This window comes from Prionailurus viverrinus, chromosome B3, assembly GCF_022837055.1.
Source record: "Prionailurus viverrinus isolate Anna chromosome B3, UM_Priviv_1.0, whole genome shotgun sequence".
Lineage (NCBI taxonomy): Eukaryota > Metazoa > Chordata > Mammalia > Carnivora > Felidae > Prionailurus > Prionailurus viverrinus.
In genome coordinates this window covers 90,416,252-90,488,340 of record NC_062566.1, presented here as the reverse complement: position 1 = coordinate 90,488,340, position 72,089 = coordinate 90,416,252, and the positions used below count along the sequence as shown (strand labels likewise).

The window sequence follows — 72,089 nt, the reverse complement described above, 5'->3', positions numbered from 1 at the left end:
CTTCAATTCTTCATTTTATTAAGTTTCATTCTGTCTTCAGAAATATCAGATACCAGATTAAAAGCACTTAAATCACCATGATATTTGCCTCTATTTTCTATATTGCTTCGCCTGTGAATTTAAAGAATGTTCATGTGTTAATGTGTATTAAAGTAACACTAGGTGCTGCAATGTGTTATCCCCCAAATCTCAGAGAATTAACACAATAAGAAATTCAACTCATTCTCTTCTAAAATCTAATTAGTGTGTGTGTGTGTGTATGTGTGTGTGTGTGTGTGTGTGTGTGTGTGTGTGTGTGTGCGCGGGTTGGTCTGGGGGGGGGTAGTTTGGGTGGTGGTTAAAGAATGTCCTGCTTCACAGTCATCAAAGACCCAGGCTCCCTCTCTTGTGAGTCAGTGTTCCATACACCCTTATAGTACTCTCCACTTAACAAATGGTATATATTAATCTCATCCTCTTTCCATGTTCATGATTTCGTTTATAGAGACACCAAACTCCAAGAGAAGATAGGAAAAAGAGAATGCCTCTGAGCCAGAAGGATGGGGATCCAGGTTTGGTAAACAAGTAGGTGGTTCTCTCTCATAACCTGCCCTTGTGGTCACCAATAATGAGTTCATTTCTCCTGTACATATGACAGAAAACTTTCTTCTTCTCCAAGTAAAACAACTCAAAGCCCCATCCAGTCACTCTATTAATCAAAACTCCAGGATCTCTGGATGATACTCCATTCTTTCTATCAGGCCATGAGGTCTGGATGTACTTCTTTAAGGTTGTAGGGGCTAATGACAGGCTGCCAAGATGGGCCACATTGGCATAAAGATCATTTTAAGTTAAGAAGCAACCAAAACCCAGCAGATTCAGGAAAAGCACTTTACCTACCCTACAACTGCCTAATTTAGAATTAGAATTTAGATATACGAGTTGCTCCAGGAAAAATTACCACTATATATAACTATATTCTATTATAAACTAAGTATGGTAGACAGGAAGGAACCTAGCAAAGCCTCTTTGATCAAAGCCCTCTATGTCCCATTGTTTCTGAGAAACATTTGCTTACCAAACCTTTACTCTTTTTCATCTTCCTGTGAATTGCATTCTTTCCCTTTGAAATCCTTATCCCCTTCTGCTTAGTTCAGAATGACATAAATACCTCATTTTGTGTGACTATCTTTGGGATTTCCATATCTATGTGGAATCTCCATATTTACAAAATTAAATTTGATTTCCTCCTGTTAATCTGTCTCATGTGAACTTGATTTTTGGTCTGGGAAAGTCTAATGACTTATTAACTAAAAGATAATTTATCTCTCTGCTCAACATCTGATATGGGATGGTGAAATAGGAATAGGAATATTGTAATAAAATCTTGTACTTGGAAAGGAGATGAAGAGGAAAACCAAAGCAATTACTGGTCCCTATCAGTTCTGATATTTTGCTGGGCAGGCATTGGTAGGTCCTCTTCACAGGGACTAGAGGATGTCCCTTGATTATACTCCAGATTTGATCTCTGAGATTCCTTTTTTTGCCCATTATCTTCCATAGACATATAAGAAGCCTGTGTTGGAGAATATGCCTTCCTAATGTATCCCAGGATTCACAGCTGATTTCCTATTTAAACAAGTTTGGGGGATTGAACGTAATTTTGAATTTCAAACAATCTAAGATGTTTATCTCACTTTGTAAGTGTGTATGTACCCATGTATGCTATGGTCCGAATATTTGTGCCCCCCAAATTCATATGTGGAAATCCCCAATGTGGGCATGTGTAATGCCCAATGTGATGATATTAGGAAGTGGATCATTTGGGAGGTGTTTAGATTATGAATATAAAAGTCCACATGAATAAGGATAGTGCTCTTATAAAAAGAAACCCCACAGAATCCCTCAGCCCCTTCTACCATGTTACAGTACAACAAGAGTCTGTGACTCAGAAGATGGCCATCATCCAAATAAATGTTGGCACCCTGATCTCAGACTTCCAGCTGCCAGAACTATGACAAATAAACTTCTTTGTTTATAAGCCACTCAGTTGTGGTATTTTGTTATAGAGGTAGAATGGCCTCTGTGTGTGTGTGTGTGTGTGTGTGTGTGTGTGTGTGTGTGTACTTGTACACACTTTGCATTAAGTTTCCATGTGCCAGTAACTGCCCCCAGTTTTTTTTCTTGACATAATTGTCCTTGTTTTATTTCTTTAATTCCTTACTTGGATCTTTTCTCTCTCAACTTAAAAGGAGTTAATTTGAGGTCATCTGGAATAGTACTTGAGGGGAATGTAATACCTCTAAGCTGATCTTTGCTTTATTGAAGTCTCTGTTCAGTTGGGAAGTCTTACTGTGACATTATGGTTCAAACCTTTTTTCATCTTATATTCTTACTATTTAAGTTCCAGTAGCAGCTGGATTTTTAAACCTGCAAGGCCCATCTACTCTCAATTCTTACTAATGTCTTTGTTCTCTGAAAACAAGGCAATTTTTACCTATGCTTATTCCTTTCGTGAAATATATTGCTAAAAGTAGAAAGTAAAAGCCACACACCACACCCTTTGACTATTTCCAACCATTCTCCCTAGTGCTGAAGGGTCAGTAAGCTAGGTGTGGCTAACTAAATGATTTGCACTGGCTAATGTAGGTCTCCTTCTTTACAATTTACATCAGTGTCTTTATGGCTTGAATTTATAAAGCTGTATTAGTCAAGGTAGGACTATATAAGACAACTCCAAAATCTCAGTGACTCTTAGTTCTTAATCATATAAAGTTTAATCAGTGGAAAGGAGTATGAGCACTGCTCCATTCAGAGAATGGCAGCTTTCCTATAGTGAGGCTGCTCCCCTTCATATTTTTGGAATTCTCACAATCAACAAAATATGGTGGGAGGAGGGAGAAGGGAGAATCATGAAGAGAATTATCATGGGCCAACCTGAATACTTACATTACCTACTCTCACATCCCAATGGTCAAAACCACCAGATACATCTCACTACAAGGTAAGCTATGGAATTTGGTCTAGATGTGTGCTCAGAAGAAAATGGAAGCTAGACTGATGAACAACTAGCTATTCTCTGCCCCCATGGTGTAGCATACATTTTTCCTTTTTTTTTTTTTTTTTTTAACGTTTAAGCTCTTTAAAGTCTGACAAGACAGAGCACTGTGATAAGTTGTGACCATCTGGCTCTCAGTCTAATAACAATTTTTTTTCTAAGTCTGTGGAATCAAAACACAGCCATTATCAGAGTGAAGAAAAAATGTTGTGATAAAATTTCAATTCTAAATTCTAATTAGCAAAGGGAGTAGAAAAAATCATACTATCCTTACTGTGTTTTAAATTTTACTGTGAAGTAATTTATTACTTTTATGAAAGTAATTGAGTGTTTACCTATCTATTATAGCAAAGAAGAAGAAAAGTACCAACTGTACTGTTGGCTTGATCTGTGCTAATTTGATCCAGACACTTCTTTAGGAAATATCTGGTAGCTTTGGCTAATTTTGGCAAGAAAGAATACCTTAGCTTCATTGACACTAACATTTCCCAATGTCAAATAGAAAGTATACCGTTTAATAAATCAATTCATTCTGCAGTATCACAATGTGCTTATTCAGTTCCAATTCACCCTGGAAGCTTTTTAGTATCATTTCTATTGAAAGTCAAACAACCTACAGAGTCTTAGAGATTTTTCTTTTTTTTTTTTGACAGATACATACTTTGGTAAAATCTAACCTTAAAATTTCTTAAGCACCAATGCATAAGTTTTACAATGTGGGGCCCAAACAACTGTTTTCTTATACTTGTTCATGTATTTGAAATAATGATTTATGTTTTTTGAATTTTTGTTCATGTATTTTTTTAACTTTTCAAAATTTATTTTAGAGACACAGAGAGATACAGAGTGTGAGCAGGGGAAGGCAGAGAGAGAAGAAGACATAGAATCTGAAGCAGGCTCCTGGCTGTGAGCTGTTAGCACAGAGCTCAACATGGGGCTCGAACTCACGGACCATGAGATCATGACATGAGCCGAAGTTGGACGCTTAACTGACTGAGACACCCAGGTGCCCCCAAAATTTAAATTTTTAAATAATTAATAATAAAAATTGTTTTCTGCTTTCAATTCTTAAGGAATGAGTGTGACCAGACTTTTTTTTCTTTCCTCACTGTAAACAACAATAAAAAGTAGAAAAACCTATGAAAAAAACAATCTTCAGATGTTGGACAACAGTCATTGCACAACTATGATCCATGAGAGAAGGGAGAACACATAAGAGGAACCTTATAAATGCCAACTTTCTACTGAGATAAAAATCCTGTTCTGCTAGGAAGGGAGAATATTCTTAAGAACCTGGAAGTCTTGACGAGGTGAAGAGACATAGCAGAGCTTGAGGCGGGCTAAGGAAGCTGGAATTTGCACATAAAAGTATCGGAAATAAGGAAACTATGTTGAAAAAAAGTTTCAGAAATTCACATCATATCTCTTTTGAGTCTTACACTAAATATTAATCTGTATACAAATAGGATAAAACTCCAATGAGGCCAAGAAAATATCAATTTCCAGGGAATTATAAACTAAACAATTGTCTTAGTTACAAAGGTGTAAGAGCTGCTCAGATTTCCACCAGTCCGAGGAGAGATATGCTGAATACTTGGAACAAGCAGTAAACACCCAAGATCATGCTGTAGGAGGAGGCATAAATTAGCCCTAAAGTAAAAGCTATTCTCACAGATCCAAAAAAACTCACCTATAAGTAACTACCTGGAAAACAAATTTCAAAATTCTTTAAAAGAAACAGATAATGTGACACATAGCCAGCCAATAAAAAAAGACATAGACATGACAGAGATGATAGCTGGGAAACTTGGTCAGGTAGTCACAGCTAAGTTTAGGGATTATTTCTTCTGACTCGTTCACTGAAAATGTTTTATTTATCTTTCGCATTTCGTTTTTATTTGGTGACTGCCTCTTATAAAATTTATTATTGTATGTGTTATAATAAGCCAAATCAAATCAGTTTTTTTCTCAGAGAAGAATTAAGTGGTAAAGAATGGTTTTATAAGATCTTTTATCTTATCAATAGGGCTAGGCTCTGGGGCAGGGATAGGTTTCATCTTGTATCATCACCAACTTAAGACTGATGAGAAAACATATATTAACATTAATTTTCTCTGAGAAAAAGGTCTAAAGTTTTTAAAGTCATGTGAAAAAATTCTCATACTAAAACAACAGAGAATTCTTCCTACAATCATTTTTTTAGAAATATTGACTTTTAAGTTCTGAACGTTTTAAAATCAATTTCAGTTGATTAATAAGCATACGTGTTAATGAAGATAATTTTCCACTATTGAAAATGAGTTCTGTGGGTAGCTAAACATGTTTAATTTTGGTAACTACTGAGTCTTGCTACTTAATTTATCATTTGAGTAAATGGGTATAAATTAGCTAATAATCCATACAAATCCTACCATCTACAATAAAGTACTAGATATCAGGGAATTTATTGAATGCATTAGTTTCTTAATATTAGCATTTCTAGCAGCGTTAAGAAAGATCTTTTAGAAAGTGAGCTATAATTTGCATATGCAGTCTCATATCAGTGTAATTACTTATTAATGCCATTTTGGCATTTGGCTCATGTCCATGCATTAATATTACTAAGTTGTTTCATTTTTATAAATATACATTTAGGAATGATTGCTACCAAATAATTATTGCTCCTGATAAATTCATAAACAACCTACTGATATATTTGTTAGGATTAATAATGACTACATTCAGTTTTATTTATCAACTCATGATAAATTAAAAATATGATACTGAAAGCAACAGGATCATTTGAAAAATTATGATAATAATTCTATGTAAAGTTTTCACTTATCAAAATACTACAGAATATGGGAACATTGATAAACTTGCACACAGTGGATGCAATTCATACATGCATACACTCCTTTAGATACTAGAAAGGATACAAGAAAAAATTCCAACTCTAAAATTGGATTCACTTTCATTCAAGTATCACTTATCACTGTCCAGATGAAGTCAGGCACTTTTAAGCAGCATGTGATAATAATGGTCTGAATTGGTATATAATTTTATTCAAGGGTCCATTTTCAAGACCTTTATTAGCACATTTTCTTAACAACATTTTCAAGTATTATAGGTCAAAATCAATTTGAAAATGTAATACTCTACCAAAAATTTCTAGGTGGGAAAAATTTTAAAACTTAATAATGGTCTACTTTCCAAGGAACATAATAACAATCAGGAGAGAGGAAAAAAAATAAATTTGTTGCAGTAGGATTTAATTTTTATTATTTGTTGCTGATAAACACAATTTCCATTTTAATTTTCATTTCTAGTCCTAGAGGAGTGTAAAAATAAACATCACTAAAAAAAGTCTTGGGAAAGACTAGACTTTTTTTTTGAGAGGTGAGTTGTTTCCCAATTTTTGGTGTTATTATTTATTGACCTAACCACGATAATAGACGGTAATTTTTTTTAAGTTTATTAATTTTTTTTGAGAGAGACAGAGAGAGAACAAGAGGGGAAGGGGTAGAGAGAAAGGGAGAAAGAGAATCCCAAGCAGGATCCGCACTGTCAGCATGGAGCCTGATGTGGGGCTTGAACTCACGAACCGTGAGACCATGACTTGAACCGAAACCAAGAGTCAGACACTTAACTGACAGAGCCACCCGTGTACCCCAATAGTAATTTTTTAATAACCTTATTTAGGAAAGTATAAACTTTAATCCTGTAACAACTCCCTCACCCCTATTAAGACATCTTATTGATTCACAGTATCACAGAGATCCAATATCCAATGAAGGTAGAATATATGAATTGAAATAGGGAGAATAAAGTCAAGAAGATAATTTAGACAAAGACTTAAAAAGGCCAAATCTAAGGTAGGGGTGGTAAAATTGTAGAGGAAGAGAGATATTTGTGAGGCATAGAAATTTCAACTTGAAGGAAAATCCAAAATATGAAGAGCATGACTGATTAATCATAGAACTGATTCATTTTGGAACCAGATGATATCATAGAGTTCACTTATCCAAACTCTCACAGAGTCACAGGTGAGAAAGGTGAGGAATGACTTAGAGAATCCTGCACAATATAATTTAGCTACTTAGAATCAGAACTGAAGTACCAATGAAGTCAAGTGTCTGGTAAGAGTTCTAGACCTAGCCTACTTAGAACTCTCAATGTCAAACTTAATTTTCTATATACTGAAAATTTACTCACTTAAACACATATTTTTTAGTTTCACTCATCACTTTTTTAGACAGTATACAGCATTACAGAAAAAATGCAGCTCTAATAGGAATTTTTGGTTCATAGTCAGCAATTAGCCAGTAGAGTGATCCTTATATGACCTAGTAACAGTCCATATTTTTTATGTGAAAAATGAATTTAATGAACTTATAAGGCCATGAATTACACGGAAGTCTAAGATTCAATGCATAGATTTTATAAAATAAGTAAAAGCCTCTGTTATATAAATGCCCATTGCACACCTTCTTCACAAGAATATAATGTTCTAGACACAGAGTGTATTTCTAGTAACCAATGCCTTCTTAGGTGTCACCACCAATAAATGATACCTCTGAGATAACAGACGTTGATTATACTATCATAAAAATAATCCACGATAGGAAAATCATTATTTGCATCATAATCCTAACATATGAGCAAATATTGTAGAAGTACTTCTTTTTTTTAAAGGAAATAGATTGTTTTGCAAAAATAAGCAAATTGGCTTCTAAAGACTAAACAAAAGCAGAAGAATCTTTCATCGGATAAATGGTAAAATGGCATGGGCAATGGGGAAATAAACCACATTTTTATAGTTTTTGTTTCCTCAAAGTAATGGAAAGAGATAATCTCAACGTCATTATTTTGAAAGCATCGGCCTGGCAGGCACTTTCCCAATATTTAGATTTCATGACTTGACTACTCCTTGAAGGATTAATAGGCAACTGTTACATGATTTTTTTTCAAAACAAAGACTACAGCCGCTTAGACTAAAAAAGGAGGGAAACATAAAAAGGAACCTTTTCCTTTCTCCTGTAGTGTATGGTTCAGTCACAAGGGATACACCCCCATAGATGAGGCATTTTCTGAGCAAGAATATTTCTATAAAATAGGTGAAAACCGCCTATGGATATAGTGGAATTACTTATTCAAAAGTGCTAATGATAAAATCTAAACTATGGTGTCCTTTATAACCAGAAGAAAAATGCCATTTTCCACATGCAATTTTATCCCTAACATTTTAACAATATTGAGGAAAACAAAACAAATCAAAAAGGTGAAAAAAATAAAGCGACACATCATCATGTTGACAACTACTGCAGGTTCTTTAAATTTTTTTTAGTAGAGAAGCTAAATGTTTCTACATTATCTCTAAAATAATAAGAGGAATAAAAAGTACCTTCCATTTTAAGAGCTGGAGGCCATAAGGCCTAGTGAAAGGCAGTGACATAGGATCAGAGCTCACTGTTTAGAGCTCAGGCTCTGGTATCAGATGGTTCTAGATTCGAAAACAGTTCTGCCCATTTATTATTGTGCAACTTTGGAGAAATAATTTATCTATAAATGTCCTCATCTACAAAATGAGAACACTGCTACAGAGAAGATTAAATGAGATAAGGTAGAGAGACTTGGACAGCACATGCACTTAATAAGTGTTTGATATGATAATGATGATGATGATGATGACAAAGGACAGTAATATTGATATAGGTTACCCATCCAGTAAGGAAAATCATCTTGAGGTTAAGAAGGCAGCTGCAGGGGCGCCTGGGTGGCACAGTCGGTTAAAGCGTCCGACTTCAGCCAGGTCACGATCTCGCGGTCCGGGAGTTCGAGCCCCGCGTCAGGCTCTGGGCTGATGGCTCAGAGCCTAGAGCCTGTTTCCGATTCTGTGTCTCCCTCTCTCTCTGCCCCTCCCCCGTTCATGCTCTCTCGCTGTCCCCAAAATAAATAAACGTTGAAAAAAAAATTAAAAAAAAAAAAAGAAGGCAGCTGCAAAAAGGCTAAAATTTATGCTCTATAATAAGGAGTACCATTTTTCTTCTGTCTACTCAGATACACATTTCACAGGAGAAACCTAACGTCAGGGTGAAAGAATAAAATGACACATGCTGTCATTTTTACATGCATGACCTATCTAGCATTATTAGAATTTGTGTGCGATGGAGGGGATGTGATGGGGAAACAGAATCCCCTTCAATCAGTGCACCATCATTTAAATGTAACCTTCATACCTCCAAATACTTTTTACACATAATTTCAGAGGCACTGGATTTGTGGAGAAACTATAGGCTGTAGCTACAACTGGGTTACACGCAGACTGGCTGCAATGTTTAAAACTATAGTCACAAAAGGAACCGGTGCTAAAGAGGAGAGGGCAGGCCAATTGTATGCCAAAGTTAAAGTTTCTGTGACACAGAGGGGAACCGATAACCTGGGAATGTGGGTGGCTGGTAATTTGAGGTGGGAAGAAATATGAACAAGAAGAAGAAGGATACCTAAGGGACATAAAATTTCTAAGATTTGTCTCCTCAATAAGTGAATCTTATTTTCCTTAACTTGACCTGTATTCAAGGTTCCCTGTAATCCTGGTCTTTTATATCCTTGCAATGTTTGTTTGGTCTACTTTACTTATATTCCAGACAAATGAACTAATTTTATTCCCTAAAAATGCATCTTTTCTCATGCCCTCTCTGCCACCAGAAACTGTCTTCTCTCAATGCTGTGTGCTCAAATCCTATCCAAGACTGAAGACTTAGATCAACTATTACCTTTTCTATGATCTTTTCTTTTTAAAGTTTATTTATTTATTTTTGAGAGAGAGAGTGCTTGTGTGCAAGTGGGGGAGGGGCAGAGAGAGAGAGAGAGAGAGGGAAAGAAAGAATCCCTCTGCGCTAACAACGCAGAGTCCCACTTGGGACTTGATCTCATGAACCATGAGATCATGACCTGAGCCAAAATCCAGAGTCTGATGCTTAACTGACTGAGATACTGATGAGCCCTGATCTTTTCTTTTCTATGATCACTTCCCACTCTCTTCTTTTTCCTTGTCCCCACGGTGACCAAAAAGTTAGCCAGCAGGACCAATTTATGCCTTTGTTAAATCCACAGCATTCCACTTAACTTTTCTTAAGATATTAACATCTTTTACCTGTTCTGTCCTTGAAGACCATTTTTTACGTAAATTGATAAGTTAGTAAGTTGATAGATAAGAAAAATAAGAAATGATTTGGGAGGATCAAAAAAGCTCCATAGAAGAGTTGTATCTTGACCTAGGCCTTGAAAAATGAAAATGATCTGGACTAATAGAAATGAGAGAGAAGGTTGGTCCAGGTGAAGAGAACAGAATGAACAAAGCAAATAGGAAAGGCCAAGTGGTTGCCAGAGAATAGTCAAAATAACCTACAGTATTGGCTGGAGAGCCAGGAGATACATTAAAATAAGAATTTAGGGTTAGATCTTGCTCTTTAATAACAGAACTATATATTTTGTTCAACCTTGCTTGCCCAGTGCTTTGCAGACTGTTGTCTCACATCTCTTATTTGCTGTCTCAGCATCCATTTTCCTTTAGATCTTCCTTTTTTTTTTTTTTTTTTTTTTTTTTTTTGGTCCAGCCATGATCCACTGAGAATGAGTGATTATCTAAAACACAAATCTGATCATACCATTCTCCTGTATAAAACTGTTTATTCTTTGTTGAAAATTTCATTGTATCAATTTAAACCCAAATTCCTAAATGGTACACACATTAAAATATTAGGTCATGCATTATTTTCCAGCTTACTGATTAGCATTTCCCAAACTACTGGTTTTAGATACTTTGCTTTTGAGCAGTCTCCTTCTGTGTCACAGAAATCACATTGATTATTCAAAAGTCAATTCTTGCCTTTTTTTCTTTGTGAAGAAACTCCTGATACTTTTACCCAATTAATCCAAGAGCCATTAGATGCTCCCACTTCTGTCCTTAAAACCCTGCATATGCATCTGCTGTTCAACACATTTTAGTACTTATTTACTAACGTTTTCTTCTTTTACGTTCTTCTTCACAAACATAACAGTGGTTTGTATTTATTTTTGATGTTCCAGCACTTAGCACAGAGCAAAGCCTCAATACAGTAATAAATGTTTGTAAGAATTTCTTTTAATTTCATAAAATTACCCTTAAAAATTTGTCATATAATTGACACATTAAATACTGAGGTTGAGGGAGATTTTCCTGGCAGGTGAAAATAGAAGCCGCTAGCCCAGTTATAGTAGTGGAGAGTCTGGGAGAATCACACTGACTAGCTATTCTGTTGCTACTTCGGTGGGAATGTAAATTGGTGCAGCCACTATGGAAAACAGTACAGAGGTTCCTCACAAAATCAAAAATAGAACTACATATGATCCAGCAATCCTACTTCTTTGTATATATACATAGGAAATGAAATAAGGATTTTGAAGACTTATCTGCACTCTCATATTCACTGTAACATTACCCTAAATAACCAACATATGGAAACAATCCAAGTATCAATCAACAGATGAATGAATAATATACAATGGAATATTAGCCTTAAAAAAAGAAGGAAATCCTTTCACTTACAACCACATGGATTGACCTCAAGGGCACCATTCTAAGTGAAATAAATCAGATAAAGACAAATACTGTATGATATTACTTATATGTGAAATCTAAAAAAAAAAAAGTTTAATTCATAAACAGAGAGTGATGGTTATTCAAAGTGGTTGTTGAGGGCTACAGGAGGCGGGTGAGGAAAATGTTGGCCAGAGGGCACAGACTCTCATTTATAAGATGAGAAGTGTTTGGAGATCTAATGTGGTTGTATGGTTATTATAGTTAACAATATTGTGTTATATACTTGAAAATTTCTAGGAGAATAAACCTGAAATGCTCTTACCAAAGAATGGAAATGATAATTATATGAGGTGATGGAAGTATTAGTTAACAGTATGGTATAATCATTTTGCAATTTATTTTTTTATTATTTTTTTTCAACGTTTATTTATTTTTGGGACAGAGAGAGACAGAGCATGAACGGGGGAGGGGCAGAGAGAGAGGGAGACACAGAATGGGAAACAGGCTCCAGGCTCTGAGCCATCAGCCCAGAGCCTGACGCGGGGCTCGAACTCACGGACCGCGAGTTCGTGACCTGGCTGAAGTCGGACGCTTAACCGACTGCGCCACCCAGGCGCCCCAATCATTTTTGCAATTTATAAGTGTATCGAATCAATGCATTGTATACCTGTAATTTATACAATACTATACCTAAATAAAAAAGAATTTAAAACATTTGAAAGAGAAAATTTGTTTTCACTTATATATAGATGAGTGTAAAAAATTAACATCTATAATGGCATTACAAAATGGAAACCTTTTTGAAGTTCATCAGTCCAACAGAGTACATGTTTAGGTCCAACTACATTTATTAAACTTAATAATTTAAATGACATTTACTGTTAGTGCATTTGGGCATATACCCACAGGGATGATATGCAAAACTCCTTTTAATTACCTGAAAGAAACTTATTCAAAAAATGAATATTGAATGATTTTCACTTTTTCTGATAGCTTGCTTTTACATAGTGTCCCCCCACTTCAAATCAAGAAATAGTCTAGACAGAACACAATTTTTGTCACACAGATCACAGTTTTTGACACTTTTGGTCACTAAATATGTGGAGATTTTCCCCATGCAAAACAGTTTGCCAGTTGAGTATCCTACAATTCAACTTAATTCTGACACTCTCTACCCAGATATAGCATCAGATCCCACAGGTAAACACTCTGTCTAGAAGACTGCCCACTGCCAACCTTCAAACATTAGTCACTTGCTTAGGTTCTTACCTGTGCTTCTGACTAACCTGCTATAAACCGAGGTTCCCATGAACCCTCTCCTTTGTTTTGATTAATTTACTAGAATGGCTCACAGAACTCAGAGAAATATTTATTTACTAGTGTCAGAGAGAAAGAATCCCTGTTCCCTCAAAGGTCCTTCAAGCTTATCTAAGAATCAAATTGACATGGAAAAAAAAAGAATTAGATTGACATGAAACAGATTAATAGGAGAAAATAAAATATACTAGGCATATGTACATGGAATCTACAAAAGACATGGAAATTTCAAAAACAGGCAAAATGAGGTATATATGTTATTCTGAACTAAGCAGAAGTGGGTAGGGGTCTGCAATTTCAGAGGAAGGAAATAAATCTTACAGGGCAATAAGAAGAGCAGATGTTTGGTAATTAGACATTTGCCCTACCATACAGAGGGGTCATTCAGATAAAATTTATCTGTTAATACCTTTTATTCTGAGAAAGAGACCCAATTTAGATTCTTCTGTGCAGTTAAGGGAAGGACAAAAGTTTCTCTTGAGTGCACACGGTCTCAAGTTCCTTCAACTCAGAATACTCTATGTGTCAAAGTGGCGCATTCTGCGGGGGGGGGGGGGAAGGGGGGAGGCGTCTGTCCTGAACCCCTTCACTAGATCACCAGTTTGTTATAAAAGGATCTAATTCAGAAACAGCCAGATGGAAGAGGTTATAAGGTTGGGGAAACATCTCTTTCTTCCCTTATAGGTTCTTTGGCTGGTCTAATAATTAAATTGATATAAGCTAGATTAACAGGAAAAAAGAAATGTCATACATACAGGAGCCCTATGAAAATATGACACCCAAAGGGCAGTCAGATAATTGATTGAGGCTTATCTAACATCCTGAGCTAAGGAAAGCAGTAGTGGTCTGAGAATACCAAAGGAAGGAAGGCCCTTCATAGAAAGGCAGAGGAGATGTTTGTCAAACAAAGGTTGCTTTGAACAAAGGTTCAGCAGATAAGTTATTTAGGTAAAAAGGTGTCTCTGGTAATAGCTCTCTTTTGGGTACAGGTCCAATTTCCAATATAAATGTAGTCAGTTGAAAGCAAGGTAAAGAGCTTTCCCGGATGATTTTTTATTTTTTTATTTTTTATTTTTTCTGGTTCTGATTGCCTTTAGCTCAAATAATCTTTATGCCAAAGAGACATATTTTGGGGAAGCAAAATCTGTTACCTATTAAGATGCATAGGGGAAAGTATATGGGAATGGGCATGGAGCTTTTTTGCCCTCTCCAGGTACACCATTCTTCTAGCACCTTCCAGGTTGTGTTCACCAACCTGGAAGCTCTCTGAACACTATCCTTGTGGGTTTTTAGTGGAGGTGTTAATACACAGGCACGACTGATTAAATCATTAGCCATTGGCAACTGGACTTAATCTTTAGCCCCTTTCCCTTCCCCAAAGGTTGGGGGGTGGGCAGGGACTGAAAGTTCCAAGACTTTAAGCATAGCTGATTCACTCTGGCAACCAGTCCCTTTACCACCCTCTCCCCTTCCTTAGGCTACCTAAGGGCTTTCCAAAATTTACCTCATTAATGTATCAAAAGACACCTTTATTGTTCTTATCACAGGTTTTTAGGAATTGTGAGCCAGGAACACTGAACAAAAACAAGATAGGTATGAGAAATACATTTTGGTCATCTGAATGACCAGATACGTATTTCTTACAAATCTCAGTATTATAGTCCGGTGTCTGGTCTTCAAACACAGATCTTTCACAGTAAAATAATCACGGAAGTGAATAGATACTGGTACATTACTAGAATCTCAGTTGTTAATAATTATCCAGTCCATCATCATATCTTACAAAAATATCTCCCAGGGCAAGGCCACTCAGATTTGCGAGTTTGATCTGCTCAGTTTCCAAAAACAGGAGTGGTCTCAGCAATATAGAGCTTCGTGCCTTCAGGCATTTGGTATCACACTCGAGCTAAAAGACAATTTCATCTATTGCTCTGAGTCTCTTTGGAAGTATAAATGGAATATTCGATTTCTCTCTTGACATAACGTGGAACTGTAAAAAATTTCTAGACATAAGAGATTCCACTAGAGAAAAGCTCCATTTTCCTTCCTAAAGCAAATGGCTAATGAATTCTTGAAGTGGGCCAAAAGGCCCTTGGATGGGTCAGAAGCAACAATTGTTTATAAGAAACCAGGCAACGGGCATTTTGATCATACAACTGTTGGTTGTGGACTTTCTGAAGACAAAATAGTTAACGAAGCATACCAGGAATAGTTTCTTTAGTTAATGCCAATAGAATAGTCGATCAACATGTAATCAGAGCAGGTCAGCCTCTTAGTACCAAATGACAATATTTTTTTTTCTTTTCTATTCAAGTCACATAATTGCCCCTTTCCTTTTTCTCATAAAAATCCCTTGCTTTCACCCCACAAGTGGGACACTCTTCTGGTTAAGTTTCCGCTGACAGTTGTGCTCCCTGAACTGCAAACAAATGCCTAGGTAAATGGCTTTGTTCTTTTTTCAGTTTTGCTTTGTCCTTTCTTGGTTGACAATAACGTAGGGGCCAAGGGCAGGCTGCCCCAAGTTGGGCCTCTATGGCACAAAGATTATTTCGAATTTGAAGGGATTCAGGTCAGGGCCCCTCAAAATATGCCACTTTGGTATGTGGACTATTTTGAGCTGAAGGCAATTGCAACTCTGCAGGCTGAAAAGAAATTTTTGCTCCTCCTTTAACTACATAGATGAAATTGGAGGTCTCTCACTGAATAGGGTTATTCCCAGAGATAAATTTTATCTGAGTGACCTCACCTGTATGGCAGGGCAAATATCTAATTACCAAACATCTGCTCTTCTTCTTAGTGCCCTGTGAATTGCATTCCTTCTCTTTAAAGTCCCAGACCTCTGCCCCATTTCTCCTTAATTCAGACTGACATATATACCTCATTTTGGCTGTCTGTGGAATTTCCATGTCTGGGTGGATTCCCTGTATGTACAAAATTAAATTTGATTTTCTCTTATTAATCTGTCTCATGTCAATTTGATTCTTAGTCCAGCTAGAAGGACCTCGAAGGGGAAAGGAAACTCTTGCTACCCAAAAATAACATAACCCAGTTATTCATTCCCTTCCCTTGGCTACTATTTTTCCTTCTCTCCATTTATACCCAAACTTTTCCACCTTTGGGAGGGACATTCAGTTCAGCTGCTATGCTGGTCTAGGTTACAGGCAGCAATTAAAAGCAAGTGCCTTGCCCTCTGTTCAGTCCTGTTCATACAGAATAAGATTACCTAGATACAATTAGTGGGCTATTTTTACCACCAGGCAATATAGCTGAATTCACTGTTAATTCCAATTTGACATGGGGTGAAGGCACATCCTGTCCCATAAAGCCCTTAGGAATTGTGACATTAATGTTAAAAGTATAGTTAGTGTTTCTTGCTTAGGAAACATCTCTGCTTCTAAACCCTTATAGCTGCAACTCTGGTCCGATAACCACTGCATCAATTAGGAAAAAAAGAAGTTGAGATGATGTAGGAAAGAAAGTATGAAAGTATACCAGCACATTCCCCACCCCTTCTTCCTCAGGAAAAACAAACAAACAAAACAACAAAAAAACAGAAATCTATCCAATGGGGAAACTCTTTACTCCTCTCATGTTTGTGTTGGGTGTGAGCATACACTCATGAAGGTGTGTTAGGCCTTTAAGCTTTTATCTTCCCCTGTTTCAGACAACCAGTGTTTTAATTGCCCATTTCAATTTTCTGTCAACCTATCTAACTAGTCTGAGGAAGACATTTCTCTGCCAAGTGTTGGATATTTATCCACTGTAAAGTGAGTTCCTCAACCTGAAGAAATGACAGTGGGCCATCCCAATCATTATGGTATCTTCTATTCCACTTCTTAGTATTTTGAGTATTTGCATTATCACCAGGTAAGCAAAGCCAGTCTAGAGTCAGCATCTATTTTAGTCAAGGTCTATTTGTAGTACCCTTTCCCCACCCCAGGGTTACCAGCATCAGTCTGACTTGCCAGCCATGGTCAGACCCTTCCCACCACCTATCTGCAGTTTGTCTCTTTTGCTCAAAGATGGAACTGTTCTTACTGGTATTTTGTGCCTTGAGAATGCAAGAAGACTGTCTAGACTTAGCCCATCTCTGCATTGCTGCAGCACACCCATGCTAACTCATGTCATGAAGCAAGGTGGCCAACTCAAAGGAACACAGGGGAATAATTACTTGTTAATTCCAGTCACCTTCCAAACCTGGAAGGGAGTTCTTCTGATGGGCATTGACATGTTCTATTTTAATATTCTATTTTAATATCCACAGTGATTTCCATAGGACAATGCCCCATATGGGCATCCCTTTAACAGGTCAGGTTTCATTGCCCTCTTGCCTTCACTGACTGACCATACGGCCAGGTCATCACTACACATGAACAAGTAAAAACCCAAACATATGGGCTTTTACCACTGTTCATCTTTCTACTGCCGCTAGGAACACAGCGTGAGATTCAGCACACCAGCCTGATTTGTTTTTACCTTCTTTGATCAGAGTGGTGGCCTTCCAAACAGTATGTCATCTGTTCGGTTTAGAACCGCCATCCGTAAACCAAGCAGCTCTTTGTTGCTCAGTTGCAGCTGTTCATAGGGCACTGTCTATGTGGCAGTCAGTTCTGGCAGCTCCTCGTGTAGCTCCAAAGTCAGTCTGAGGGGAAAGAGTCTCCCTGCTTCTGAATATCTATCTGCTCCTTACATTCTCCAGGCAGCATGATCCTATATAAACCATTACCATTATGGAACTCCTCCGGGTACTGTCAATCCCATTAGAGCCAGTTTCTGACATCCCTCAATACATCATTATTTCAGGTTTCGAGATCATTTTATGCCCTTCAGTCATTGGGGTAGCTTCAATTGAAATCCAATAGAAAAGTAGTAAATATCCTTCAAATGAAAATTGTCTAGTCCAAAGTACCAGTATTTGTTGTAGGAGGAATTCGCATGCTCTTGCCACAAATCCCAATCTATGCTCTACACAGGGTTATGGTACAGTGATTTTGCCCCCACAAACACTCCAGCTTCTACTGTATACTCTGTGGGTTCAAGCAATCTTACTGGTTCCTATATTCAATTAATATTGCTGGAAGGGCAAATTTATATGCCTTCTATTTTATAATACTAGGTAGGGGAAACTTTCCCCAGGCAGGGAGAGTGTCCATCCCCAAAATACAATCAGGTAAAAGAGACACAATTTCTTTACATAATATCTGCTTAAACATTCCAACTATCATAATCTTACCAAACATTACATTTGTACATTCTCTCAATCTAATTATAGCACCAGTGAGGGCTTCACCAATGGGCTTACTTCAGTTCACGGAAGTCCCATATCAACAAGTTCTGGAAACTTTTCTCATCCAATTCTTGACCATTTTACCCAATCTTGTGCAAAAAGCTTTGTGTGCCCAGTAAGATGTGGAGCCAAGGGACTTTGGCCCTGTTGTTAAGCGTTATCTTGATTGGCCTTCCTAACCAGTGCCCCAGACGATTGCTGGTCAGTTTACTCATTGTAGTTCTTGCCTTCCTGCTTTTTAAATTTCTCTAAACTGAGGTAAATAGAGCTGACTTGTTTGGGGCCTTTTAGTGGGAGGGGACCAGCAGGGGGTCCGTCTGGCCCACACAGCCTTTGGTAATAGTGTTTTAAAACTTTTACTTTAACCCCATCGATATCTGTTTTATTTATCACCTTTCTTAATATCCATTCAAAAAGGGCCGCCTGGGTGGCTCAGTCGGTTGAGCGTCCGACTTCAGCTCGGGTCACGATCTCGCACTCCGTGAGTTCGAGCCCCGCATCGGGCTCTGGACTGATGGCTCAGAGCCTGGAGCCTGTTTCAGATTCTGTGTCTCCCTCTCTCTCTGACCCTCCCTCGTCATGCTGTGTCTCTCTCTGTCTCAAAAATAAATAAACGTTAAAAAAAAATTTAATAACCATTTAAAGATTTCCATTCTACTAGGATGAGTCTTGTGACTTTTCCCCTTCTGTTTCCTCTTTATATTACCCTATCAATATTTGCTTTATTCATCTTATTTCTTAATAACTTTAAAAATTCTTCCACCTTTTTTTTGGAACAGTACCTTGACTTTCTCCTGGGCCTCTCATGATTCTCTTGTTAACTAACCTAGTATTTTTATTTTATTATTTTTAACCTAGTATTTTTATTAGCACCTGCAAAACTCTTGAGGGGAAGCTGAGACACTAAATATGACCCGTTTTCAGTTTTGCAGCAATAAGGTTACATGGGGATGCACATGTGAAAGAAGCTCCTTTAAACCACAGTATTTACTTTGACCTGGGTAATGGATATTTTCAATGGATGAATATCCTGGTCATCATAAACAAATCCTGCTTGGCTTGCATAGGAAGCATATCAGCTGCTTCATCTGGGATATTCCATTTGACATGTATAGAGGGAGTTGGGCAGTCCCCCTTTCTCAGGAGAAACATAATCTACATGCATTTTATCCAGCCTACCAGGCTGGGTGTTCCCTTGGGAACTATCCCCCAAATTATTAGCCCCCAAATTAGTGCAGGTAAATTAAGTATCTGATGATCAAGTGATAGAAAAGCTTGATGGCAGGTATAAAACCTGGCTTTTGAATTGAGTATAACCAGGGTAGCAACTGATAACCTTACTACGGTCTATTCACTGAGTCAATACAGAATATTTGAAAACACATCATTGCTATTTTCCCAGACATTTGGGAGGATTTTCTAAGTGTGAACTAGAAGGATATTCTACAATGTGCTATTTGCTCTCACTAAAATGGGGTTGAATTGGTCAAACAATATTCCCATTGAGATTTAGGAATAGCTACTATCAGAAAATGGTGCATTACTGTTTTTTATAGCTCACTTTTATTCAATAAATTATTTACTATCTACTAAAATCAATTATAGGAATAAAACAATAAATAAAACTTACTCTGTTCCATGGGAGTTTACATTTGAGTGAACATAATGTTGATACAATACAGTAAACAAAAAATGCAGCTGATTTTCTGGTTTAATCAACTAAAACATAAAATGGATTTCCATCAAAACTATTAAAATAAGGCCTTTTCTATTATGCTTCCATTTTACATAAAACAATGGACCATTGAAGGAGATAAACAAATGACATATCTTTAGAAATATCAGGAGAGGGCACCTGGGTGGCTCAGTCAGGTAAGTGTCTGACTTCAGTTCAGGTCATGATCTCATGGTTCGTGAACTCGAGCCCCACATGGGGCTCTGTGCTGACAGCTCAGAGCCTGGAGCCTGCTTTGAGTTCTGTGTTTCCCTCTCTCTCTGTCCCTCCCCCCCACATACTCTGTCTCTATCTCTCAAAAATAAATAAACATAAAAAAATCAAAAAAATTTTATATTAGAAATATCAGGAGAAAATAAAAATTAAGTAGACATTTAATGTGTGCTTTTCCAAGACTTGTGGTATTATATTTGACTACATATAGGATTGTAATAATCATTATCATCAGGGTAATAGAAAAAGGAAAGAAAAAAAGAAAATGAAAACCTTTGCCTGAGTTTCACAATTGAATCCTACAATATTATAATCCCTGATTCTGAGTAGAGAGTCCACAATACTTTCTTTTTTCTCCTAGTAACACAGGACAATTATAAATCTCAGAGGAAATGCATGAGGAAAAAAATGCATCATTATTATTTTTGTTCTTATGGTTATCCCCTGATTCCTGCACTTCTAGGATTCCTTTCAAATTAGAGCAGATACTCTACCTGTGCCCATTCCTTCACTGCTTTGTCCTCACCCCATGAGCTCAGAGAAGGAACTCTGCTTCAGCCGTAGAGAATGAGCTTTGATTAATCGCAACTAATCATGGTTGTCTCACTCCTGTAGTGAAATTGTTGGTTTGGACATGTTATGTCACATAATTCTGACCAACGAGCTATGAAGGTAGGTCTGTTAGAAGGCTTGTTTTAGGTTATCCTTGCACTTAAAAAGTATTCAATATGAGACAATCTCTAAGTCTGGACATTATGATAAGGTGATGGTTGCAATTATTGAAACTATCTGTAAAGGGGCTAATTGAAGAGGAAACGTCAATTCATTGTGGTCCGCAGGATGTAAAAACAGGAATCACCTGATTTCTTGACAAAATTTTTGTGCCATTGAATGTGTGACTGCCCTTTTTTCAGATCTCTTGTTTTGAAAAATAATAAATTCCTTGTGTCTAAGCAGCTTTTTTTTTCTGAAATTTATTGACAAATTGGTTTCCATACAACACCCAGTGCTCATCCCAAAAGGCGCCCTCCTCAATACCCATCACCCACCCTCTCCTCCCTCCCACCCCCCCATCAACCCTCAGTTTGTTCTCAGTTTTTAACAGTCTCTTATGCTTTGGCTCTCTCCCATTCTAACCTCTTTTTTTTTTTTTCCTTCCCCTCCCCCATGGGTTCCTGTTAAGTTTCTCAGGATCCACCTAAGAGTGAAACCATATGGTATCTGTCTTTCTCTGTATGGCTTATTTCACTTAGCATCACACTCTCCAGTTCCATCCACGTTGCTACAAAAGGCCAGATTTCATTTTTTCTCATTGCCACGTAATATTCCATTGTGTATATAAACCACAATTTCTTTATCCATTCATCAGTTGATGGACATTTAGGCTCTTTCCATAATTTGGCTATTGTTGAGAGTGCTGCTATGAACATTGGGGTACAAGTGGCCCTATGCATCAGTGCTCCTGTATCCCTTGGATAAATTCCTAGCAGTGCTATTGCTGGGTCATAGGGTAGGTCTATTTTTAATTTTCTGAGGAACCTCCACACTGCTTTCCAGAGCGGCTGCACCAATTTGCATTCCCACCAACAGTACAAGAGGGTTCCCGTTTCTCCACATCCTCTCCAGCACCTATAGTCTCCTGATTTGTTCATTTTGGCCACTCTGACTGGCGTGAGGTGATACCTGAGTGTGGTTTTGATTTGTATTTCCCTGATAAGGAGCGACGCTGAACATCTTTTCATGTGCCTGTTGGCCATCCGGATGTCTTCTTTAGAGAAGTGTCTATTCATGTTTTCTGCCCATTTCTTCACTGGGTTATTTGTTTTTCGGGTGTGGAGTTTGGTGAGCTCTTTATAGATTTTGGATACTAGCCCTTTGTCCGATGTGTCATTTGCGAATATCTTTTCCCATTCCGTTGGTTGCCTTTTAGTTTTGTTGGTTGTTTCCTTTGCTGTGCAGAAGCTTTTTATCTTCATAAGGTCCCAGTAATTCACTTTTGCTTTTAATTCCCTTGCCTTTGGGGATGTGTCGAGTAAGAGATTGCTACGGCTGAGGTCAGAGAGGTCTTTTCCTGCTTTCTCCTCTAAGGTTTTGATGGTTTCCTGTCTCACATTTAGGTCCTTTATCCATTTTGAGTTTATTTTTGTGACTGGTGTGAGAAAGTGGTCTAGTTTCAACCTTCTGCATGCTGCTGTCCAGTTCTCCCAGCACCATTTGTTAAAGAGGCTGTCTTTTTTCCATTGGATGTTCTTTCCTGCTTTGTCAAAGATGAGTTGGCCATACGTTTGTGGGTCTAGTTCTGGGGTTTCTATTCTATTCCATTGGTCTATGTGTCTGTTTTGGTGCCAATACCATGCTGTCTTGATGATGACAGCTTTGTAGTAGAGGCTAAAGTCTGGGATTGTGATGCCTCCTGCTTTGGTCTTCTTCTTCAAAATTCCTTTGGCTATTCGGGGCCTTTTGTGGTTCCATATGAATTTTAGGATGGCTTGTTCTAGTTTCGAGAAGAATGCTGGTGCAATTTTGATTGGGATTGCATTGAATGTGTAGATAGCTTTGGGTAGTATTGACATTTTGACAATATTTATTTTTCCAATCCATGAGCAGGGAATGTCTTTCCATTTCTTTAAATCTTCTTCAATTTCCTTCATAAGCTTTCTATAGTTTTCAGCATACAGATCCTTTACATCTTTGGTTAGATTTATTCCTAGGTATTTTATGCTTCTTGGTGCAATTGTGAATGGGATCAGTTTCTTTATTTGTCTTTCTGTCTAAGCAGCTTTTAATCAGAGTCTCTTATTTGCAGCTGAATGAATCCTATGTCATTTTTCAAACATTGATAAACTTTTCCAAATATCTAAGTCTCTCCTTTTCCCTAGTTTTGAAATTAGTTCTGTATGAACCTTTTTTCTACATTACCCTTTTTTTTTTCCTGGTCATGCACATTATATTTGGGAAATCTTAACTCGATACAGAAAACTAAATTATTTTTATACAGTACAGAAATTCTACCATGGATATCATCATTACTATTCACTTATAACATCTGATTCATTGCAGAATTATTGATTTTAGATGAGATCTATATTTAAATAATCCACATCTTATCTATAAAGCTTTTTGCAGTAACTTAAGTTTAGACATGGCAGGTTAAAATCTGATAGTCTACTCTTATCCTCAATGATACTTGCTGTAAAAACACACACACACTATTTTTTTAATTAATATATGTGACAGAAATCCTTTAGGTTTATCATGAACTTATTTTTTTCTTATAATTTCAGAGAAGGAGCACATGTGACCATATTACAGATAGATTTGCATACTAATAACCATAATTTAATTATTTAATTATTTTTGTTTAAATTACTTTTGTTTAAATTAATGAAGCATGAAGTGATACAAAACTATTGCTATGATTCCCTATGTACGATTGGTGCTTTCAAAAATTAATTATGTTCTATGGGCGTCTGGTTAAGCTTCCGACTTCGGCTTAGGTCATGATCTCATGGTTTGTGGTTTTGAGCCAGCATCAGGATCTGTGCTGAAGTCTCAGAGGGTGGATCCTGCTTTGGATTATTCTGTCTCTACCCTTCTCATGCTTGCACTCTGTTTCTCTCTCTCTCAAAAATAAACATTAAAAATATATAAAAATAAAGAATTTTAAAATTAATTATGCTCTAAGTATGTACAGAATATGTCAAAATCCCTGTAGAATCAAAAGGCAGGAAATCACCCTCTTGCTCACCTATTTATCCTCAACACAAGTTACAAAGATGACATCACCTTTACTTTATTGAAGAATTTACACAAGAAGGGGGGGAAATCCTCTTAATTTGGGATTTTTTGCTATGAAATTTCTGACAATGAATATTTACAAATTTACTACAATTTGCATTGCTTTGTATTTTATTCCTACATTAAAAATTCATCACACAAGATACTCTTCAACAAATGAAAAATATTTCTAAGAAAAAATTCTAACATCATTAGGCCATTGGTATCTTTTTTGTTGTTGTTGTTATTACATTTACTGTAAGGAAGCAATTATACTGGTCATTATAAAACAAACCAAAAAAAAATCATTGTCTCACAATTAGTTGCATTAAAGATCCTATGGGAAAATGCAGTTTTAATTCAGACTGTAATACTCACATACAGAATATTTTCCCTAGTCATCTCTTAGAAATACATTCAATTGAAAATTATGTCTGTGTGCATAAGCCTTACTTGCTCAGTGACCTCCTGGCTCCATGTTAAACAACTCTCTTTGCAATGCTTATACTATTTTACTCTCTCCAATATCACAAACAGTGACAAGACGTTTTGCCTTGAGAAAAAAAGGAAAAGCAGTCAAGGCAGATAAAATAATACATGCAAATATACCAAATAATCAAAGAGCATGGAGTGTTTTGTTTTGTTTGGCCATGCATGCACTATTTTAATGTGAATTATATTTTATATCAAATGTGTGCAATAAAACTCCATATTTCTATTCTTGAATACTCAATCATGTATCAAACTGTAACTTTTTTGATTTGATATATTACATTCCCATCCAATATGAATATCTAAAATTATAGCAGTCATAACAATTGTCCTCTTCTTAAAGCACAGAATGACATACTAAGTCTTAGGAAATAGCTACACTCAAAACTGCCATACCTACATATTGAAAATTCTTAGAAAGCACTTTCAAGAGCAAAGTTGATGCCCTTAGAAATGTGAGGCATATGTGTTAACTCTAGAAGTCATAGCTGCACGCAGATGATAAAAGCAAACATGAGAAAAAGCATTCAAAGTGTAACAACATGCATAAATTTTCTAGCCATTTTGAAATGGTAATGAGCCACGACTCACTAGCAACTTGGAAATTCCCTTTTCTTGTGTTATTTCTTTCTTTCTTTCTTTCTTTCTTTCTTTCTTTCTTTCTTCCTTTCTTTCTTTCTTCCTTCCCTCTGGCCCTTCCTCCCTCCATTCCTTTCTTTCTTCCCTCCTTCTTTCTTTCATTTTTTTAAATTCATTCTCTAATTCATTCTCTTTCCCTTTCATTCTTTCTCTTACTGTTTCTCATATTTCATCTTATTTCAAGATGCACTGAAGATAGATCTCAAACATTCAATGAACATTTGAAAATACTTCAAACAAAGTAATTCAACATTGATTTACACACACAATGAATATTTACTTGGAGACTGTCTTGTCCCAGAGAATTTGTCAGTCACTGGTGCTAACATAGCGATCAAATACAGGTGGCGTCCCTTATGAAAATTTCAAGCTAGAGGGGACAGATGTTTGTTAACCTTCTAATTAATGTCTAGTATCACATTGATATAATGGTTCTTAAGGCAAGGGACTTGGTGAAAGTATATAAAAAAGAAATCTGACCAGACTCATGGGTTATTGGCTTTATTGAGGAAGAAATACTTCAACTACAAACAGTAGGCTTTAAGTAAAGAGACATGATGGAAAGTATCCAATCAGTGGTATAGTACATCCCAAGCCCTGTGCTTCTGAAGGAGATGAGTGGGCATTTGAGAAAGCAGTTGCAAGAGAGAAACAAGATAACGCTTGAGGAATCTTGCAGGCAGATTGGAGAAGAAGGTATACTATTCTATGAGATAATTCTAAAGTGGCTAGCACCAAATATACATTTTGGGGTTCTTGCTGATTTTCTCATCATCCTCCTTCATTCAAAAATGCTAAAGCAATTGAGAAACATGCACATAAGTATGATAGGGATAAAATATTAACTCCAATAACCAATTGGAGAACACAACTGGAAACTCCTTCTAACTCCTTGCTATAATGTGGAATTGTGCCATTCAAAAAGAAATGCAGAAGTCTTAACCCAACACCTCAAATATGAATTTATTTGGAAATAGGATCATTGCAGATGTAGTTAAAATGATGTCTTATTGGAGTAGAATTGGTCCTTAATCCAATGTAATTGATGTCTTTATTAAAAAGAGAGACAGAGAGAAGAAAATGCCATATGAAGATATAGAGACACACAGAGAGACCATGATGGGATGACAGAGGTAGAGATTTAGAGTGATACAGCTGTAAACCCAAAACTCCAAGGATCAATGGCCACCCCCAGAAGTTAGGAAGAAGGAAGGAAGAATTCTCCCCTGCAGATTAAGAAGGAACATGGACCTTCCAGCACCTTGATTTCAGACTTCCAGCCTCCAGAATGGCGAGGCAGTAAATTTCTGCTGTTTGAAGACACCTGCTTTGTGGTAATTTGTTACAATGGCCCTAGGAATCTAATTCACTACTCCTGTCTGTCAGGTCTCCACCTCTCACTTCCCCTTGAGGGGAACTTGCATTTATTTGTTTGTGGGAGAACTAAAGAAAGTGTACAGATGGTGTGCAATATGTGTACTCAGTTTTATTTCCAGTCTTCTCAAACAGATAAATACATCATCCTTGGTCAAGAGCAAGGGAAAGAGAATGAAGGGAGGGTAGAAACCACCCTCTTGTCTTCCAAGAGGATGGAAGTTTCCCTTTGATGGCCTTGGCTAGTAATGAAAAAAGGATGAGAATGGTTTCCCTTTGGCATTACAGTCTTCAAGGATTTTGTGGTTTTACCTAAGGTAATTAGAAGAGATTGAAGATTTTTTATGTGTGTTTTGTTTTGTTTTGGGAGAATTACAGTGTAGAAGCACACAATTCAATTTTCATTTTGAAAATGGTTATTTGCCTGCAGTGAGCATAATGGATTAGAGCACCCAGAGGGAATGTGGATAACTCAGTTTTAAAAGAGAGATACTGGGAAACTGTCCTAAGATCATTTTATTGGAAATGAAACCGTTTAAGAGAGATTTAAATGCAAAAATCTTCACAATTTGATGACAGATTGAATATGACAGTGAGTCGGAGGTATTTGGTATGATAAATTAGGGAGGAAATTTCAGCCCCTCCCCCCAAAAGTGGTAAAAACAACAAGAAGAGCAAAACAACAAAAATAGGAAACAGAGGGTGAGATTAATTACACACAGATTGCATGGTCCATGACTCACTCTTCTTTCTTTCTTTCTTTCTTTCTTTCTTTCTTTCTTTCTTTCTTTTCTTTTCTTTTCTTTTCTTTTCTTTCTCTCTTTCAATTGTTTAATATTTATTTATTTTTGAGACAGAGAGAGAGAGCATGAGTGCATGAGCAGGGGAGGGGCAGAGAGAGGGAGACACAGAATCAGAAGCAGGCTACAGGCTCTGAGCTGTCATCACAGAACCTGACGCGGGGCTCAAACTCACAAGTCATGAGATCATGACCTGAGCCGAAGTCAGATGCCTAACCAACTGAGCCACCCAGGTGCCCCCATGACTTTTTCTACATGTGGGCCATATTACCTCTGAGGTTTCTAGGAAATTACACAGAGAAGGAACCACGTAATTTCTTATAGGTTGAAAGTGAATCATTTGTTTGAGAAGCCTAAGAATTCCCACTATTGAGACCCAAATGACAGTTTCTCCATAGTTCTCCATAAAAAGAACATTCTGTAACTCAGCAAATAACATCCTAGCCAAAATCTCAGCAATAACTATATCAGCAAGAAGCCTATGCTCAGTTCAATCCAGTGGTATAATTTTAAACAATCTTAATGTATGAATTTTTTGCAATGTTTTGTCAATCCTGCATTAGCATTTATTCTCTCAGTGAAGTGTTAAGTTGCAGTGGGGTTGGAGGTGATGGCCTTGACAAGAGAATTGAATCTAACTCTCCTGTGTGATTAAGTGACTCACCAGACAGTTGAGCTGGATGTAATGCTGGCCATTTGCTTGTGAAAGTTGAGAAGTTTAATAAGACCATGCATTGAGATGCATAACAAGAACAGTTTCTAGGTAGAAGAATGTCATACCACTGTTCAGAAGATTTTTAAGATAACATCTTTGTCTGGGGAAGAGATTCTTAAAAAATAATAATGAAAAAAGAAAGAATGAAAGAAAAGGTCATTCTTCAGAACACAGATTAAACAAAATGGAGGCCCTAATGTTCTCTGAATGGTAAAAAATTGTACTTCCAAAATAAATAAGTAAATAAATAAATAAGGCAACTTTTGTATAAAAGAAAAAAAAACAAATAATTACCAGGGAAGGCAGGTGACAATGAGGCTTAGATAAATGGGACAAATATTTTTGGTAGTTTGAATGCTTAACTAGATATGTAAATATTTCCAAAGAATAAAATAATCTGATTTTCTAATATAGGGGCCCAGGGTAGTCTACCCCAAAATGTTACACTTTGGAAAATTATTTTATTTTTATTTATTTATTTATGTATTTATTTATTTATTTATTTATTTATTTATTTATTTATTTATTTAATGTTTATTTATTTAGAGAGAAAGAAAGAGCATGAGTGGGGGAGGGGCAGAGAGGGAGGAAGAGATAGAATTCCAAGCAGGCTCTGCACTGACAGTGTGGAGTCTGACTTGGGACCCGATTTCACAAAATGTAAAATCATGATCTGAGCTGAAATTAAGAGTCAGATGCTTAACCAACTGAGCCACTCAGGCACACTCCCTTATTACTTTTCATGAATTTATTACCCCAGCCAGAATTGTGTTTAAAATTCCTTATTAACTGACACTCCTAAAGTTAAGCTTCCTTTGTACTACTAATTCCTTAAGATTTATTGTCTGTCTAAAAATTATTTAAAAATCCCTGCCTCAGTCATTTCTTTAGGTCTTAATTTCAATATTGGGCCTCCATAGACATGTAATAAAATTTGTTTATATTTCCTGTTAGTCTGTCTTATGTAATTTTAATTCTTAGTCCAGCTGGAAAACCTTGAAGGGTAAAGGAAGAATTTTTCCTTCCCTTATAAAGGTAAGGAAAATGAGACACTGTTTTACATATCAGATAACTTGATTTCATACAGTAACATCCCCAGTGCTTGAATAAATTTGGTTTGTTTATTTTTAATGTTTATTATAAATTAATAATATTCTAATGGTCATTATAAGTAGACAAATATATTTTCAAAACCATCTATTTAAGACAGTTGGATACGTTGGATAGATTTCTTTTAGTTTTAACTAAATACCCAAGTAAAAGTAGGTTAAATAATAGGTCTTTGCTTTCTTATATAATGAAGTCCGGAGGAAAGGTCATTGCAGGGTGAGTTAATTCAGTGCTCAATGGCATCCCAGTGTTTTCCAACTTTCTTTTCTGCCATACTCAGGATGCCAATGGTGTCTCACTGTTAATGCACTATGACTTCCCTGGCAATTCCAGGCATCACATGCAGATGTAACACCACCCAGTGGAGTGTTGGGCATTTTTCCCCTCATCTGTTTATCTTGCAAGAAAACCCTTCCCAAGAAGATTTCAATCTCATCTCGTTGGTAAGGATCGTGACACCCATCCATGCATAAACCAATCAATGGCTAGACTAATAAGAACTTTATGACTGACTTAGATAATTCATTATTCACTCCAAGGCCCCAGGGTAGGTGAGGGCTGTATATGTCTCCTGAAACACTGATTGCATATCAGAAGAGTACTCACATAAAATTAATGTGTTTCCAATGAGGAAGAATAGAAGTAGAGGATATACCTACTGGGTGGGCAACCAGAAGTGGCTGCCAGAGTGTGTGAAGGCATTCATTATAAGAAGTAAGGTAGAATGCAAATTGAAGATTTCATAAATGTTTTATTTTTTTCTGTTGCAGGGGAAAAAATTCGACCATACTTGCTGGTTTGAGGAAATAGAGAAAGAGAATGAATCCAAAGGAGAGAAAATGGATTAACTATTATTCTAGGAGAGTAGCCAGGACTTTGAAAAAAAACTAAAAAGCTCTTTGGTGATTGCTATTGTGTTGCTGTTGTTTTGCAGTACACAGGGGCCTCTTGCTGATGGGAGGTCAAACTCAACCAAGAAGGGGCAGAATGTATTCTTTGTGTTTCTAGGAGTTGTTAGAAAATTGCCAAAACTCTAAAATGAATCCAGATAGATTAGGAAAAAGGATTATGATAGGAAATCTCATTAAAAGTTGATTACTGAGCCTTTTAAATTAAGCTTCTCTAGGATGTAAAAACCTTAAAGACAAGTTATCCTAGTCTAACCTATTTTATATTAAATTATTTATTTTCATAGAAATCCATTAAAAATTAGAGTTATTGCATGACACAGTTTCTCTGGATATGTCTTGACTTATATGGGCTGGCCTGGTATAATTACTAATAGCTCATATTTTCTTTCTCTTCATTTTGTCCTAATTGGATGATAAATTTTATGCTTACCTTATCAAACCAAGGAAAATGTTCAGATGCCTATTAACTAAAAACATGACAAATGTCCACAATGCTGTCAGTGAAAATGTTACTATAAGTCAAATCAAGTTTCATATCCTGACAAGGGATTAAACAAGAGTCAAGAGTCATGCAGGCTGCCCCACTGGGCAGGAAGGAAATTCAGTGCAAACCATCATGTCTTTTTTTCTATAATGGATGTCACTTTCTAATGGGTTACTTTGGTATACTGACCATTACTGCCTCTTATCAATAACATAACATCCTTCTTTTTGTTTCTGAGATGTGGAATGTTCTCAGAAATCATTAATATTCCAGTCTCATGAGATTTTCATCAAACTTTTAATCTATAGTAATCTGATTTATGTATTAAACTAAATTTCTCTGTTGAGCTGCAACCTAAAAAAACCAAAGGCTATGTGATCTAAATATATCCAACTTACTCTTGCATATCTCAACATGTATGTCTTTTATTATCCATTCACTGTTTAGAAAAATTCCATTCCTTACAATTGTAAAAGTGGTTCAAGATTTTCTTGCCGCCACCACTAGAATACAGAAATGGTCGTATTTTTCTCCTTCTTCAGAAAGATTATTCTGGTGGAAATGTGGAACTTAGACTACTAGGTATTTCCAATCTGAGAGAACCTGTCTTCTCTGAAGAAGAAAAGTTATCTGCCAATGGGTAAATAAAGTAGAAGTTGGTTAGAAGGAACAAAGAAAAGATGCATCTAGAAAAACTAGTAACAAGAGTGGAGGAGGGAATTAACCAAGAATAAATTTAAAAACTTTCAGAGGACAACTGGTAATATCATAAATTTGTGGTGGCAATAAGCTACTTCTTTGGGGGCATATGATTGTGTATGTATGTGTGTGTGTGTGTATACACACACACACACACACACACACACACACACACACACACACACCCTGGAATAAAAGCGATCCAGACAGATCCTGAGATAGATTTAGAGTGAGTTGTTTTCAGAGTGGATGTGATGAAATCAGGAAGAAAGAAATTTGAGAGAGGTCATTTAAGTGGTTGATAATAGTATTGGGCTCTAGAGAAGGTAGTTTGCTCAAAGGTGGCTAATCATGAAAATGTGTAGAGATCAAAGGACTCGGGTCCTGCAGAACAAGGTGAAAGGGATGAGAAAATTGGACTTGGAGGAGATTATTGTTGGTTGTTGGACATGGAAAAAATTTAGAAAAGCAATACTTCTAAGAAAATCTCAGTTCATCTCAAGAATGGTGTGGGCATGTACTGCTGAAGTTAAAGGAATAAGTTTACTGTTATTTGATGTGTTAACAGAACTAAGATTATTCTTAACCTTGGGTTCTGCTTTGGATAGACTTTGGGATGTGTACTTTCTGGGGAGAGTCCATAGCTATCATCAGCTTTTCAAAGGTTTTTGTAAGCACCAAAATGTTGAGACTGAATCAGATTTTTAAATGAGGCTATATTTAATGAAAAATGTTATTTCCAAAATATTTGTGGTTTTTCTACACATGGGCTATAATTATCTTATTTCTTGCCTGTGACATATTACCTGCTCTAGCTTTATTAGTTACTCCTAACAGGTTTCTGGAAGTAATTTTGAGCACAGTCTAAGGCATAATTTGCTTTGCTCTTTTTTTCTTCAACACTCAATTTTATTTTCCAGGAACATGGCATTAGACTTGTTAGAGAAAAACAATCACCTTTTTTGAAACATTAAATTTTAGTGAGATATGCAATAAGTTTATTTATGTGAATATACTTAATCAGAAACTATCCAAAAGTATCTTATTGAACATGGATCTGAAACAAAGAATTTATGTTCTCCTCTACTTAAATTAATTGCCTAAAGAGTTAATTCTGAAATAAATTAGATGTTTATAAGATGATATAGGAAGAAATATATTAATTAGAAATTTCCTAGAGATATATACTCTTCATCTGATTCTAGAGCTTTTAAAGACTTTCCTTCAAGTTTCAAAACTTGGTTTTATGTTATTGTAATTCACTAAAATAATAGATGAAAATGGAAACCTAGATGAATATGCAATATTACTTGAAAATATCTAAGACATTTCTTATTGTCTACCTTTGTGGAAGAAGAAATTTAGGATGAATTTGGATTTTATAAGCTGTTTTATAATGGGAAGAAAATGATTCTCATAAAAGGGAATGAAGTGATCATTTGTAAGCTTGAAATGAAACATTTAGAAAGCTTACCTTTTGCAACGAAAATGTAATCCTAAAATTGACAGTTGATTGATTTTACAAATACCTCAGTGTATGGAAATCCATCAGGAAAATGACAAAATGATAAAAGAGAATGTTGTGCAGGAATATTAGTGAAGATTGAAACTCCTGCTAAAAAAGCCATCCTACCGCTGAGAACATCATTAGAGCTATTAACCAACCAGTATGCAATGCCAAACCCACATACTTGCAGTGATTGATTAGAAAGTAACTGAATTTACACTTTGTGCACTGGGCCAAAAGAACAGAAGTAATATAAACTTGCTACAAAGTACCAAGTTCCTTATATAAAATATATATCAAGGAAGCTTGTATATTTAATGCAATGGAAAAATGAAATCCTTCCAAAACAAAAAAGTCACCAAGATTTTTAAAGAAGAGGAAATAAAGTAAGACATAAACAGAAATAGGGACCAGTGATGGGGGAAGGACAAGAGCACCTTATATATTTTATTACTTATTATTACTTTGATTATAATACCTAAAATTAATTGAGCACTTTCTACTTGTCACCGTTCTAAATATTGTGTATATGTTCATCACGACAATTCCACAAAGTGTTAATGTTGGCTCATTCTACAGATAAGGAATCAAAGGCAAAGAGCAGATAATTAACTTTCCCAGTGGCATATGGTCAGTAAATGGCAGAACAAGGATGTGATGCCAATCTAATTGCAGGACAGATGTTTTTCACCACTCTACAATGATGGGCCTGATCACTGTCTACCCATAATATAACCTTATGTTTCAAATATATAGTGTCTCCTAATCTAAGAAATTTAGGAAAGAAGAATGACTATAAATTGTACATTACTGGTATGTTTCTAGATGGTGTTCTTGTTCTTTCCAAGGATACAGAAAAAAAAAGTGTATAGTAGAAATAATAAATTCATTATAAAACATCAAATTCTTGTAAAGAGTTATGCATCTATGAGTAAGGCAAACTGTGTGATATTTACTAAGAAGCAATACAAGAATTTCCTACTTACATTAAATAGTCCAAACCCAGGTCCTGATTTAAACCCACTAATCTCAACTTTGCCACTTACAAGTTGTGGGAACTTAGATGAACCACTTAACCTCAATGAGCTCATGTGTTAAATGAGAACAGTAAATTAATTTATGTAACAGGGTTGCATTGTCAATTCCATGAGTTAATCTATGTTGAAAGCTTAGCAAAATGCCTTACAAATAGTAAGCAATTAACACAACCACCATAATTACAAACAATAAAATTAGTCGTTATTTTATTTTTCTGTTGTAGTTAAATATGCATATGCAAATAATTAAGTTCCTTCATGAGGTAAAGGATGTCTTTTAAAATAATATATCAAATTCACTAATTTTTATCATTTGTATCTTTTAACATTAAAATTAAGAGTAGTATAATAAAATGGTCAAAAGAAAAGAGCTCTAGACTATTAACATATTGCTAACATGCACAAAACGTACACAATTAGATTATTATCATAGACTTGAGGAATTTTTGTACCAAAAAAGAAAAATCTTTTGTGCCAAATAAGAAAATTTGATATTTAACTTTTAATGAAATGCGTATCTCAGTTTACAACATAGATAAATAGATCTTGCCAAGTCATTCTACAAATTGTTCAACAATACAGACTTAATTAAATAAACAGACTTGACTGGAAGTTAATGTTTCCCCAATCTGAGCTTCATCTTTATGCTTTTTAGGCTTATTTTAAGAGTATTTCAATAAAAAAAGAATATTTTAATCTGTACATAACGACAAAAACTGACATCAAGTAGATCAATTTAGTTGCATTTCTTTTACTTTGCTCTAAACATTTCAGCCTTTGAGTTCTACTAAAATTAAATATTAAAAATATTCACTTTATTTATTTATTTTGAAAGAGAGAGAGAGAGAGAGTGTGTGTGTGTGCGCGCGCGCGCGCGCGCGCACACGCGCGCACCAGTAGGGGAAGGGCAGAGAGAGAGGGAGAGAGAGAGAATCGCAAGCAGGCTCCACACTGACAGTCTGGTGCTTGAACCCATCAACCATGAGATCACGACCTAGCCAAAGTCAGACACTTAACCAACTGAGCCACCCAGGTGCCTTGAAATATTTAAAATTTTATCGAACATTAGCTTGAAAGAACTTTGTATAAAAAATGCCTATACAGGATATGTCCTCTAGCCTATATTTTAATATATTTATTTCAGGCTTTTTGCCTTTTACTTTCACTAGTGGAACATCAGACCAAGTTTTGCAAATATACAAGTAAACAAAATACCATGTTCACACTATAATAATTTATTCTTAACCCTAAACCCTGCTTAATCTCTATTGTACCCAAAGCCATCCATGAACTGTATTTTATATTTTCAGTTTCTTAAAACCTGAAATGCTTCAATGCAGTTTATGCCTAATATCAGTTTATGTTTGGTGCTAAGTTTAGACTAAATCTGAGAATATGACTCAGTTTTAGCAAATAATGTCAATCTACACATCACAGAGAATTACAAAGCATTTTTATGACTCATGTTTCTAAAACATAATTTTGTCCCATAAAATTATTCAGTAGTCACTTAGATACAACTTTAAACTTCCCTTGACCAAACAGAATGGTATGAGTAGCACAATGACAAAGGTGATAAAATTTGATCCAGCAGGTAATCTATTTTTTTCTATTTCATAATCAAAATACCAAAATGTATATTGTTATACTTTTCTACAAAAATGTTCAAACACTGTCTAGTTGACCTAATGTGTACATGGTGGACAGAAAACACACTAGGAAGTGTGGCTCATCATTAACTTATGTTTTCCTGTCATTTCCTAGTTTTAGAATAGCCAAAGATAAACATTAGGATTATGTATAGTTTTAGTTAACAAAAAATCCTGTCAAATTTTTATTCAATTTAGAGTTAAATGGAATGAACAGCACATTAATGCTTAATAAGATAAAATCACCCACCCATGACATTAATGAAGGTTACAATTGAAATGTATGGTTTTTATTTCTCTTGTAGTTCATTAATTTAATGAGTGAAAATCAAGTTTTGAGCAAGATGTCTAATTTTTATAACAAAAACTACCCCTAATTATTAAGAAGTAAGTAGAGAGTTAGACAAACAACTAATATGCACAGAGATATGGTAATAAATCACTCTTCCAAAATAAAAAAAGGAAGTTGTCTAAATAATCTGTAATTCTATTCCTTAATGTTTGTGTTCTTTTTATAATATATATTTAATGCTGACATTCCTTCCTAAGAACTTATGCTGCACTAATGAATATGCCCTCACCATGGTATAAAGACATTGATATGCATATTCTTTTACATTATTTTAATAGACGTCAGTTATTTTAAATGGGGTAGGCCTTTTTAGAAGCAATTATGAAAAACAGCAGTCAAGATGACAGAAAAGGTCTGCTAGCCAGAAATAAAATGAGTAAATCATTCCTACTGTGGGCTAAATTTGTATGCTATACAAAAGTCAGGAGGCTTGGATTTCTCTTCTTTTTATGATGGATCCACCTCATTTCCTTTACATTTGCAGCTTTCAGTTCCTCACTGGGGGCCCACTGAAGGGCTCCCACTCAGCCTGCTAAGTCCCAGAACTGAAAGGGGTTCCTACTGGAGGAAGGCAGTATATGAATGAGCTGCAAACATCCTCCTCTCCCCATCTCAGGTACTTTGCTCCTCAGCCAAGGAGTCAGTACACCCAGGAGGCACAGTCTACTGCCTTTCCAGGCCACAAATCTTCCTTCCATTAAATAACACATTGTCCTGGGGACGCCTGGGTGGCTCAGTCATTTGAGCATCCAACTTCAGCTCAGGTCATGATCTCATGGTTTGTGAGTTCAAGCCCCACATTGGGCTTTCTGCTGTCAGTGCAGAGCTCTCTTTGGATCCTCTATTCACCGCCCCCCACCCCTGCTTCTCTGCCCCTTCCACTCTCATGCTCTCTCTCAAAAATGAATAAACATTTATTTAAAAAAATAACACACTGTCCTCAAAAATAAATTATGTAACAGAGAAGTATAAATATTACTTCTAATCCTACCGTGCGGAGAAACACTTACTATTTTGGTGTATATTCCAATTGCCTTAAACTACACACACGTGCATGCGCACGCACACACACACTCATGCCATATAATACACCCCAAAATATTGCTTTAGGTTGGATTATCCTATAAGCAGACCCTGAGTGAGATTGGGAGAATAAATTGTTTTATTTTGAAGGTGAAGCCAGGAGCACCCACAGAGGAAAAGAGACATGCAGACTGGAAAAAAAGCCCATGGTGGGGAATTCATGGATAAGTTACCACTGTGGGAGACCAAGGCTCAGTCCTGCTAGGAACCAGGTCCTGGAAACTATAGTAAATGTAGCTTAGAGTTGAGCCACCCAGTGTGCGAGGAACCCATTACTGGCTGTGGGCTACCCTCCATGGTGTGAGCTTCCTGCACTTCAGACCTGCTCTGCATTTTCTAGAGGCCAGAGAAGGCCCTCAGGGAATTGGAAAAATCAGTTGGACAGTGTCCATGGATGGTGTGGAGGGTGAATCCACTATTCCGATAGAATAATCCAAATTGTTCTTACCTTGTTTTATTTTATGAGCCTTCATCTCAATGTAGTCTTATATTTTTTAACATAGCTTTAATATTCTTATCAATAGAAGAACTTTATAACAGGCTATTACTATTTATTTCCTAGTTCCTACTATAGGAGATATAAGTCTTCCAAACATTTACTATTTTAATTAACAATACACCAACTTGTTTATCATTTCTTTAGAATAAAACCTTAGTAGTAGAATAGTGAAGTCAGAGTTTGCACATTATAAATTTTGATCAATTTTTCCATCCTAAAAGTTGTACTGTTTTATGTTCCCACAAATAGAATTAAATGCATGTTTCCTTAAATCTTTTCCAGTTTTGTGTTTTATCAACCTAAGTTTTGCATTCTTTTTTCTTTTAAATCTGAACTACTCATCTGATGAAAGACCAATTGTTCACTTATTCCTTTACCACATTATCTATCAGGATGCTAGGTCTGCCTTTTTTACAAACTCTGAAGAAATTTCTGTGCCTTCCCTGATAAAATCCTATAAAATTTGAGTAACTTAATACCAAAGTTCTGATATTCAGTGTCTTCAGCTGTAAGATGAAAAGGTGCCACCACACTTTCTCCAACTAGACTTTTCCAAGGCAAATATTAGTGACTGATCTTGCTGGTTGGGCTCTTTTGCTGAACCCAGAAGTGCCTTCAAAACTTTTAACTCAAGGTGTCCAGGCTTCCCCATGTTGCTGAGGCTGACTCTACAGATAAAGCTTAGATGTCACCCTTACATAGATAACACCCAAAGCACATGTGTTGTTTTCAGTCTTACACCTTTTATAATTGTACACATTTTTTAAACAAAAAGTACATTTTATACTTGTATATGTTTAAAAACCCAATGCAAAATGTGTCTTCCTAGGCATTAACCAAAATTCTGCTTTAAGATTTTATTCATGAGTATTATGCAGAAACATTTCTAAGCTGCTGGTGTGAATATATGCCACTTCCACTGGGATGTTTGTAAATAGCATCTAAGCAACAGTTACTCGCTTTAACATTTTTAAACTCTAACATACCCCTAAGCTTTAAGAACATGCAGATGTTTTGAAAAGAATCTGTTTTATTGTTTCTGGGTAGAAACCTATCTGGGGATAGGTGTTAATATTTATACTTTGTACCCTAGGAATTATTTTATTAATTTAAGTTGCATGATCCAAAATATCCTGTGACAGTAAGGAAGTTTCTGTCAAAATGTTTGTTTACTATTCATTTAAAAAGCCGTAAATTCTACTAAACTGGTGTTACTTTTGATGTCATTAATATAAATAGACTTAGTTAGGTGCACTAAGAGACAGAGTAGGTTTTACTTGTGGATCTTCTCTGCCTTTTGTACCTGGGTTAAGTACGAGATCAAGGCAATTAGCGTAAAGCATTTATCTGAGTTAATTAATACATAGCTCAAAACTTTTACAATCCAACAACATAATGTACGACCATTCAGATAGATAGATAGATAGATAGATAGATAGATAGATAGATAGATAGATAGACAGATAGATCCTCCATTTCAATCAGCTAACACATTCTCTCCACAAAATAAGCTCTAAATTCAAAAGTCAGAGTACACTCTCATTATAAAACTTAAATAGGTGAATTTCTTACCTCTTCAATTTTTTTTCTTTTTAGTTCTCTAAGGTTCAGTATCTGAAGCCTCTCCAGTATCAGTTAAAATTTTAAATTGATTTCTCTTTCTCCTAAGAACTCTTTGAAGCCACTCACTCTAAAACAGCCAAATGACAGAATAAATACTGTCCACTCCTGAGCAGAAGTACTTGACTTTATCAGAAATAGATAACTATAACCAATAAGAAAAAGTCTCACTCTCCCTGGTAGTGAGGTCTGAATAATCCGCAGAGTCCTTTCCGGGCCCTGCTCTTGGTTCTACCTAAAACGGAAACTTTCTCAAATATGTCACTCCACCTGTCACTCTTTCTTCCTTTAACAGGGATGACCTAACACCCATCTGCTGTATGCCAGAAATGCCATGTTATTCTTCCATTGCCTGCATTCCTTTGGAGAAAAAAAAATGTCTTTTCTTAAAATTCTGTTTGTGATTATCTAAGCTCGGTTGAAATAAAAGACATCAATTTGACAGAAGGGTCAACCTGTATATGGAAGATTTTTCCTGTATTAAATATATTATTGTGTTATTCCCTTTGTAAAATAGCTCAGATAATTGTGTTTTAAATAGAAAGATATACAGATAATAAATACTCAGTACTAATTAATACAATCTAACCAGAATAATGTTTTGATATTGTTCTGTTTTGTTTTAGCTACTACAAACTTGTCCCTCTACATCGCACTCCCCACCCCCCCCCCCCCCACACACACACATACACTGTGAGGCATTGGTTCATGTGATTATGGAGGCTGAGAAGCCCTAACATCAGCAGTTGGCAAGCTGGAGACCCAGGACAGCTAAGGGTGTAGTTTCACTCTGAGTCCAAAGACTTGAGAACCAGGAGAACCCATGATACATGCTCTGGTCTGAAAGCTGGAAGGCTTGAGAAACCAGAAGAGCCAGTGTTTCAGGTATAGTCTGAAGGCAGGAAAAGATTGATGTACCAGCTCAGCAGTCGGAGAGGAAAAGTTCCTCTTTGTTCTATTCTTGGGAGGATTAGCCCTTTTTTGTTGTGTTTTGTTTTTCTGTCCAGCCATCAACAAATTGCGTGAGGGTCACCTACATTAGGGAGAGCAATCTGCTTTACTCAGTCTACCAATTCGAATGTTAATCTCATCCAAAAACACCCTCATAGACACACCCAGAGTAATGTTTCACAAATATCTTAGCACCTTGTATCCCAGTCAAGCTGACACATGAAATGAATCATTGTACCATATCTCATCTGACCTGAATGAATAATCCAGTGGAAAATAAGGACCTCACTTTTTTTTTCCTGATGTGAAGAAAGTTTTATTTGTTATTGTTGCTTTTGTTTTTTGGTAGTTTCAAGTTTTTGTGTAAATTCCAGTTAGTTAACATATAGTGTAAGATTGGTTTCTGGAGTAGAATTTAGTGATCTATCATTTACATGTAACACAAGTGCTCATCCCAAGTGCCCTCCTTAAGGCCCATCATCCATTTAGCCCATTCCCCTGCCCACCTCCACTCCATTAGCCCTCAGTTTATTCTCTGTGGTTAAGAGTGTTTTATGGTTTGCATCTCTCTCTCTTTTTACCTCCTATGTTCATCTATTTTGTTTTTTAAATTCCACATATGAGTGAAATCAAATGGTATTTTTCTTTCTCTGACTGACTTATTTTGCTTAGCATAATACTCTCTAGCTCCATCCACATTATTGCAAATGGCAAGACTTCATTCTTTTTTATGGCTGAGTAATATTCCATTGTATATCTATACCACATCTTTATGCATTCATTAGTTGATAGACATGTGGGCTCTTTCCATAATTTGGCTACTATTGATAATGCTTCTATAAACATTGGTGTGCATGTGCCCCTTCAAATAAGTATTTTTGTATCCTGTGGGTAAATACCTAGTAGTATAATTATTGGGTTGTAGGGTAGTTCTATTATTTACTTTTTGAGGAACCTCCATATTGTTTTCCAGAGGAGCTGCACCAGTTTGCATTCCCACAAACAGTGTAAGAGGGTTTCCCTTTCTCCATATCCTGGCCAACATGTTATTTCCTGGGTTGTTAATTTTAACAATTCTCACAAGTGTGAGGTGATATGTCATTGGAGTTTTGATGCAATAGCACTTGTAAGACAGGGTCAAAGAGAGCTTCACTGTAATATAAAGGGCAGGAGCTGGGCAGGGTGGAGGCGGGGGAGATGGTGGGGTGGAGGGGCGGGGAACAAAAAAGAAGCACAAAGCTCAGATCCTGGTTACAGAATGCAGCTGCTTAGACTCACCTTAACTTCACAGGGTGCGCATGATTAAAAACAACTACACCCACAAAACAATCTAGATGCAAATTACAGTCACTCTCTGACCAATCTGAGGTTTCAAATATGTACTGCAAGGCGGATCTCCTTTGAGAAGGATGACCCAGTATTTAAAGATATCCTTGTTTGGCACCATGAGTGAAAAAAGCATCAATGTTATCACTGTAGTTAATTTATCCACCCAAGCCCCAACACACAATGGTGAAGCTTTCTCCACATTAGTGTTTATGTACCAAGAATGCTGACATAGCTAACAGTATGAAGCATGGAGAAGGGCTGGGGAGAGCGGAGAGAGGCTCTCTGTGAGCTAGTCTGCTAGTATGGAAGCTGTTTTCCTGCACTGGCTCACCCTGCAGGGCTTGAGAGCTACCTACAAAGCCATTCACTTAAAGTAGATGCACTGCTAAAGTGACTTTCCTTTCAAATCTACAGATTTCTTACTGTTAGAAACTTTTTATTAAGTACAATATTCACATTAAAAAGTGCACACCTAGTAAATATAAATATGAATTTTTCACCACCTGCGCACATCCCTACAAGTCCATTCAGATCAAGAAATAGAACATTACCACCCTGCACAACTCCTTATGCTTCCCAGTCACTAACCGCCCCCTGACAAGGGGTAACCATTATTCTGACTTCTAAACAGATAGGTTAGTTTTACCAATTTTTGTATTTAACTTAAATAGAAAATATGCTAAATAATTAAAAATGTTTAAAAACTTTTTTAAATATTTATTTTTGAGAGAGTCAGAGACAGAGCGCAAGCAGAGGAGGGGCAGAAAGAAGGAAACACAGAATCTGAAGCAGGCTCCAGGCTCTGAGCTATCAGCACAGAGCCCAAAGGAGGGCTCAAACTCACAAATGGTGAGATTATGACCTGAGCCGAAGCCAGACACTTAACTCACTGAACCACCCAGGTGCCCCTAAAAATGTTTTTAATAGTGTATTAAGAAATGAAATACTGTATTTTGAACCTGCACCCTATCACAGTCCTTCAACAAGCTTCTCAGCCCAGATTATTTTCCTTGCTCTTACATAGTGTTCTCTTCCTGCAGACTCAACACAGCATCCTAACTCTGGTGTTTCTTTCCTTTGTCACTTGCCTATTGCAGTTCCTGTTTCCTAAAGGGCCAACTGGATCTCCCCAGTTGGTGAAAGTATCCCACTAACATTAAAATTGATCTTTGTCCTGATTTGACTTTAAGTCTACTGATAATATTTCTTAGTTGGCTTAGTTGTAAGTCCAGACAACCCTTTCCCCTCACTCATTTTATCCAACCTGAGGGACATGAGCCTGAATGAAATGTAAGGAGTCTTGTTCATCTGAGACTGAACATGAATCACTCCTTCCACACCTGATTAGGGTATATGGGATATATTTAGTAGTTATTAATAATGATAATTAAAATCACCGTGAGTTGTTAATGGCACATTGATGTGATAAAATAGCAAATGATGATAATTTAGGGTGATATTTATCCAATCCATCCTCCTCAGAAAGACTTGCCTATAACGCCAAAGTTCTTAAAAGCATAAGGTATGTTAGCCAAGACCAAGGGCAAGTAGTAGTAGTTTACAATCCTTCATTAAGAGGTGATGTGCTGAAATGAAAAAAAAAATTACCATGAGCTACAGACCTTCATGCCTGTCAAACAAAGAAAGTACTATTTATCTAGATGAGGTAGTTCCAGAAATGATAGAAAAGATTCATAAAAGACCTATATTTGCTCTCTGGGAGCAAATAAAGTATAAGAAAAGCTGACTTTCACTTTTCTTCCTATTAGAGTTACGCCTTGCTAAGTGTCTCCAATCTAACCTTCCAGGAATAAATGGATCAAAATGTGTATATGTGTGTGCCTGAACAATCGTTTATTATTAAAATGTTGAAAATCTAATTTTTGTGTTTCACTGGTGACTAATAGCAAGACTTGTCTGGGAACTTCTATTGTAAAAGAGGCTCTCATTCATTCCAGAAGATTGTAGGAAACTGGGACTTGTAGGGAAGAAAAAAAAGATTCAAAATACAGAAAATTAAAAAAAAACTTTCCTGTCAGGTATCACTCAGACATGGTATCTTTGAGAAAGCAAAAGGAGACTATGCTTGGATTCATGATGGGAAACTTCTCCATAATTTTCACCATCTAAACTTATGGAACTGCTACTTTCATTTGATTTTTGTAGATTAGTTGTGCATACCAACTATTTGGCAATTATCCTACTGTGTCTTAAGTTTTTAGTTATCATTTCATGTGCACACATCTTGCCTCTCAAATTTTATTTCTCCACATCTATTTTCATTATATCTTCCCATACATCTGGCACAGAGAGCAGAGTTGAGTATTTGGTGAATTGACTAGATCATTTTAATTCTATAGAAACATGTTTACTGATTTTTAATCTGATCCAGATAAAGTCAACTGAAACCTAGAAAACATATTTTCAAACAGAAGGTTGTGAAAACACTTCTGTTGTGAGGACTTCTCTACAGTATTAATTTAGTAATGTCAGTCCTCTGCTCGTTCAAAAATTTCAAAACTATTTTGCCTGCTGCCTGTTGGCTAACTAAATTAGGTAAAAAACATGGAAGCCACAGCCTAGGTTTTACTTGAGTTTAAATGTAAATTAAAACTGAAGATGGTGCTTAAGAACTAGAGAAAAAAATCACCATTCAGAACAGTGAGATTTAACAAGTTTGGGGCTGACAGATCCATGTAGTTGTACTCAGGAGATAGTGCCTGATTCTCTCTGGGCCGCTGATTGGATGAAAAGTGGCCACTGTTATACTTAGGAAAGAATGTGTGAATCTTGATGTACCAGATAGTAAGATCCTTTCCATGAGCCATTTTCCAGGAGTTCTTCAAAATACGATTTTTTTGTTAAATATTTATATATTATTTGTATTAAATATGTCAAAGCAGAAAGGAGAGGCAAAGTTATCTAGGCCAGCTCCTACTATAAAATACTAGTCATGAAGACTCTTTGTATATCTTCTACATTGTTTTAAAACCTGCATATAAGCAATTTTTAGAATTCCAATGTACATTTAGACACATTTCCAATATGCTAACATTTGGTTTAGTTCATTTAAAGATTTTTTTTCAGGGCACATTAAATTGTTAAACCTATCATAAAATTAGCCAGAATATGTAAGAAATATTTTCTCCTATTCTATAGATTATCTTTTCACTGTCATGAAGATGTCTTTTGAAACACATTATTTTTTGTTTGTTTTTGTTTGTTTGTTTTAACTGATGGAGTCTAACTTATCTAGTTTTCCTTTTATCACTTGTGTTTTGGTACTGTATAAAAGAAACCATAAAGCTTTACTCCAATATTTTCTTTTCTAAGAGTCTTATTTTAGTTCTTATACTTAGATATATAATCTATTTGGAGTTCATTTTTTATATGGTTTGAGGTAGGGCTCCAACTTTATTCTTTCACATGTATATAGCTATTGTCCCAGAACCACTTTACCAAAAAATCTGTCCTTTATTTCTTTTTTTTTTAATTTTTTTTCAATGTTTATTTATTTTTGGGACAGAGAGAGACAGAGCATGAACGGGGGAGGGGCAGAGAGAGAGAGGGACGCAGAATTGGAAACAGGCTCCAGGCTCTGAGCCATCAGCCCAGAGCCTGACGCGGGGCTCGAACTCACGGACCGCGAGATTGTGACCTGGCTGAAGTCAGACGCTTAACCGCCTGTGCCACCCAGGCGCCCCTGTCCTTTATTTCTAATGAATACTCTCGACACTTTTATCAAAACCCAGTTACCCAAAAATAAAAGAGCTTATTTTGGAGTTCTGTTATATGCCATTGATCTATATGTTATGCCAGTTCCATATTGTTTTGGTTACTGTAGCTTTATCAGAAGTTATGAATCAGAAAGTGTGAGCCTTCCAACTTTATCTTCTTTCAAGGTTATAAATGGCTATTCTGAATCCCTTGCATTTCTTTTTTTTTTCTAAGAAATTTTATTTTATTTTATTTTATTTTTTTAATATATGAAATTTATTGTCAAATTGGTTTCCATACAACACCCAGTGTTCATCCCAAAAGGTGCCCTCCTCAATACCCATCACCCACCCTCCCCTTCCTCCCACCCCCCATCAACCCTCAGTTTGTTCTCAGTTTTTAACAGTCTCTTATGCTTTGGCTCTCTCCCACTCTAACTTATTTTTTTTTCCTTCCCCTCCCCCATGGGTTTCTGTTAAGTTTTTCAGGATCCACATAAGAGTGAAACCATATGGTATCTGTCTTTCTCTGTATGGCTTATTTCACTTAGCATCACACTCTCCAGTTCCATCCACGTTGCTACAAAAGGCCAGATTTCATTTTTTCTCATTGCCACGTAGTATTCCATTGTGTATATAAACCACAATTTCTTTATCCATTCATCAGTTGATGGACATTTAGGCTCTTTCCATAATTTGGCTATTGTTGAGAGTGCTGCTATAAACATTGGGGTACAAGTGGCCCTATGCATCAGTACTCCTGTATCCCTTGGATAAATTCCTAGCAGTGCTATTGCTGGGTCATAGGGTAGGTCTATTTTTAATTTTCTGAGGAACCTCCACACTGCTTTCCAGAGCGGCTGCACCAATTTGCATTCCCACCAACAGTACAAGAGGGTTCCCGTTTCTCCACATCCTCTCCAGCACCTATAGTCTCCTGATTTGTTCATTTTGGCCACTCTGACTGGCGTGAGGTGATATCTGAGTGTGGTTTTGATTTGTATTTCCCTGATAAAGAGAGACATTGAGCATCTTTTCATGTGCCTGTTGGCCATCCGGATGTCTTCTTTAGAGAAGTGTCTATTCATGTTTTCTGCCCATTTCTTCACTGGGTTATTTGTTTTTCGGGTGTGGAGTTTGGTGAGCTCTTTATAGATTTTGAATACTAGCCCTTTGTCCGATATGTCATTTGCAAATATCTTTTCCCATTCTGTTGGTTGCCTTTTAGTTTTGTTGGTTGTTTCCTTTGCTGTGCAGAAGCTTTTTATCTTCATAAGGTCCCAGTAATTCACTTTCATAGCAATCTCTTACTCGACACATCCTCCGAGGCAAGGGAATCCCTTGCATTTCTATATGCATTTTAGGATAAAAGCTTAAGAATACATGAACAAAAAAATAGCCATGATTTTGATAAGCAGTAGCATCAGATTTTTAGATTAACTTGGGGAGTATGTTATCTTAATAACTTTAAGTCTTCCGTTTCATGAACATTTGTGTCTTTCTCTTTATTTAGACCTTTAATTTCTTTCAACATATTTTGCAATTTTCAGTGGATAAACCTTAAATTTTTTGGTTAATTCTATTTCTTACTATTTATTATTTTTTAATACTATGGGATATTCCTCTTAATTTTTTAAAATTATTAATTGCTAGTGTAAAGAACCACACTGATTTTTACAAATTGATCTTGTATGTTGCAACTTTACTGATATCCTGTATTGTTCTACTATTTTTTTTTATTCCTTAGACTAGTTAGGATTTTCTATATAGAAGGTAACATCTGCAAATTAACATAGTTTTACTTCTCTCTTTCCACTGTGGATGCCTTCTATTCTTTTCTATTCTATTCTGTTCTATTCCATTTTGCCTATTGTTCTGGCCAGGATTTCCACTACAGTGTTAAGGACAAGTGTGAGAAAAAGCATTCTTATTTTGTTCTGATCTTAGGGGAAAGTAATTTATTCTTTCACTGTTAGCATGATGTTAGCTATAGGTTTTCATCGATACCCTTAATCAGATTCAGGAAGTCCCCCTTTGATTTCTAGTTCGTTTAATCTTTTGATATAAAAGTATATTGGATTTTATCAATTTTTTCCTGTGTCTATTGGAATAATCAAGTAGTTTTTGTCCTTCATTCTATTAATATCATATGCTGTGTTGAATTAAACCAATCTTGCATTTTAGGGTCAAATCCCATTTGGTTATAATATACAATAATTATTATATGTCCCTGGATTTGGGTTGTTAAGATTTTGTTGAGAATGTTTACATTCATATTGATAAGGGATATTGATCTGTAGTTTTTATTTCTTGTGATTTCTATGTCTGATTTTGGTATCAAGGTTAATACTGGCCTCAGAATGAAATGGTGAATGTTTCCACTCTTCCACTTTTTGGAACAGTTTGAAAGGGACTGGCATTAAGTCTTCTTTGAATGTTTGGTAAAATTCACTATTTGAGCCTATATGTTCTTTGTGAGAAGTTCAGAGATTACTAATTCAACTTATTTACTAATTATATCTCTTAACTGATTACAGGTACTTTTAGATTCTCTCTTACTTCATGGGGTCATTTTTGTAGCTTGCGTCTTTCTAATAATTTATCGCTTTCTCTCCTTCCACTTCTAATATCAGCACCCATAAGTCGGTGTGCTTAATGATGTCCTATAGGTCTCTCAGAGTCTGTTCAGTTTACTCTACCTTTTTTTTCTTTCTGTTATTCAGGCTTAACACTCCCAACTGACCTAATTTCAAGTTGCTGATTCTTTTTTCTGTCAAGTCAAATATATTGTTGAGACTTCTAGTGATTTTTTTCATTTCAGTTATTACATTTTGAACTCTAGGAATTCCATTTGGAATTCCATCCATTCCATTTTATAATTTCTGTATCTTTATCGATATTCTCTATTCAATGAGAAATGTTTCTCATACCTTAGTTTGTTAGATATGGTTTCCTTTGATCATATGTGTAGTAGATGATTTGAAGCCTTTTTCTAGTAAAATCAGTACCTGGACTTCCTCGAGGACAGTTTCTATTAATTTTTTTCCCACCTATAAACAGTATTTAACCTCATTCTTTGATCATCCATAGTTTGTTGCTAAAGTTTGGACATTTTCAATACTATCATGAGGAAACTCTGGAAATCAAATTGCTGCCTTCCTACTTGTCGTTACTGTTTATTGTTTTTGTTGCTGCTGTTTCTATTTAATAGCTTTTCTGAAATAGTTCTTTCACATCTTTCTTCTCTGTTGTGTGTGCCCTTTGAAAACTCTGCTCAGTTGGCTTAGAGGTCTGCTAATGATTGGACAGAAATTTTAATTGTTTTGAATCAATATGCTGTCCACTCTTGACTAAGGGGTTCCATGTGTATCCTAGGGCATTTCTTTAGTGTCCCAGCAGTTTGTAACTCTGTATGTGGCTTTTCTTCCACTTGCACAGGGTCTCAAGGCCAGTTGATGGCAAGAAATTAGGGCCTTCTTAGGAATTCCCTGGGCAGGTGCATAGTCCTATAGATGGATCTTCTCTTCTATATCCCCAGGATTGTGTTAGAGCTTTTCAAAGCTCCCTAAGGATAACTAATTCCCAAGATCTTCCTTTTAAGTTTTTGGCCAGGCTTGGGTTTTTCACAATGGGTATTTCTGCCTAGGACGGCTGCAATGTTAAACAATTGCTGTTGGTTACTTCCAACAACTTAATGGTAGGGCTTTTCCCGTTGAGCTAACTCTGAATTAGGTCAAATAACAACAGCCCTGCAAATAAGGTTTTTTTCCAGGGAGCTATCAGACAAGTCAAATAGCGGCAAATCTCTGGAGATGAAACTTCTGGAAGAACCCCTAATCCAGTCCTCTCTTTCCAGCAGCTGCTTGGCTACTGCTTTTAACAGATATTATGGTTGCAAGGATGCTGATTTTCAAAACATGCATGGATCTGAAGAAAGGGGAGTGGAAACACAGCAAGTTAAATTACAACAAATTTCATATATCTTAATGAGATACAGACATCTTTCTAGAATAAATCCTCTTTGGAGTACTGAAAATCTTAGGCCACTTTCCAGAGTTCTGAAAAAGATTATTTTGACATTTTTTGGGTCATTGTGTCACTTTTATGGAGGAGTAGAGTTTCATAGATTCCATCTTTCCAGAAGTCTCCTCAGTGACTAACTTTTAACTAACTAAACAGGGCAGCAGTTGTGCTGCATGCTTTCTCAAGCAGGTCACAGAAGGATCTGCCTGATGCTCTCTTGGATGCCATCCTTTGGAACCAAGAAACAATGTTGTGAGAAAGCCCAGAACCCATAGAGAGATCAAGTATAGAAAATCTGGCCAATGGCTTTAAGTGACACTCCAGCTGGCAGCCAGCAGCAGCTACAATTATGTGTGTGAAAAGCCTTCAAGTTGTTTTCAGCCACCATATCACTACATTTGCGTGAAAAACCCCAAGCAAAGACCTCTTATGAGCCTAGTCAAGTCTCAGAAACTTTAGTCATAATGATAATAGTAAAGAATTATTGTTTTATGCCACTGAATTTGAAGTTACATAGTTACAGATTATCAGAACAGAGTTGGATACTAGGAGTAAGGCTATGAAACCAAACTTTAAGTATGTATCACTGGCTTTGAGACCTGGTGGCAGAAAATGCTGGTAGGTATTGAAACTGTTGGTAGAATAATCCTAAAGGGACTTGACAAGGCTTTTGATGGGTACCTAACAAAAAGTGAGAAAAATTGCTATTGGAATTGCAATGGAAGAGTCCGTTGTTATGTCCTGGCAGAAAGTTCAGCAACACTGTTGCCTGTGGTAACACAGAAAATGTACTTAATGAACTGGACATCTAGCTAAAATAGATTTCCAGGCAAAGTGTTGAATGTGCCACTTGGCTTCTTCTATTTGAGAATAATAAATTAATTAAGAAGGAAAGAGATTATTTGATGAACAAATGGTTAGATATAAAGGAGCTGAAATTCACCGGTTTTGAAATAAAACTGTTTCTCATTCCAAGAATCTCCAGATGGCAAACGATTTTCAAATTCAGAAATAGCTTCCTGGCAAAGATCAAATCCAGGACACTGCCAGGAAAACATAATCTATAGGCAAAGCCAAGATAGTGTGACTGTGAAATCCTTTGTTAAGATCTAAGAAAGACTTAAATTGGTGCCTGAGACTCAACCAAAGGACAAAATGCCCTCTACGGATTTTGAGGGTTTCCTTGCAGATCCCCTCAAACAATAGGGCCTCTAAGAATCTTAAGACTATTGTCCTTTACAGCCTTTCAGGTAGTCCAAGGTAGAATAGGGTTTATCTCAAAGAGATTTGTGAATGGGGTTTTCACCAATGACATGAACACCAATACAATTCACAGAACCTACAAAGTATTTAAGGCAATTGTATCACTGGAAACACTACCGTATTGGACTAAAGGAGACAGAAATGGTACAAAATGAAAATAGGCCTTTAGATACCTTAACTTCAGTGGACATGAAGCATATTTACAATAATACGCAGCTGCAAGCACGAGAGTCTTTTGGTGGGAAATGAAACAATATTCTAAAAGCTGTTAATATTAAGACCCCATGGAGTGCAACCAAGACATGTAGAAAATTTTTATCAAGAAGTAGGGCTGAGCCATAATCTAGGAACTGGAAACATGTGTTTGAATTCTTTTCAGCAGAATTCTATTTTCTGTGGACCACTGGTCTCCAATTTTCATCCTTTATGAATGCCAACGTCTTCAGTAGTTGTGTTATGCCTGCTCCAACATTGTATTTTGGATATTTGGGGGACAGATTAGTTCTCTCTTAGTTCATGAATCTTCATATGGAGAGGAATAAAGTTATCTACACTTGGACATGACTGAGATTTAAAAAGCCTGGACCTCAGGGGTGCCTGTGCCACACAGTTGGTTAAGCATCTGACTCCTGATTTTGGCTCAGGTCATGACCTCATGGTGTGTGAGATCAAGCCCACATGGGGCTTTGTGCTAACAGTGAACAGCCTGCTTGGCTTCTCTCTCTCCTTCTCTCTCTTTACCCCTTCCCCACTCATTCTCTCTGTCTGTCTCTCTCTTTCTCTCTCTCTCTGTCTCAAAATAAATAAGTAAACATTAAAAAAAAAACAACCCATGGACCTCAAATCTGAACCTAATGCCACCATAGATGCATATTTAGGGGGCTATAGTAAGGTAAATTTTGTTACAGGAGAATATGAATTATTTGTGGCCAGAAGGAAGATTATGGTGGATCGAAGGTATGTCTATCAAATTTTAACACTCTTTCTTTCACAAAAAGGAGTCTAAGTCCTCCTCCCTTGAAAGTGGGGTGTCATTAGTGACTTAATTCTGATGAAAAGCATGCAACGAAATTGTTATATAATTTCTGAGACTAGGTGATAGATTTTTTCCACCTAGATTTCTCCCTTAGGATGTGTGCTGTAGGAACCCAGTCATCACACAGTGACGAAGTCCAGGCCACATGGGCAGGCATATGTCATTGTCTGGCTGGGAGCAGCAGTTGAAATCCCACCTAGCAGCATTAATTATCAAACATGGAAGTGATGTAGACTTCAAGATGACTCTAGTCACAGTAACCATCTGACTGCAATGTCATGAACAGACGTCAAAAAAGAACTTGGGGTGCCTGGGTGGCTTAGTCAGTTAAGCTTCTGACTCTTGTTTTTGGCTTAGGTCATAATTTCACAGTTCATAGGTTCAAGCCCTGCATCAGGCTCTGTGCTGAAGTGCAGAGCCTGCTTGGGATCATCTGTCTCCCTCCCTCTATCCTCCCTGTGTGTTCTCTCTCTCTCTCTCTCTCTCTCTCTCTCTCTCTCTCTCTCTCTCTCTCTCTCAAAAATAAATAAAAATAAACATTAAAAAAGAAAGATGGAGTTCCTGGGTGGCTCAGTCAGTTAGGCTTCTGACTTTGGCTTAGGTCACGTTCTCACAGTTCATAGGTTCAAGCCCTGCATCGGGCTCTGTACTGACAGCTTAGAGCCTGGACAAACTTGATAAAACTAGTCAACACTCAGAACTGTGACAGACAAATAAATGACTTTGTAAATTTAACATCACTAAATTTGGGGTGGTCTGGATGCATTAACAGATACCCAGAACTCTTTTAACATTACTTTTGCTATGGAACCTTTTCACAACACATATCCTCTCTCACTTTCTCCATACATTAATGTAGTGTATGTGCATGTGTGTTTATGTCTATACAGATACATACATATACACTTATGTACTTATTTATTTTAATCTTACAAAAGTTTAAATTTTTTTATGAAGTAACAAGTTTTCCTTTACAGGTTCTATCTTTGTGTCTTGCTTTTAACAAGTCTGTATCATTTCAAGACTGTAAATAAAGTTATGTGTCCTCTCTTCTAGTATTTTATTTTATCCTAATGTTTAAATCATTGATCCATCTGGAATTTATTTTGTTAAAAGACATTTGGTAAGGATCCAGATTTTTAAGAATGGCAAGGCAACATGTACTGAATAGTTTTATTCCTGCCAGTAATAAGAATGTAAGCCACGAATTTAGAGGCACCTGTATAATCCCATGCACTAAAATATTCTTCCCAATTCTTTATTGCTTCAAATTGTATTATTATTACTCAATTATTTTCCTATAAGGTTTTGCTTTTGGAAACCTGTGAGAGAAAAATGTAGGTTGGAAGCTATAATCTACATGTTAGTGTGAATAAAGGATGTGAGCATAGTTATGGTATAAATATTGTTAAAAAATTTTGAAGCCTTGGGACTGTAAAAAGTAAATGGGAGAGGGAAACCACTTGGGGAGTAAAAGTGAAAACAAGTATTAAGAAACAGAAAGTGGGGGGTGCCTGGGTGGCTCGGTTAAGCATCAGGCTCTTGATTTCAGGTCACATCTCAAGGTTTGTGGGTTTAAGCCCCATGCTGGGCTCTGTGCTGGTGGCACGGAGTCTGCTTGGGATTCTCTCTGTCTCTCTGTGCCCCTCCCCTGCTCATGGGAGCATATGCTTCCTTTCTCTCTCTGTTCCTCTCTCATAATAAATAAATAAATTTAAAAAACACATTAAAAATTAATAAAACTTAAAAATGTTTTTAAAGAAATAAAGTAGTATCACCTGCTCAGAAATGAAAAGGCTTCTAATAAAATTAATGAAGCTTCAGATTCACAGACATTCACTTATACAGGCGGCATGCAAGTCCCAATGACAGGGCCTAGCAATGAGTTCACACATTGTTTTTATACAATTTGCAGTCTCTTTTGCATTTCTACTTCCCATCTTTCACACTTTCCCTGAGGTCACACTTTCCCTAAGGTTAACTTGTTGATTCTTTTGATGAATCAAGTGATGTATGGGAAAATATTTTTAAAGATTAAAGAGATAGATGTCATCCTTGAGCATAGCCTTTCTCTTAGTTTATATATACAGGATGTGTTGTGGTATCATGGTGAACTTCCACACGGTGATCTTGAAAACTTACTAAGTTTTCTAGAAATAACTTGGTAACACCATTTAATTACGTTAAAATGACTTATTCAAATGAATTTTTTAAGACACTAGCTTTTTTTTTATTAAAATGCACGCAAAATAATTTACTTCATTCCATAAAGGATATAGGTAGCTTTCAAGTAAGATGGTGAGGAAAGTAACGTATGCTCTGCTCCTGAACACCTTTAAATTATCCTTAGAACTATTTTAAAATAAGAGTTTATGCCATTTCAAGGAGAAATAAAAAAACAAGCATCTTTTAGAGTTAGTCAGAATTTTACAAACCCCCTTACTGTCCTGTAAATAATTAAAAATTCTTATTTCTTTGAAATTAATACTTACCCAAAATTGGCAGGTCATGGGTTTATTTAACTTATTTTAATTCATGTTGCTTCAGGCATCATACATTTTTTTTTAAATGCTGGTCACTGGCACTATTTGTGGCTAATTCACATTTTGCTGCTTGAGTGACTGATGGGAAGTCTTATTGTAAAAATATTACTTTGTCAAAAGTAGCAAGCCTTTATGACCAATTAGCTCCTGGATGTTGATCTCCAGTTAAATCAATAAATAAGCTTGCAGCTGCTTTTGCTATAGCTCTATAGTAGTAGTTCATGAATATATAAATAGAATAATAAAATGGACAACCAGGAAGTAAATCTATCTGTCCATATCAGGATATAATGTGTTTCTCATTATTAAAATAATACGAGGTATATTTATTCTTATGGCAAATGCTGAAGTAATACAAAAATCAGAACATAAAAATGGTACATATAAAATCATTGTTAAGAAAACAAATCCAAAACTAAATAGACTATATCTCTATAATTTTGTCACACCTATATGCTAATTCAATAAATATGCATTACATATATATATATACATATATATGCATATACATGTATATGTATATATATTTTAATTTAGCACCCTAACAAATTTTTTAAGTTTATTTGTTTATTTTGAGAGAGACAGAGACAGTGCAAGTGGGGGAGGGGCAGAGAGAGGAGAGAGAGAGAATCCCAAGGAGGCTCTGGGCTAACAGCACAGAGCCTGACATGGGGCTTGAACTCACAAGCTGTGAGATCATGACCAGAGCTAAAACCAAGAATCAGACACTTAAATGACTGAGCCACCCAGGTGCCCCACGCATTCTATTTTGTAAGCAAGAAAAAACAATGACTTTTTGAGACAATCTTTAGTTCTTGTTAACCTATTATATTTCAAATCTACTAGGCACCACAAACTAGATTTCCATTCTGTTTTATGTTGCAGTGCCCTACTATATATACATGGTTTATTAGGTCAGTGAGGATGAAGAATGGAAATTCCAGAGAGTTTGTGAGACCTACAAAGTTAGAAGGCACAGTCCCCAAGATTTCCCTTATTTCTGACATCAACTCCAAGTTTGGGGCATTCCTGCAACCAACTTCACGTTTGATATTTCACTATAAGTACTCACAGAACTCACTGAAGGCAATTATGTTCATGGTTACGGTTTATTACAGGGAAAATGGTTATTGTTTATTACAGATTAAAATCAGCCAAGGAAAGAAGTATATTGGATAGAGTCAGGGAGAATTACCAAACCATGGAACTTCCACTGTCCTCTCATTACTGAGTTAGGATACATTACTCTTCTAGCATTAATTTGTGACAATAGGTATAGGAATCAACCAGGAGAACTTGTCCAAGCCCCAGTGTTCAGAAGTTTTCTGAGACTCCATTATGTAGCCATGATTGATTGACTATGCATATGCTTAGCGAAGTCTCCAGGTCAACTAATATCACTTACTCAAAGACCTACATCACATTGTTATTCTTTCTGGCATTGTCAGCCCTCAACCTAAATCACACTGCTAGACCATCTACTATCACCAAATTCCCCAGGCAAAGAGAAGACACAAGAGATTACTTCCAAGAAGCTTTGACCAAGACCAAATTCTTTACACAGGGACTAAGGTGATCAATCATATAGTGATTTACTATGTATTCCAAATAATAGGGCATTTTATTTCTGATCTAGTCTTCAATATTCACTGATATAGAGTAAGGCCAAAATATGAATGGGTTAAAATGTTTGACAGGTGAGGCAAAGCTTTTAAAAAAGCCTTCCAAAGCAGTGCTTTATCAATTAGAATACTTAATTCATAATTAAATAACCCCTACAGCTAATTCCTAAGGTTGACTGTTCATTTTATTTACGAAAAAAAATCTGTTCAAGGGATAAAGAGGTTGTCCATTAAACATACGAGATTCGAAATTCATTTAACGTGAAATACAATGGGGTGTTATGATATAAATTATTAATAATACCAACATTTAACTAAATATTTGCTTCATGCATGTCTGTAAATCTAGTAAACCACATAAGCTATGTGCTATTGGCAAGCAACTTGGTCAGTAGGGGAGATAATAACATTGCTTCCAATAATTATGTCTTTTAAATAAATGGACAGGGACTTGAAACTAAAGTACAGGAAGCCCATGTACTCAGTACGTGGGAAGGTAAAACTAACACATGCACCCCAACCTCAGATCAGCGTTCCTAAAATTTTCAGATTGGACTAAGCCCTTTTTTTTTTAAATTTTTTTTTTCAACGTTTATTTATTTTTCGGACAGAGAGAGACAGAGCATGAACGGGGGAGGGGCAGAGAGAGAGGGAGACACAGAATCGGAAACAGGCTCCAGGCTCTGAGCCATCAGCCCAGAGCCTGACGCGGGGCTCGAACTCCTGGACCGCGAGATCGTGACCTGGCTGAAGTCGTAGGCTTAACGGACTGCGCCACCCAGGCGCCCCCGGGCTAAGCCTTTTTAAGACAGAAGGGCTTTTAAATACATATATAGATGGTTTGTATTGATTCATCTTTAGTATAGCATTTTTATTAGTATGTTTTATTATAGCATCTTTATTATTTATTATAAATTATATTTTTTATAAAATTACTTAAATATTTATTATTATAAAATTACACATCAATTACTATATCAAACTGATTAATGGCTTGTAAATTTTGCACAAGTATGAATCCTAACCATGTAAACAAGTAAAAAGTTACTAATTAAAGTCAATCAAATTATAATGCACATATTTATGTGTTATTTCTCCCTGATTTAATCCTCACCCATTTTTTCCAATTTTCTGGAACAATGTAAAAAAATCAGTCATTTGCAGGGAACTCATCCTATGCTACCCACGCATGAAGGTAAGTGTACATACTCAGTTCCTATATCCAAAAACAAACACATACATACATACATACATACATACATACATACACACAATCAGCCAAAAAAAGTAAATGCATTAGATACCTGGGACTAAACATTTAAAATCACCTGACTATATTTGTATTCAGAAAATGTGCATTTGTCAAATATATAAAGGCACCATTGTGAAACAGGTGCATGAGAGACAGGCAGCATGACCACTTATTAGCCATGACAATAGACACAATCAGCTGACTTTGAAGACAAGGCCAGCCATAACCATGACTCTTACATTCACTACTCAAGTCTAGGAAAATATCAAGTTGTTCATCTAGGCTATCAAAAATTTTGAGCTTACAGCTCCCAATGTGAAGTTACTAAGAAACACAGATGAAAATGACTGTTCATCATCAGTGGATGCTTCACACCTCATTGAAAGCCCAAGAGGGAACATGATTTCTGAATCACAATATACTGTCAAATACAAAGTGATGAGACACTACATAATGACTCAGTGATCAACAATGCAGACAGTTTCAGCAGCAGGAGAGGACATCGAGGGTGCATGTCATTATTAGTATATTAGACTCCAGTGCATAGCCCTCTTTGAGAACAAAGTCCAGGATTAGCTCTTTGTGTAATGTATGTATTATGATACTAAAGAAGGAAAGAAAGTGCTGCACTGAACTGATACATAGGACTGTTCTTTTCCAGTCTTTACATGAAGACAGAAGATACTGTAATTTGATTGTCTAACGTTAATTCTAATTACTGCTTTGATAGATATCTAATTAACAAGTACAGGGATATATTGTTTTATTGTGCTTCATTTTATTGTGCTTCACAGTCAGTGCATTTTTTTTTACAAATTAGAGGTCTGTGGCAACTTCGTGTTAAGCAAGTTTATTGGTGTCATTTATCCAAGAGCATTTTTTCACTTTCTGTCTCTGTATCACATTTGGGTAATTTTCACATATTGAAAACTTTTTAATTATTATTATATTTGTTATGGTTATCTTTGATCAGTGATTATAATTCGCTGAAAGCTCAGATTATGGTTAGCAATTTTTAGCAATATTTTTAAATAAGGTTTGTACTTTTTAAGACCAAATGGCATTGCACACTTAATAGTATAGTGGACACATAGTATGCTATAGTATAGTATAGTATAGTATAGTATAGTATAGTATAGTATAGTGTAAACATAACTTTTATATGTACTGGGAAGCTAAAACATTCATTTGACTCACTTTATTACAATATTCACTTTGTGGTAGTGGTCTGGACCTGATCTCCCAATATCTCTGAAGTATGCCAGTATAGTATATTGCAGACCTCTTACATAGAGGTTGTGGGATAAGAAAAAGAAACCATGGAGGAAAGAATTCTTCACAGTCAAAGATGAATCATCAACTCTAAACATATTTACCTGCCTCCTTTCTAAGAGCTGTCTAAAATTCTCTTCCACCCATCCCCAAATTTATTCTTCCAGATTGTGCCTTATTAGCTTTAGCTAAGTTTGTCACTTCTATTTTTCCTGGGTATGCACAGCTAAATGATAGCAGACTGGAGTCAATTAATACTGGCTCATGAGAGCTGATTATGTGCATCTGTCTCCATGTTCACTGATGCTACATTGGTGACTGGAATTAATGGTGGAGCAGGAAGGTAGGGGGATACTCAAACGTTTGGAATTGATGGAGGGGAATGCTTTTAACATTTAAATAGAATATTGTGGCTCATGCATTTTTCACAGGGTCTCCTTTAATATTCAAAAGGCTAGGGAAATGGAGAATCTCAATCCGGCTGCCACCTTCTCTTCCCACCCTCTGATTCCGTCCTGCAACTGTGAGGGGCCCCACATATAAGTGTGGTAGGGTGACCAACATTTCCACTTTGGCTGGGACTAAGGGTTTTGGAGGATATAGAACTTCAATGCTATAATTGGTACAATTCCAGAAAACCATGATTGGTCGGTCACCTTTTGGATGAAGGAAAAAGGATTATGCAAGCAGGCCCTGAAAACAACACAACTTCTGTTGGTCAGAGAGTTCTAGGGTTTTGAAAACCCAAAGCATGACCTAGACAAGTGTGAGTGACTGTGTGATGGCACATGAACTCTGTTTGGCTCTACTCCTTTTACTTCACAGACTCGTTTTTCCCAGAATTATGATAGATTCGAGGCATGTCACAGTAGAAACAGATACAAAGATGTTTATAAAGTAACAGATATTGAAAGTATGTTCAAGCCCTCCTTATTTCTTTTCTTCAGGCTTCCAAAGCCTTCCTTCCTGACCTGTGTCCATTTTTTGTCCTTTCCAGTCTGTGGACCATATTACATATAACACGATTGATAAAACCCGTGTAAAGCTCTTTAATGGTCTTGAGCAAAAGAGGAGAATCCCTAATTTGGTAAAATGAGCCCGGCACGATATACTAGGCACCCCTCACACACACACTACATTCACTTTATGCCACCCACCCCATCACTCATAGTCATACAGGCCTTACTTTTGTTCCTTAAATGGTTCAGATTCTTCCATGCTTCAGAGCCTTTGCACATGCCAAGCCCCATGTGCCACAGTCACTATATCAAGTCTCCTTCCTGATAAAGTTGTCCTTATCCATTCTTCAGTCTAGTTCATGGCCTCATCCCAGGCTGTCAGGGCTCACTCTGCTTTTCCTTTTGGGCGCATTTTGTACTTAGATATGATGATATATCATTTGAGGAGCATCCAAATCCTCTCCTGCACCCATAAACTCAGTGAGGGCAGTATAACCTTTTTGCTGCTTCTTTTCCATATTCAGGCTTAGATAATAAATAGTAACTATTTGAGGAAAATGGGAAGGTAGAAATAAAGGAAGAAAGTAGAGGTAAGCAAGCTTTAACATAATGTGGGAAAGTTCTCTAAATTGGGAGTTTAAAATTTTTTTAAGTTTATTTATTTTGAGAGAGACAGAGCATGAGCTGGTGAGGGGCAGAAGGAAAGAGGGAGAATCCGGAAGAAGGCTCTGTGCAATGACTGCAGTGGTACTAGAACTCATGAAACCGTGAGATCATGATCTGAGCTGAAATCAAGAGGTGGACCCTTAACTAATTGAGCCACCTAAATGCCCCTAAATTGGGAGTTTTAATAGTTCTATCTGATACGGACATTTTGTAAGACCTCAGTCATTTTGAGGATAGGAGTTATTTTGTCACAACGTATTTGATTCCCTTTTAAGGAGAAAGCATTAGCAGATTAGTATATTTACACTGGAAAGACTTTGTTTCATGATGTCCTGGATTTATGAAATAGCACTGAGGAATCATAACAAAACTATGGAAATTTAAATAGAAATTATAGAGTATTTGAAAATTCTCTTCATTTTCCTCCTTCCCACATTTTGATCCTGATCATAATACTTTTATAAAATCCCATACCAGAAGGGAAAAAAGTATTACACTCACCCTCAGTAAGATGTAAAAGATTAATAAAGCATAGTTATTCTTCCATATAGTTTCTAGCAGCTGTAATATTTGAAAATGCAAATTGCCTTAAGTTGAAAATTTCAGTTGGTACTTCAATTTTGTGGATACTATTTTGATAATAAGATCATTCCATATGGCCAAATAAAACTGCCCAAGTTTTGTGTTCCTAAGGCAATTATCAAGCAATATATACAATAGTTACCTATTCAAATGAGAATTACTCGACTTTCATCTCTTTGAACCTTATCAGAGAGTTTATGCCAAGAAACCATTTTACCTAGAGAAGGAAACCACATACCCTTTGAGAAATAACAGTTCATCTTTAAATGCTGGTGGTAAATAAGAGCTGTAAAATCACTTAGACAAACTAGACAACAAATATATTGTATAGCTGGAGACACCTTTCTTATATAAACTCTAGAAAATATGTGTTTTATACCTACGACAAAGCCTAGGGCAAAAGATCTATGCCTAAGATGGGCAGCGGGGAAAGAAAAGGGCCTTTAGGCCCAAGTGGCAAACACAATTCATTTCCAGGTAGCTCACAGGAGAATATACCTAACCCTCTGCTCTGCGCATGGGACAAGTTGTGCCCACAAAGGCATATACTGTTGCTGTATCTATGGTGGGGACGTCCTGAAAGAGCGTCTTCCTGCTGTCAACGCGCCTCTATGGTTCCATGCGGGAAGATGGACTATATTACGAAGGCGCATGCGCAGGCGTGAGAACGTGCACTTCCTTCTCTTCAAGGCTCTCCGAGTTCTTGCTGTTGCCATGGGCCGCAGACCAGCTCGATGTTACCGGTACTGCAAAAACAAGCCGTATCCAAAGTCTCGTTTCTGCCGTGGTGTTCCTGATGCCAAGATCCGCATCTTTGACCTGGGTCGGAAGAAGGCAAAAGTGGATGAGTTCCCACTCTGTGGTCACATGGTGTCTGATGAATATGAGCAGCTCTCCTCTGAAGCCCTGGAGGCCGCTCGAATTTGTGCCAACAAGTATATGGTGAAGAGTTGTGGCAAAGACGGCTTTCATATTCGAGTGCGGCTTCATCCCTTCCATGTCATCCGCATCAACAAGATGTTGTCCTGTGCTGGGGCTGACAGGCTCCAGACAGGTATGCGAGGTGCCTTTGGAAAGCCCCAGGGCACAGTGGCCAGAGTCCATATTGGTCAAGTCATCATGTCCATCCGCACCAAACTTCAGAATAAGGAACACGTGATTGAAGCCTTACGCAGGGCCAAGTTCAAGCTCCCTGGCCGCCAGAAGATCCATATCTCCAAGAAGTGGGGCTTTACCAAGTTTAATGCTAATGAATTTGAAGACAAAGTGGCTAAGAAGCGTCTCATCCAGGATGGTTGTGGAGTCAAATATGTTCCCAATCGTGGCCCTCTGGACAGGTGGCGAGCTCTGCACTCCTGAGGTCTTTGACAGCACTGATTCCTTTGGCCATGCTAGCCTCACATGCTCACCAATAAATTTTATTTGCTGACAAAAAATAAGTATTTTTTAGTATTTTAAATATTTTTAAATGTTTGTCCAATTTTTAGAATATAGACCATGAGAGAAATAGTTTTATATGAAAAGAGAGTTTCAATAGCAAATGATGCTTTTCCTCAAGTATGAATGAAATAATTTGTATGCAATTTACAGAGAAAGTTACTGCAATTCTAATCCAAACACTTTTAATTTGGGAGAATGTAAGGAAATATGTCAAAAGTTTTGTTTGTAGTGACATCATAAGTTATGCTGCTATCCTTACCTGGAATAAAAAAATAGCTAGAAAACATCCAAGAATTGTAGAGAAAAAAATTGTTATTGTTTATGAAAAATAAACAATAGGGATGACAATAATGATATTTATTAGTGATATTTCAACTGCAATCTCTTTGAAACTAAAAAAAGCCTATTCTTAAACTTGTTGTTTATGTTTTCCTTATAAATTTCTGCACATTGATTTTAGAATTTTGTATCACCTCTAATTATCAGCATTTGGACAGTTGGTTGTGACTGCAAAAGGTTTCCTCAGACAAGCCTTACATTATTTCACACTCAGGAGACAACAGTCCAATCTTTTCTTCATTACAGAAAGGTCATAGGTTGACAACAGAGTTCACATTGCTTGTATCGAAGTCCCAGTAGAACCACCAGAAAAGAGAAAATGACACCAAATCAACTATCTGTGCTTTAAAAGGACCCTAGAGAGACTTTACAATCTGTAGGTGCTTGCTCTACATTAGAGTTACATTGATCATACAGGTGGTTTTTGTTGTTTGTTTTATTTTTGAAACTACATAAGCTAAAATTACTGGGCCTGTGTTATATTTTAAAATTCTGGTTCCTTATTTAGTCTTCTGAATCTCAATCTTGCCAACAGTGACCTCACCTTTTGGAAACTAACCACTCGTTTTCAGGGTCAACATACTGAATGAAAGCAACAAAGGGAATACTGAACGGTATTGAGATACGCACTTATTAATGTATTTCCATTTACTTAAAAACTTCCTTTGTCAATCCTAAAATTTTGCATATGGCAATATTTTTTTCAGGGTCCTGCCGTAAGATATGTCCTACTTGTATATTTTAAAGCAAGGTTGCTGTATTAAGCTATAATATTTTCCATATTAAAGTGAGGAAGATAAATAGTAAATAATATGAATATACATACAGTGTTCTTTCACCTAAGAAGCACTTTCCTTGATGAGTTTTACTTGATACTTTAAAATTCCTCAAGGTTTCTAGGAAATAAAGTACTGTGCAGATCTTCTGACTCCTATCCAGTCTCGTTTACTTTTTGCCACACAGTCTTTCAAAACGAAAACTTGTATTGAAATGTGAAACACAACACTACGAAACAGTCCCTTAGTTACCTGTTTTTTTTTTTTAATTTAAGTTTATTTATTTTGAGATAGAGGGAGAGAGAAAAAGCACATGTGTGAAAGTGAGTTGGGGGGAGGGGCAGAAAAAGGAGAATAATTCCAAGGAGGCTCTGCATGTTCTCAGTGCAAAGCCAGATGCGGGGCTTGAACTCAGGAAATGTGAGATCATGACCTCAGCCGAAATCAAGAGTCAGACGCTCAACCAACTGAGCCAGCCAGATGCCCCAGTTATTATGTTAATATAACAATGATGCAGCTTTTAAAATATTTTCCAGCTTCATTATTCACCCTTCTCTTTGACCTCAAACTTCTCAAATGTCTTGACCTTCAAACTTGGAACTCTGTACTTACTAAATACAGGGAGGGAGCTAAGGAAAAGCCAGTAAACATCTTCAGAGTCTGGTAGCTATGATTATTTATGCATATAGATAAGTAGATAAGAAGAAAGTGAAAGATTAAAAATTTTATACTAAAACCTGGTAGGTAGGTGTCATTAAGAGTTATTATTTGATTTCTCCTACAGTTTTCTATGATAAGCTATTATATATATTTTATTTCCTTTAATGTTGATAGAAGAACACTTTCACTTTTTTAAGCAACAATGCTATTATGTCTCTAAGTCATGATTTTATTTTTTCAGTATTTTTCTGTTTTCTGGTCATTGTAGTTATTGACAGATTGATAAGATAGTTGAGGTGAAGGATGATTTGATTATATTTTTTGCAGAGCTCATCATTATTTCTAAATTTCTATTCAAAATGTAAATTTTAATTTGGGAACATATTATGTATTCATATATTCATGCACCACTTCAATGAAACAGAACTATCTGCTTTTTTCAAAAAAAAAATACAAGTACAGTTAACTAAATTCAAGTAAATGTTGCTCTCTAAAACTCTCATTTGGTTAATGGAGTTTCCAGGTTTTATGGAAAATAGTGACTGTATCAGAAGATGATGAAAACTTCAATTGGACCATGCATCATTACCAACTCAGTTTTGAAAATGACCATTATATAATCTACCATTTCTCCCCCTGCTTCAAAATATCCAGTTCTACGAAGCATACATAGCCTGAAGTCCTTAATTTTTATAAAAATAAACACTAACTGTGGCGTGAATTGGATGTCACTAACACTGGCATTTAATTTCCATTTTAGCAGCTTGCCTATCCTGACAAAACTCAAGTAAGGCTTTCTGATTCTTAAAGTGTCACCATGGACCTAAGGATTAAGTTGGGAGATCATTAACCCCCAATCACCTCTTGCTTTATATAAATGACATAGGTTTGGGGTATTTCTTAGAGTAGTGACTTTGGTGTTTTCATAAAAATACCTACTTGTTTTTAATAAGGAATGCAGAAAATAATGAGTAAAGTCAAAGTGAATTAAATTACACCATCAATAATAATTCAAAGTGAAGCCATTGTCATGCTTAACAGTGGATAATAAGGGAAGCTCTGACTGGATTTGAATCTCAGTTTCTCCACATACTTGGGCAAATTACTTAGTATCACCATTACTTAATTTTCTCAACTGTAAAATGAGGTTAAGACACTATAGATTATAAGGTTGTTTTAGGATTGAATTAGATAATTCACTGAGAAAATGAGTAAGATTATGTCTTGCACATATTAAGTATACAAAATTAGTGTCAATTTATAAGTTAATATTCATGTTATCATTACTTCATTTGCTCCTGCATCACTGCTTCTCAGCCTCTGATTTTTGCTGCTTGTAGTGTTATTATTTTTTCATAATTTACAATACCAATACTATTTGGCAACCATTATTCCCTCTAATTGTCTAATCTGAGTTCTTGATTTAATTGGATTCAATATTCTTTTTTTTTTTTTCAACGTTTATTTATTTTTGGGACAGAGAGAGACAGAGCATGAATGGGGGAGGGGCAGAGAGAGAGGGAGACACAGAATCAGAAACAGGCTCCAGGCTCTGAGACATTAGCCCAGAGCCCAACGCGGGGCTCGAACTCACGGACCGCGAGATCGTGACCTGGCTGAAGTCGGACGCTTAGCCGACTGCGCCACCCAGGCGCCCCTGGATTCAATATTCTGATTTTAGTTTTTGTTAATTTTTATCTTTAGTTTTGTAATTTCCACTTTCATATTCTATTTGGGTGTCTATTCTTGGGCTCCTTTTCAAGAATGTAATTGGGCTCTACACATTATCCTTTACTATTTATTACTCACTTATGGAGATTTGCTTTATTTCCTTTTTCTTCCCCACAGATTGTATTTTTTATCTAGCTTACCCACATTTTCCATTCAATATTTCTTTCTTCCTTCTTCCTCTTTCTTCTTTTTCTCATTTTTTTCAAAAGAATGCTTATATGGCTTATCGTGCCATTATTTTCATACTGCTTACGTGTGATAATAGACTGTTCTACCAGACCTCCTATTTAATCTGACAGATTGTTAAGTAAATTTCTCTAGTCACGCTTTCACAAAGTTTTTTACTTCTTTCTTCATTTAGTCTTCTTTTTGGGTGCCGTAGTTTGAAAACTGGATATTGCTACCTACTTTTCCATGGCTTCAGGGTGAGAAGCTAGGGGAAGGAAGGAACTAGAAGGGTTAATTATAGCCAATGATGGATGCTGGACTCTGATTCAACCTCTGAGATCCGATTAAATATTCTGCACCCATGCTGACTCCTTGAAGTCAGGTGTGTAGCCCACCTTTCCCGCTGTGGTGTATTTCTTATACTCGCCCCTGCTGCTGTTCAGTGCTGAACACTGGAAAATGGTGAGCCCAAGTGTGAGCATCTTTGGTGTTGGTTGGGGTTCCACGTGTCAATAGATTTTCATATAATTTTCTCTTGTGTATTACTTATAACCTCAGTACATTTCTCTCCATATTAGGGCATTTGTGAGACATTTTTAAATTTCATGTTTCTTTAGAAATGTTTCTAAGAGTTTTGAGACTTCTAAAGAGGTGAATTTCATTAATGGTCATTAAATAATTCACTATTTCTCTTTACTCCTCAAAATATGAAATTATACATAATTATTTAGCTAGAGTTCTTTAATTTAAAAAATACAGCTCTGGGATATTAGATGAGAATACCATCTCCATTTTATGTCATCTTTTCTCCTAAATTTATGATATGCATATGACATGACCTTTTTATCAGTAGCTTTTGACTGTATTTCTTCTCTCCTGCTCTAAGAAGCTGAAACTACTAGTCTAGGCTACACTAAAGGAATATACAGGAGATTTGAGTAGGATAGGTGACAATTTTAATAATTATAAGTGAGAAGTTATGGATGAGCCTTATCTATCATTAAGGAAATGCGCTACTAAAAAAAAGCAACAGGGTCACAAGGGAGCACAGGAGGTAGTTTTTCTTGGAAAACAAAAATTTTATGTTCACTTCAATGTTTCTCCCATCAAACCAGGAGAAACCATCTTGATGAAAAACTCCACAAACCATTCTAGTAAATGCCTGAATTACTGAAACTTAAAAGACATTGAAATTGCACCAAAATAACAACATAAAGAATCTTCTATACCACTTTCAAAAAACTTCTTTACCACTTAACTGTGATCCATCTACTTTTCTACCCCATATAAGCACCTTAAATATGAACATACTTTAAATTTCCATTACACACACACACACACACACACACACACACACACACACACACACACAAATACACATTCTCCAGTTGGTAGGAATTTGATTTATACATACAATGGACTGCTTCAATTTATAACAGTACTCTGCAATTGCATGCCAATTTTTGAGACAAAACTGGATTATTGATAAAATTGTAATTTTCTCAGTTTCATATGTTTTTAAATATATTATAAAATAATTGAAAGTTATCAAAATAAAATAGTCTAGAAAGTACAAGCCTACTTTATCTCAAAGCAAAGTTGAGATTTTGGAAATCTGATTCTTAACTACAGATAATGACATTTTATCTGGCAAATACCACCAGTACTTACTTACTGACTTAGTGAATTTGAGTTATATGGAGCTCTAACTTCAGAAAATCATTTGAAATTACATAACAGGTTTGAAGAGGCTTTTTCCCTAAGACCCAGTATTACTACTGTTATTATTTTTTATTTTTAATGTTTATTCATTTTTGAGAGAGAGTGGGAGTAGGGGAGAGAGAGAGAGAGAGAGAGAGAGAGAGAGAGAAGGAGACACAGAATCCAATGCAGGCTCTGAGCTGTCAGTGCAGAGCCCCACGCGGGGCTCGAGCTCACAAACCATGAGATCATGACCTGAGCCAAAGTCAGATGCCTAATTGACTGAGCCACCCAGGCGCCCCCAGTATTACAACTTTTAGAAATCTATGTTAGAAAACTATGATGATGCATATGCAAGAGCCTTCATATCACTGTTAAAAATAAGAAAAAGAAGAAAAACCAAAACTAATTTCCATAAAGAGGACAATGAATGTATCTATTGGGGTATATTTACAATGGGAAACACTATAAAGAGTGAAAATAAATAACCTACCACACAGCCAACAACATAGATAAGTCTCAAATAAAATGTTGAGTGAAAACAAGAAAATAAGACTCTAAACAGTGTAATGTCTTTTTTAAAAGCTCAAAACAAATATAACTAGAGGAAATATTGTGTGTATACGAAGAAATATGTGATAAATCTAGTTTTCTAAGGAAATACTAACTCACAGAAATAAAGGCTAGTGTTTGCATGGGTGGAACATCGCACGGCACAGAAGGATTTAGGATGGTCTGTAAAGGATACTCAGATTAGATGAGATTCAGTAATACTAGTGTTGTTCTCATTTACATTTGGGAGTATGAGTTCGAGGATACTTTACTTGCTTCTAACTAATAAAATATGGCAAAAGTGATGGGCTGTCACTCTCAGGACGATGTTACAAAGCAAGTTCTTGCAGCTCATTATCTTCAGTATGTCAGGGCTAATCTAGGAACTTTCCTCTTCCATATATATTTGATAAACAATTTGTCAAATCACCACATTCAACTGCTCTTAAAAAATTCATAATGTGATTTTTATTGAATTTATATTAACTCTACAGAGCAATCTGATGAGAAAAAAACATCTTTACGAAAAGGAGTCTTCCTGTTTATGAAGTAAATCTGTAACTTTATTAAGTCTCCTTTAATGTTTTTCAATACATTTTTAAAATTTTCTCCATTATTGTTCTGTACATCTTTTGTTAGATTTACTTTTAGATGCTTTATTTTTTTGTTGTTGACATTGAAAAGATCATCTTTCTTACATTTTAATTGTGCTCTTTTATTAACTCTAACTTTCTGCTAATTCGCTTGCATATTTCTTACAGACATATCATCTGCTAATATTAATGATTTTGTCTCTTAGTCTCCAATATTTATATTTTAATACGGTTCTTATTCTTTTTGTACTAAAATCCTCAATATAATGTGAATAGAAATGGTAGGAACAAACAATGTTCTTACATTAATCCTGAATTTAAAGGAATTGCCTCTAACATCTCATCTTTAAAGATGATATCCCCAGGGTGCCTGAGTGGCTCAGTCAGTTAAGTGTCTGACTTTGGCTCAGGTCGTGAACTAGTGGCTCATGGGTTCAAGCCTAATGTTGGGCTCTTTGCTGACAGCTCAGAGCCTGGAGCCTGCTTCAGATTCTGTGTCTCTCACTCCCTCTGTCCCTTTCCTGCTCATGTTCTGTCTCTCTCTCTCCTTCAAAAATAAGTAAACATTAAAAAAATTAAAAGATGATATTCCCTCTGTTTTTAAGAGATGCTCTTTATGGAGTAATGGAAGCTTCACCAACGTTCTTTTTGGCAAGAGTTAGTTTCTTCCACTTGTTTTCTTCTTTTTCTCTTTCAAATCTAGAAGTTGAATATATTGAATGGTTTTGCATATCTGGTGACATTCAGTTTTCTACTGTAATAAATAAATATTTATTACACTACTTTTTTGTCATAATTAACCACCTTGCATTCCTGGAATAAACCTAATTCTGTTGTGTAATTTTTTATATGCTGCTGAAGTAAGTTTGTCATTTTACTATTATTATATTGGTTTCAAGTATAGTCTTGCCTCATACATAGAGCTAATATGTATTGTTCTCTCTTTTCTATTTTAGAAGAGACTTATGATACTGAAATAATTTTCCTGGAAGGTTTATTAGAATCCCCTTTTAACCATTTGAGCCTGGTGTTTTTTTTGTTTTGTGTGCATGTGTTGGGAGATGATTTTAACTATTGATTTAGTTTAGTGATTTCAGAAATATTCTGACTTTTTATATTTTTGTGGTGCTACATATTTTGTAGTATTTTTATTTTTAACCATTTGGCTACTCTTCAGAGAACTGAAAATACCGAGTAGCAACATGACATAGACAACAGAGGCACCAGCTCTCTTGTCACAATAGAGCAAAGTAATGCACTATTTGACAGAAAAGACCACAGAAGTAAATCACTGGAAGAAAAAATATCTAAGGAAATACAAGTTGAAAAATTTCCATTTACCAATAACCAAAGGAAAGTGGTACTCAATGTGATATAACAATCCCCAAAATACCTTTCTATTGAGTCCCGTTTCTGAGCATGGAATCATAACACAGATGGGGTGGTCTACCATAGACTGCCCAGGCTGATCCTGGGCCACTCTCACTGACTTTAGAATGAGAAATGTTCTAGGGGCGCCTGGGTGGCGCAGTCGGTTAAGCGTCCGACTTCAGCCAGGTCACGATCTCGCGGTCCGGGAGTTCGAGCCCCGCGTCAGGCTCTGGGCTGATGGCTCAGAGCCTGGAGCCTGTTTCCCATTCTGTGTCTCCCTCTCTCTCTGCCCCTCCCCCGTTCATGCTCTGTCTCTCTCTGTCCCAAAAATAAATAAACGTTGAAAAAAAAAAAAAGAATGAGAAATGTTCTCATCATTATGGAGCAAAGATGAAATGCGGAGCCTGCTGTTTGGCCGCTGTGACATATGGATGCCACAAATCCACCATGAAAAGCACTCATGGTCCATCCTATACTGAATCTCCATGGAATGCAGGATGCCAGAAAGAATCATCAGAGAAGAGGCAGCCTCCTTCTTCCCAACATTGGGACTCATTTCTCACCACCAGCTTACAGCCTCCTGGAGTTTTCAGATCTAAAGGGACATCAGATACAGATGTCAGTGGGTCCCTTGTCTTCTGTTATCACAGTCTCAGGGCTCTGTCTATATACCACTTTTAAACTTCCTCTGTGTTATATAATCTTGGTTGCTGTAACCTTTTACTTCTACATTTTTGATTGTAGAGATTCTGCTCTTTTGTCAAAGCTGGAAAATTCTCATCTATTATTTCTGCAGACATTGCTGTTCTAATTTCACTATTCTCTTTTTCTGGAACTCAGATTAAACATATGTTAGATCTTGTATCCCCCATATCTCTTAATCTTTCTTTCATGTTTCTGTATCTTTGTTTCTTTGCATGGTATTTGAATAATTTCTGCATATCTATTTTCCTGTTCATTATTGTTTCTTTTGCTGACTTCAGTCTGTTGTTGAACCCACCCATGGAGATTTTAATTTCTGCAATTGCATTTTTTATTTTCAGAAGCTATATTTAGTTTCTTCTTAAAAGAACATTGCTCTTTTTCTTTACATTGTTCTTTTTCTTTATTTCATATTTATTTCTTCATGATTATTATGTATTATTACTTTATATTTTAAAATTAATAATTTCATAAAACAAAAATCATAGGTGGATCTAAATTTATTATTTGTGGTTTTGTTTTCATTCATTCCTATTTCATAGTGGCTTGTTTTCATTTTTTCTTTTAACAATTCTTTTTATTGTTGGATTATATTTTGCTTAAATTATTCTGTGGTATACTAAAGCATATGTTGGTTATTTTTTCTACCAGAGAAGATTTATGGTAGATTTTGCCTATTCATTGGGATGTTACCATCCTAAAACTAATTTCTTTCATAATGAGGAGTCAAGAACATGAAGTTCTCAGGTTAAGCTTTCTGTCTTTTATATGCAGTAGGCTCTTTAGGATTATATATTATTTTATGTTATACTCCCTTTGCATGTGATAACCATTCACAGTTCCCTGCTCCAATTTCAACTTGATCTTGTTTGTTTGTTTCTGTTTTTGTTCTTTTGAGATTTCTTTATTTTCTAGTGAACTTAGGAATGTAACTAAAGGTAAGAATACAGACAGACTCTAGTTATATTTCAGTGGGAGGGTCACTTAAAGTACATAGTCTTCCTTACTTAAATGAAAGTCTCGTGATATTTTTTGATCTGGGGTATGTCCCTCAAAAAATACAATTGTTGGGGTGCTTGGGGTGGCTCAGTCAGTTGGGCGGCTGACTCTTGATTTCAACTCAGGTCGTGATCTCACAGTCATGAGATGGAGCCCTGAGTCAAGGTCCTCACTGAGCATGGAACCTGCTTGAGATTCTCCCTCTCTGTGCCTCCCCTGCTCGCATGTGTGCTCTCTCTCTCTCAAAATAAATAAATAAACTTAAAACAAAAAAGTAAAGAACAAAAAAGATAACTATCATGGTAACTTGACCTATAATCATATTAATATATACAGGCCTCATAAAATATTATAGTCTTTCTAATTTCATCACCTACTTACAAAATTATATCTAAAATACTGTGTACAACATGATGGGTTTTTATTGCATTGTCGTACATAAGCAGAAAATGTTGTCCAGAATTCCCGCCTTCATAGGGTCTTGATAATAGGGAAATTTGCATAGGATTTGAAAGGCAGAAGTGAAGCAACAACAATTATACTCACAAAGTTGGTGCAGAGCCCCGGGCATCACTGAAGTTCATTAATGTGACTGATCTGCTGACTCACCTCACCGAAGGATGTCAACAATCTAACATCAGTTCTTCCAGCCTCTATAGATCTTGCCTTTTACTTTCTCTGGTACCAGACCAGGCATGTGTACAGCTGTGCTGAAAGAGCAGTGCCCTCTGTTCAGTTACATTGTTGGAGTTTGATGCACTGACAGACCTGGATTCTAGATTGTTCTTGTAGGATTCAGTTGTCCTCGTGGGTTCCATTTTTCCTGCGGGATCAAGTATATCCATACTTCTCTTTTGCCTCTAGGTTGTCCAATATGTTGGCATATACTTTTTTGTAGCATTCTCTTATAAACCTTTATATTTCTGTGGTATCAGTTGTTACC

General features: G+C 36.3%; 1 protein-coding gene across 1 annotated transcript; it reads left to right on the top strand.

The window, feature by feature from the left end:
- Positions 1-60,765: 60,765 nt before the first annotated feature.
- On the top strand, positions 60,766-61,537 carry RPL10L (ribosomal protein L10 like). The gene has a single exon (XM_047863727.1). The coding sequence runs from the start codon at positions 60,766-60,768 to the stop codon at positions 61,471-61,473; it is 708 nt and encodes a 235-aa protein (XP_047719683.1). The 3' UTR covers positions 61,474-61,537.
- The last annotated feature ends 10,552 nt before the right edge of the window (positions 61,538-72,089 follow it).

What these genes read in the sequence shown, in the direction of transcription:
- RPL10L (XM_047863727.1), top strand. Translation starts at nt 60,766, where the DNA reads ATGCGCAGGCGTGAGAACGTGCACTTCCTTCTCTTCAAGGCTCTCCGA.